The following is a 72,089-nucleotide window of genomic DNA, read 5'->3' on the forward strand; positions in this document are numbered from 1 at the left end:
TTCATTCCCTCCCCCTGCAGTATAAATATCTCCCACTTTCTATGCCTTTTCGCTTTGACAAAGGGTCATCTGGACTCGAAATGTCAGCTCTTTTCTCTCCTGACAGATGCTGCCAGACCTGCTGAGATTTTCCAGCGTTTTCTCTTTTGGTTTCAGATTCCAGCATCCGTAGTAATTTGCTTTTAACCATTCCATGGTCAATGTTCACACATTCCTGCAAAGGTCACTAATATGTCATTCAGGGAGGAATTCTGGGATATTCGGGATGGTAGTTTCCCTTTTGGAGACTAAGGGCACGATTTTACCAAATATTCGTGCCCGTTTTCGGGCGCGAAATCACGGTAAAGTTGGGTGTCGGGCCTTTAACGTGATCTGCACCCGAATCCGAGCAGATCGCGGCTTTATCGACACCCGATTCGGGCACGGTCCAGCCCGCATGCATTTAAATCGACTTAATGAACCGCGCGCCCAACTCTACCGCCAAATCCCACTTTACTGTCTTCTGGTCTGTTCCGGATCCGCGCTGTAAGCGACCTGCAGAATAAAAATCCAAAGCGGATTTCTATTCTGCAGGGGAACCTCCGAAGCCCATCCTCCTCGACCATCCTTCACAGAGCCCCCCGCTAACCACACTGGCAGACCCCCGCGACCCCCCTGGGAGGCAGGCCCCCCTCGGCTGAGCACACCCCCAACCTACCTCGATCGCTGGTCTCCCTCCACCATCCTTCTGACCTGCAGTCCTTCGAGAGCCTGCAGCATCTTCCTGGCCTTCCGCTGGCGTCCGCCGGAGGAGGGGGGTGGGCTCAGATGGATCTCTGGTTGGGGGGGCGGGGGGAGGAGGATGGGGCAGAGAATGGACTTGGGAGAATCTTGCAAACTGAAAATAATGCAGCATCTTCTTTGTGCTGCCTAATTATCTATGGGAAAGGTAATTAAACTACAGTGTCCTAGTGAGCAATTAGTGATCTGTATAATACATTTGTGATCTGTAACTGGATTGTTGATGGCCCTGTAGCCATGAGCCAGGAGTTCAAATGTTCATGTGGTGAACTTGGAAGAATTGTCCCCGTGGTGGAACTTGGTTGGAAATAAGATTCAAGGAGATTACTAAATCTGGGAAATCAACCATAGTGAAAAGAAGTTTGTATTGGCAACTCTTCTCTCACATTCCATGGCAGATGTGCCCCTACTTAAGAATGTGATTTGCATGGGCAACGTTGGTGCATCTACTCTGCCTCTGGAGCAGCCTTGAATCCTTTGTCATCTTGTTTTCATCTGAACATTGCACAGAATTAGAGGAATTCCCTTTGGAAGATAATGTCAAAATTATAATCGCAGGAACTAAAAACCTGACAGTCAAAAATTTGGGAAAATATTTCAAAATATGGATGGGGGGATATATATTTTGAAATATTTTCCCAAAGGATCCAAGGCAAAAAGCGTATGCGCTGCAAAGAGGATTCCGGGCTCGGATCTGTATTACGCCCGGATCCGGCCCTTAGACTCCAAATGGTAAAATCGGGCCCTAAGTGTGGTGGCGGGCAGGAAAACTGTTCCCGTTGGGCGGCGGGGCGAGTTCTTGTGCCTGATTTTCCAGCTCTCGGCTCATTAACGAGGAGATCATCAAATCTTGTGGCAGGAAGGGCAATGATTCGTCAGCCCTGTCGTCACCTCATGGAGCCAAAAGTCCTGCCATTTAAATGGCGCCTAAACGCACATTCACTCGCTGCAGCCTATGCTGAAAGTGGACATGGGCAGAAATAATTGACCAGAGCACCTTGGGATGCCCTGAGCTCATGTAAGGTGCTAACATGGTGGCACAGTGGTTAGCACTGCTGCCTCACAGCGCCAGGGACCCGGGTTCAGTTCCCGGCTTTGGGTCACTGTCTGTGTGGAGTCTGCACATTCTTATTTATTTATTTATAAAGTTTAGTTTATTTATTAGTCACAAGTAAGGCTTACATTTACACTGCAATGAAGTTACTGTGAAAATCCCCTAATCGCCACACTCCGGCACCTGTCCCGGTCAATGCACCTAACCAGCACCTCTTTCAGACTGTGGGAGGAAACTGGAGCACCCGGAGGAAACCCACGCAGACACAGGGAGAACATGCAAACTCCACACAGACAGTGACGCAAGCTGGGAATTGAACCCGGGTCCCTGGCGCTGTGAGGCAGCAGCAGTGCTAATCACTGTGCTACCATGCCGCCCCATGTCTCCCCATGTCTGTAAATTGGGAGAGGGGAGTGTGCAGCGGGACCCGAGTGTCTTTGTGCACCAGTCACTGAAGGTAAGCATGCAGGTGCAGCAGGCGGTAAAGAAGGCAAATGATATGTTGGTCTTCATTGCGAGAGGTTTTGAGGGCAGGAGCAGGGATGTGTTGTTGCAATTATACAGGGCCTTGGTGAGACCACACCTGGAGTATTGTGTGCAGTTTTGGTCTCCTTTTCTGAAGAAGGATGTTCTTGCTGTCGAGCGAGTGCAGCAAAAGTTTATCAGGCTGATTCCGGGGATGGTGGGACTGATGTATGAGGAGAGATTGACCAGGTTAGGATTGTTTTCGCTGGAGTTCAGACGAATGAGGGGGGATCTCATAGAGACTTATAAAATTCTAACAGGACTAGACAGGGTAGATGCAGGGAGGATGTTCCCGATGGTGGGGGAGTCCAGAACCAGGGGTCACAGTCTGAGGATTCGGGGTAGACCATTTAGAATGGAGGTGCGGAGACATTTTTGACTCAAAGAGTGGTGAGCCCGTGGAATTCATTACCACAGGAAGTTAGTTGATGCCAAAACATTGAATGTATTCAAGAGGCGGCTGGATATAGCACTTGGGGCGAATGGGATCAAAGGTTATGGAGAGAAAGCAGGATTAGGCTATTGAGTTGAATGATCAGCCATGATCGTAATAAATAGCGGAGCAGGCTCGAAGGGCCAAATGGCCTCCTCCTGCTCCTATCTGTTATGTTTCTATGTTTCTGTGTCTGCGTGGGTTTCCTCTGGGTGCTCCGATTTTCTCCCACAGTATGAAAGACGAGCTGGTTAGGTGCATTGGCCGTGCCAAATTCTCCCTCAGTGCACCCGAACAGGCGCCTGGGGGATTTTCACAGTAACTTCATTGCAGTGTTAATGTAAGCCTTACTTGTGACATTAATAAATAAACTTGAAACATAAATGCAGAAGTTCTCCCTTTTCACTGGGATCAAGACATCTGGCATGTGCCACTTTGGTTTAATTTAACTTTAAAACTGAACGCGTTCATTGGAAATGTTGGCAATGAAGATTAAAAGGGATTAGGTTTCTGAAAGCTTTGGCAGGAGATAAACATGCTTAGCGCCGCCCAATAAGGCCTGGACATCTTTTAAAACTTTAAAAAGATGCACAGCATTGCTCACGGCACTTTTCAGGGTTATAAAATTGGAACTATTGGTTCAAAAACGTATTTTGTAAACTTTTCATTGTGCCTGAGCTGCAGAAATGAACTCTTGTCTTCTAATGTACTCCCAAGTATCCTGTTACTCGGTAAATACAAGCGACTCTTTGTACAACTTGTTAATCCTTGTATTGGAAATGAGAACACAAATGGTTACGTCAGTCTTCCACTGTTTTTGCATTTCAGATCTCTGAAATGACTAAGAAACTCTTCGTGTTGGAAAGTAATTATTCCAGGCATTGCAAAGCTGGCACTAAGCTGGAGGTAAGGACACTTTAGCCTTTCCACTCACAAAGACTTTTGCGGTTGCGTAGTTTTGGCTGCAGGCAGGCTGGGGTTTTTCCATCGAGAGAGTAATCGGCAGAAAGCTGCCATCTGGCACAGAGGCAGAAAGGTAGCAAGCTTCTACTTCTCAAGTCTCTCATCAATCCTGTGCCGTGGTGGAGACATTACTTTGCAGCTTTGCCAGGCTTCCAGAGAAGAACAATTTCCCCGGCACAGAGGCAATGTCACCATAGCGGTGACCTGGCACTCCTGGCAGGAAATTGTCTCCTGGGCAATCCATGTCAATTCAGAGCTCCCCCACTACCGTGCGGTGCTGTGCTTGTGAGGACCCTATCTCTCCACACTGCACATCTGACCCAAGAGATACGCCACCCGTACTACATTCCTCCCCCACTCCCACAAATTCTTTACCTCCACCTCTGTTATTGCAGAGAATCATACAATCCCTACAGTGCAGAAGCAGGCCATTTGGCCCATCAAGCCTGCAGTGACAACAATCCCACCCAGGCTCTATCCCCGTAACCCCATGTATTTATCCTGTTAGTCCCCCTGACACTAATTTAACACGGCAAATCAACCTAACCCGCACATCTTTGAACTGTGGGAGGAAACCGGAGCACCCGGAGGAAACCCGCGCAGACATGGGGAGAATGTGCAAACTCCACACATGAGTTTGGATCCCTGATGCAGCGAGGCAGCAGTGTTAACCATTGTGCCACCATTTTATCTATTTTACTGCTCCCTCTAATTTCATTTGGAAAGGGTTTTGCTCAGAAGGATAATAAACAACTGTAGTATTTTGGGATTATCTACAGGTTAATATTGATGCTCTGCTATTTAATTACTTTTGAAGATTAAAGAGCATGTTTTGTAGAATCAAAGAATGGTTACAGCATGGAAGGAGACCATTTGGCCCATCATTTTCATGCCAGCTCTTTGCAAGCACAACTCAGCTAGTCCCATTCCAGCTGCCATTTTTCCATGTCCCAGAGGAGGGAAAATGCGTGCGGTTAGGATCTGGAGTGTGGTGGAAGCAGGTTCAATTGAAAGTTTCAAATGATTTTGGATAATTGTCTGAAGTGAAAAGGAATACAGAGTTACTCTACATCCCCAGTAGTATTCTTGTCCTGAACAGTTCCTAGCCCCATCCAATGGCCAGGTAGTGATTCCTATGGTGTGTGTATGTGGGAGTGTGATCTATTCCTAGCTTGGGTCACTGTCTATGCGGAGTCTGCACGTTCTCCCCATATCCGTGTGGGTTTCCTCCAGGTGCTCCGGTTTCCTCCCACGGTCCAAAGGTGTGCGGGTTAGGTGGATTGGCCATGTTAAATTGTCCATTAGTGTCAGGGGGATTAGCAGGGTAAAGATGTGGGGTTACAGGGATAGGGCCTGGGTGGGATTGGTGCCGGTGCAGGCTTGTTGGGCTGAATGGCCTCCTTCTGCACCATAGGGATTCTATGATTCTATGATCCAGCGAGTGTGACTGAGGCCTGGGAGCTGGGATCGCTCTGGGCCTCAGCACGTGATCTCACTGCTCGCTCTGCCTCTCTGTCCCCGCACACCAATCCCGGCCTGAGCAGAAATCGGGGCTTCAGTACTTTACAAATTTCATCTGCTTTGGAACAAGAGTTAAAAGGCTCTGCAATGTGACAAACAATTTACTTCCTCAGACCGATCTCCGGAATATAGAACAAGACACTGAATCTAAAGATGAAAGAATCCGAGAGGTGAGAGAGTTCAGTTCTTTAAGTATAAAGAAATCTCTTTTGGAAATTGTGACATTCTTGGCATTGAAAGAGTTAGTTAGTCAGAGACAGTTCACATTAAAGCCTAATGAGCTTTGAGAATAAAACACAGTGGCACAGTGATTAGCACTGCTGCCTCATAATGCCAGGGACCTGGGTTCGATTCCCAACTTGAGTCACTGCCTGTGCAGAGTTTGCACGTTCCCCTCGTGCTTGCGTGAGTTTCCTCTGGGACATGGGCGTCGCTGGCTGGGCCAGCATTTATTGCCCATCCCTAGCTGCCCTTGGAGGGCAGCTCAGAGTCAACGACATTACCGTGGCTCTGGAGTCACATGTAGGCCAGACCAGGTAAGGATGGCAGATTTCCTTCCCTAAAGAACATTAGTGAACCAGATGGGTTTTTCTGACAATCGACAATGGTTTCCTGGTCATCAGTAGATTCTTAATTTCAGATATTTTTTGTTGAATTCAAATTCCACCATCTGCCGTGGCGGGATTCGAACCCTGGTCCCCAGAACATTAGTTGAGCTTCTGGATTAATAGTCCAGCAATAATACCACTAGGCCATCACCTTCCCCCAGTGGCCACGCTAAATTCTCCCTCAGTGTACCTGAACAGGCGCTGAAGTGTGGCGACTAGGGGATTTTCATAGTAACTTCATTGCAGTGTTAATGTAAGCCTACTTGTGACACCAATATACAAAAACCTGCAAATAAAATATGCTACACTGTCCTTTGGTATTTTTAACAATCGATAAAGATTGTGATTAATATTGTATCAGCTCCTTTGATACAGAACGGGTTATGATCCTGATTCAATCCCTGATTATTGGGTTACCCATGTCTAAAGTATCTCACTTAAAAATCAACTCCCCCCTGCCCTCACCACTATCCCCAAAATATCACCCAACACTTGTCCTCAACTGCTTCATATCAGAGAAAGGGTTAAGATTGCAGTGGTTCTGTTGATTTTCTGTACTGGATATCCTCCTTTGGGTTTATCTCACTGATTACCCCCCTGCAAGCAGACCGCACATTGCTAAAATAGGACTGCTCCCAGACCTGGGCGAGTACAGCATTGTCCAAGGATCGGACAAGTAAGGACCCATTAAATAAAAGCAAAATACTGCGGATGCTGGAAATCCAGGATAAAAACAGAAAATGTTGAACAAAATCAGCAGATCTATGGAGAGAGAGACAGAATTACCAGCCCGCTCGCCTCGGGAATTGGAGTGGGCGAGGGGGGAACATGGAAAGATCCGTTGATCTCGGGTGGGATTTTAAAAAAATGTTTATTTATAAGTGTCACAAGTCAGACCATCCCCAACAACATTTAAAAATCAACCACATTGACTGTGGGTCTGGAGTCACATGTAGGCCAGACCAGGTAAGGGCAGCAGATTTAAAGTTTAAAGTTTATTTATTAGTGTCATAAGTAGACTTTCATTAACACTGCAGTGAAGTTACTGTGAAAATTCACACTTTGGTGCCCGTGCGGGTACACTGAGAGAGAATTTAGCATGGCCAATGCACCTAACCAGCATGTCTTTCAGACTGTGGGAGGAAACCAGAGCACCCGGAGGAAACCCACGCAGACATGAGGAAAATGTGCAGCCTCCGCATGGACAGTGACCCAAGCCGGGAATCGAACACTGGTCCTGGTGCTGTGAAGCAGCAGTGCTAACCACTGTGCTACCCCATTTCCTTCCCTAAAGGATGTTAGTGAACCAGATGGGTTTTTACAACAATGGATTCCAGATTTTTATTGAATTCAAATTTCACCATCTACCATGGTGGGATTCAAACCCGAGTCCCCAGAACATTACTCTGGGACTCTGGATTACTAGTCCAGTGACAATACCACTTCCCCCTTGACACAGGACACAAGACAAAGGGAGGTGTTACGGAAGGTGCTAATCGTGGCACAAAGGGCAGATAGCAGAATGTGTTAATAGCGGAACAGGGGTTAGCGTTGTCTGGTACAAAACATGTCTTTAACACTCTGATGGTGAAATGACAAAGTGAGTATTGAAATGATAATCCGAGTTCTGTGTAATAACGTCTAGTGATCTATTCGTGATTTCTAAAAAAAACCTGAACATACTTAAAGTTGTTGAAAGAAAAAATAGCAAGCTCATATTATGTTGAAAGCATTTATCCAAAAAAAGGGAAGGCAAAGAATAATTCAGATTCTTAATCCCAAATTGGCCCTGAGGCGCAGTGAATAGTGTCTCTGTTCAAAACTGTGGCAAAACAGGTTAAAAATGATCCGCTGATTTTTCCATCTTTTTAGAAGTCTGTCCCATATCAGAGAGGCAGGGCAATTGGTCCGGACTTTAAACTGATCCAAACGGGTAAATTAACCAACATTAAGGCTGTTGATGATGAGTCACTGCAGTGTGCAGTAGGCTGACCTCAGGCTGACAGCTGTCTCACGCAGGCGTCATCAGACTGCTGCTCTCTGATTAAGTCATCATTTAGGGATTTGATCAAAGTCACGAGGACTCATGTGAAAATAATCCACTTGTCCTACTTCATTCCCAAACAGGATCATGCATGTATTGTCTGCGCATGAGTTATCAATGCGGGAAAGATGCATTCGGAGTGTGGGCTGCAGGTTCTTGTGCAGAGAACAGCAGGGACCTCCACTATAAATCCTTGATGTTTGTGTTTACAGATCTCGATTATCCAACATGAGTTCTGCAAGGAATAAGACATGTTTTAACAATTTATTGAGTGGGATAAACAACTCTCCTCAACTGGGATGCCAGATCATCTGGCAAGCTGTTAACATCGTTTCTAAAGATGTCACAGCTGGTGATGGGAGCTGTTTGGGAATTTTAGCTGCCATGTTGGTGGCTAGCTAATATAAGCAAAACCAGATGAATGTTTGGGAAGTTACAGGCAGTCATTTGAGCTGAGGCTCCTGTAATAACCACCTCGAGCTTTGCTCTTCTCCTGATTATGAGTTAAGTCTTGGCAGTGCACTCAGTGAGTAATTTTACAAGTTAGCACTGGTGCCAGGGAGCCACTTTAATGGGTGACACGGCGGTGGGAATGGATGATCCCATCGGCGGCCATTGCAACATGCCGGGTAGATAGTGCCACCCAATGTATCCTCATGCGGGGAAGAGCATAACTAGAAAGCCAACAACGGAGAAATCCAATGGAGAATTCGGAAAAGAACTTCTTTACCTAAGGAGTGGCGGGAATGTGGGATCCGTCATCACAGGGAGTGGTTGAAGTGAACAGTATAGATGTGTTGAAGAGACACAAGTATAGGGTGACACGGTGGCACAGTGGTTAGCACTGCTGCCTCACAGCGCCAAGGACCTGGGTTCGATTCCCGGCTTGGGTCACTGTCTGTGTGGAGTTTGCACATTCTCCTCGTGTCTGCGTGGGTTTCCTCTGAGTGCTCTGGTTTCCTCCCACAGTCCGAATGGCGTGCTGTTTAGGTGCGTTGGCCATGCTAAATTCTCCCTCAGTGTACCCGAACAGGTGCCGGAGTGTGGTGACTAAGGGAATTTCACAGTAACTTCATTGCAGTGTTAATGTAAGCCTACTTGTGACACTAATCAAAAAGCTCTCAACCAAGTGGGAAAGACTTTCTGTGAGTTACTGCTGACCACTAACTCTGGCTTCACATCTCAATGCTCTGTTTGTGACTGCGGACAAGGCACTGAGATGTGAAATTAACCCTCGAGGCATCAGCATCCTCAGCTCCAAGTTCTTTTTTAAGCATATCTTCACCTCCTTTTTCCCTTTGGGGAATGATGGTGGAAGCATTTCCAAGCTGATCATCACTGAACCACATCATGAACACTTGTTGCATGGCCACCAAATCCTAGTGTCAGATTCGAACCCAGAGCTTCTGGTTCAGAGGTAGGGACACTACAACTGCGCCACAAGAGCTCCAAGTAATTCATCTACAATTGCAACTTTCTAACAAAACAACATAGAGCACCATCCATCCTTCCAATTGTTGAACCCCATGAACCACAACCTTTTATTAGACTGTAAGACCATACAATGTCGGAGCAGAAGTAGGCCATTCAGCCCATCGAGTCAGCACCGCCATTCAATGAGGTCATGACTGATCAGATATAATCCTCAACTCCGTTTCCCACCTTATCCCCATAACTCTCAATTCCTTTACTGACTAAATCAGCTCTGCTGCAGCGAGAGGAATTAGTTTATCAATTCAATGATCTTTCATCAGGGTAGAAATGGTAGCTATAATCCCATAAGACTATAAGATATAGGAGCAGAATTAGGCCATTCGGCCCATTGAGTCTGCTCCGCCATTCTATAAGTTTCTCAACCCCATTCTCCTCCCGCCTTTTCCCCATAACCCTTGATCCTCTTACCAATCAAGAGCCTATTTCTGTCTTAAATACACTCAACGACCCGGCCTCCACAGCCTTCTGTGGTAATGAATTCCACAGATTCACCACCCTCTGGCTGAAGAAATTCCCCCTCATCTCGGTTTACTCTGAGGCTGTGCCCTTGGATCTTAGTCTCTCCCACTAATGGAAACATCTTCCCCATATCCACTCTATCCAGGCCTTTCAGTGTTTGGACGTTTTAATGAGATCCTCCCTTATCTTTCTAAACTCCATCGAGTACAGGCCCAAAGTCCTCAAACATTCCTCATACACCAAGATTTTCATTCCTCTGGACCGTCTCCAAGGCCAGTAACTGTTAGATAGACTAGTTCAAGTGACATTTGGATTTTGGACTTTACTTAAACATAAGGACATGATTTTGTGGTTAAAAGGCAGCTGTTTGCTGAGGCAGTTCATATTTGGAGGGTCAGGAAGGCAGATCCAAAGTTAAGATCTGATAGTCTTGCATTTTTTTTGTTATCATAACAGCTGCCAATAAATATCTGCCAGACTGGGAAATCTGGATGCCAGGCTGGGCTCCAAACCTGATTAATTTTGATGTTACTTGTGAATTTGTTTCCAGCTAAACCATACCATTGAAGCCCTGTGGATAACAGCGGATGAATTAGCTGATAGAAAAGTGGTGAGCATTTCAAAAGGGGGGGAGATCTGGGACTCATTTCAGCTGTCACTGTGACGTGAAGAATGTTCCATTGGGTCAAACGCCCCGGGGACGATCTTACGAAAACAATCCAAGTGCCGAATGTGCTTGAACACGGGAGAGAATTGTACCCATTTTCTGGGCGAGCTTCCAGCCGCAATCGTACGGCATTTAGTTAAACAAAAAAGGCACAATGCGATTCTCACCAGCAGGGGGAGGGGGGGGTGGCACAGCCTAATCTCACCGGGAAGCCAGCTACTGAGCTTTAGGGGCGCCATTGTGCAGGCACCCCGACCTCTCAGTACACAGTGTCCACACAGTATAGTGGAGATCTTGTGTCACTGCCCCCCGACCCCCCCCACACACACACACACACACAGTCATTGGGACCCGCTCCCAGTGCCTGGCTCCCCTACCCCTCCAGACATTACCCTCCCCACCCCCCAGGACAACTCCCTCCTCTCCGTCCCCCTGCTGATTGCCACCCTGGACATCGCCCTCCCAGCTGCCGATCGTTGCCCCAGCCCCCGATCACCGCCTTGACTGATAGCTGCCCCGGCTGATTTCCCCCCCCATCCCCAATCACTGCCCTGGCCGATTGCCTCCCAGTCCCCTATGCAGAGTCCCCGCCTTCCCTCACTCCCCCTCCCCAGGAGCTCTCCCCGCCTTGTCCCGACATGGCCCTGCCCCCCCCCTCAGGCTCTGCCCCATTTGGCCCCATCCCAGCATGCCCTGCCCCCATCAGGCCCTGGCCCCACCCCAGTACTGCCAAGGTGTCTGGTGTGCAGTGCCAGGGTGCTGGGCTGGCAATGTCAAGCTGGCACTGCCCAGGCAGCACTGCCCGATCCTGCCCCTGGACACCCAGGGGGTTTCTATGTCCTCTGTTTCCACTGGGGAGGCCATCACATCTGGCCTCTGGTGGTGGGGACCATATGTGATCCTCGCAGGTGACGACCTCCACTGACGAGTAGGTAAGGGCAATGAGCACGGACGATAGTGTCCGGGACTCCTTTGTTATATTTAAGTAAAGTTTTGAATATTGAAATCTATTCGCTGGCAGAACAGTGCCGGTAATATTGCGAGAAGCGAGCCCAACTTTTCACCTCTCGCCTGATCTTACCAGTTCACCATGTTGATTGACTGGTGGGACGAGCCGGTAAGATAGCCACCCCCCCCATCTTAGAGTGGCTAATGTTTCCACAATGCACAGTGGTTCACACTGCTGCCTCACAGCGCCAGGGACCCAGGTTCAATTTTGGTCTTGGGTGAGTGTGTGGAGTTTGTACGTTCTCCCCGTGTCTGCGTGGGTTTCCTCCAGGTGCTCCGAATTCCTCCCACACTCCAAAAATGTGCAGGTTAGGTTGATTGGCCACGCTAAATTGTCCCTTAGCATCAGGGGAACTAGTATGGTAAAGCTGGACTTTAACCTGGCGTTGTGAGACTTCTAACTGTACCCATCCCAGTCCAACGCCGGCATCTCCACATCATAGTGTGGTAAATACATGGGGTCATGGGGATAGGGCCTGGGTGGAATTGTGGTCGGTGCAGACTTGATGGACCGAATGGCCTCCTTCTGCTCTGTAGGGTTTCTGCCTCTAATGCAAAAGGCCACAAGATGAGAAGTCTGGACCTGAGCTGGAAAGGGTCTGGCTTGTTTCTCTGCTGTCGGCTGAATCTGATTCACATTTTCATAAACATTTCTGTTCGTCTCCACCCATTGCTACATCACACTCCTGGAGAGCGGTCACGGCTCTCTGCCGCGGCTTTCTCTGCGACTCAGTGGACTTGTTTGTTGGACTCAACAATGGGCTATGTGTCTGCAGCTGCTCAGTGGGCAGCACTCGTGCCTCTCTGAGTCGGAGGGTCGGAAGTTCAAATCCCACTCCAGGCACTCCGAGCGGTCTGAGTCACTGGTGCAGCACTCTGTGCGGGGTGGATCTTGTGAGGCTCGGCACTGGCAAATGCTGAGACGTTTGCTGCTGTGATGCTTTGGAAGGCCTGACCCATGCAAATGTGCGGCAATTGTCCAAAGTATGGGCAGGTTTGAGTTGCCTGGGCAATTATATCAAATTATATCAGGAGACCTGTTTGATATTTACACTGGAATCATCCTATTCATGTCTGGCACAGATCCGTGATCATATGAAAAGTTGGGAACTGGAGTAGGCCATTCAGCCCCTCGAGCTTGATCCACCCCTTGATAAGTTCATGGCTGATTGGATTTTGGCCTCTGCTCTCCTCCACAACCACTGACTCTTTTGTTGATCGAAGCAAGATTTAAGGGTCTGGGCATCTCTCCTCAACAATGCAAAGATAAGCAATATAATGCTTATTTTGTGTCCCGTACTGAACTAAATCAATGTGGTTGTGTTTTTGTTAGATGGACATTCTACCAAAGACGTGTTCTACACAACAGATAATTAGCAATTGATATTTCTTTTATCAAGGACTTAACTATGAGGATTGGAAAACTACAAATAGAGATAAAGGAAAAACATGACAAGCTGACAAAGAACAGAAAAGAGGAAGTTGTAGATGTGCAAGTAGCAAACACGCCTCAAAGGTATGTCTTTAAACACATCGAGAAAGTGGAGTTGAAGCCAAAGATCAGCCATGATTGTATTGAATGGCAGTGGATCATGCTTGACAGGCCATCTGGTCTATCCCTGCTCCTATTTCTTGTGTTGTTGTATGTGTGACAGCAAGTTGGAGTACTGGAGCATAGCATTTGCACCATCTGCTGATTGACTGTATATCAATCCATGATAATGTCCCATATCTTGGGGCTAAAGGGATATGTGGGGGAAAGGGGGGATCAGGATATTGAATTTGATGATCAGCCCTGCCATTGACGCGGGCGAGATGGGAACATTTGGAGAATGGTGAAAAATCAACTGACTTTTGGCCACTCGCCAGATCATAGAAATCATAGAAACCCTACAGTACAGAAAGAGGCCATTCGGCCCATCGAGTCTGCACCAACCACAATCCCACCCAGGCTCTACCCCCACATCCCTACACATTTACCCACCAATCCCTCTAACCTACGCATCTCAGGACACTAAGGGCAATTTTTAGCATGGCCAATCAACCTAACCTGCATATCTTTGGACTGTGAGAGGAAACCGGAGCACCTGGAGGAAACCCACGCAGACATGAGGAGAATGTGCAAACCCCACACAGTGACCCAAGCCGGGAATCGAACTCAGGTCCCTGGAGCTGTGAAGCAGCAGTGCTAACCACTGTGCTACCGTGCCACCCACTGGCAGGGTTGCGGAAATCCCAGCTATTGTGACTGTATAACTGCCACTTCCTCAATCTGTGGTGATGGCTGATAGTCCAATCTCAAGATAAATCAGAAACTATCAGCTTTTGACTTTACCCTGAGATCAATTCACCGCCTGGGTATGATTGTTGATTGCATTGTGTTGTGTAGCAAACTTACAGGAACTGTGTCCCTCCATTCCCTCCACAATCACTCTCATCCCTAAAGGATTAGAGCAGTGACTATGGGGAGGTGTTTATTCAGTAAGTACTCACCGTTTAAAATCGACAAAACATGTTGAACAAAGGTTGGACCAACTTCTTAGAATCGTATGATGGAGCACAGACAGAGGCCATTTGGCCCATTACACTGGTATCGCCTCTTTAATGGAGTTAAACAATTAGCCCCATTCCCGATAGTCCTGCTCCTTCGCTGTAACACAGTCATTTTTATTTTCCCTTCAAGTATTTATTTTAATATTCTTTCAAGGGATATGGGTGCCACTGGCTAGACAAGCCCAACACTTATTGCTCTTGAGAAGGTGGTGGTGAGCTGCCTTCTTGAACCGCTACAGTCCGCGAGGTGTAGGCACATCCACAGTGTGGTTAGAGAGGGAGTTCCAGGATTTCCTTAGTGAAGGAATGGCCGATATATTTCCAAGTCAGGACGGTGAGTGGCCTGGAGAGGAACTTCCAAGTGGTGGTATTCCCATGTATCTGCTGCCCTTGTCCTTCTAGGTGGTAGTGATTGTGGGTTTGGAAGCTGCTGTCAAAGGAGTCTTGGTGAGTTGCTGCAGTGCACCTTGTAGATGGTACACACGGCTGTTACTCAGCATCGAGGGTGGAGGGAATTAATGTTGAGGATGGTGGATGGAGGGCCAATAAAGTGAGCGACTTTGTCCTGGATGATGTTGAGCTTCTTGAGTGTTGCACCCATCCAGACAAGTAGAGACTATTCCATCACACTCTTGACTTGTGCCTTGTAGATGGTGGGCAGGCTTTGGGGAGCCAGGAGGTGAGTTACTCGCCGCAGTATTCCTAACCTTCACTTTTGACTATTACCACTGAATCTGCTTCCGCCACCCTATCAGGCAGTGCATTCAGACCACAGCAAGTTGCTGCGTTAAATAAATGTTATCTCTGTGTTTTTTATTTGTCAATTCTCTTCAGTCCATGTTCTCTGGATACCGACTCCTCTGCCAACTTCTCTTCCTTGCTGCAGCCCAGCTTTGCTCTCATTTAGCTGTGATAGATACAAGTTGTTTTACTGGAGGGAAACTAAGTTGCTGTTGAAGCTCTGTATCACTAATCAAGGTCAGGAGATTGCTCCGAGTGGCTGGGTTGTGTGATTGTGCAGCGATTAATGGGAACTCTGTGTAAGCGCAGGGCAGCTGAGGGACCTGATGTGCCACAGACTCTATACCTGTAGCAACCAGAGGGCAAGGCAGTGGCCTCGCGATATTATCACTGGACTAGAAACCCAGAGACTCAGGCCCCGATTTTACTGACACACCTGCCCCGAAATCAGGGCGGGCGAGGCTCGCAAAATAGCATTCTCCATTGGCCTCGGACGTGATCTTACCAGCCTCAGGTTGGCGTACAGGTAAAATCCTGGCCTCAAGAGTCGAGGGATCTGGGTTCGAATCCCAACACAGCAGATTGTGGAATTTGAATTCAATGCAAATCTGGAACTTAAAAGTCTAACAATGACCATGAAACCATTGTCGGCTGTCTGGTTCAGTCCAATGTCTAATATGGAAGGAAGTCTATTGTGCTCAACTGGTCAGGAGTGGCAGAGTGGATAGCGTCCCTGCCTCTGAGCCAGATGCTTTGGGTTCGAGTCCCACCCCATGGCTTGATGGTCAAGGAAAGTATGTTCATAATGCGGTCAAGCAGGTTGGGGCATGTCAAATCCTTCCAAACACACCAAAGGCTGGCAGTAAGAACGGGAGCGACACCTGGTCAGCCAAGCTGAGTGATCTGTAACTGGGTGTGTAAATAAAACCATTATTCTTCTTAACTGAGCAGGCCCTCAGAGCCAGTGAGGCATCAAGCCCTGTTCAGAGCCCGGAGTTGAGATGCACTGGACCGTACAAATTAGGAGCAGGAATGGACCACTTGGCCCCTCGAACCTGCTACTCCATTCAATGAGATTATGAACACTTGAAATGCTCCAGCATACAAGGCTACAGACCAAGTGCTGGAAAAAGGGAGTAGAATAGATAGATGCGTGATGACTGGCGCATTGTTACCTCAACCCTACAATCCCACCTACCCCCGATAACCTTTCACCCTCTTCATTAATCAAGAATCTATCCAGCTCCACCTCAAAAAGATTCATAGACTCTGCTTCCATTGCCTTTGCAGGAAGAGAGTTCCAGACACTCACCCACCTCTGAGAGAAGGAGATTCTCCACATCTCCATTCTAAATGAGCAACCCTGTATTTTTAAGCAGTGATTCCCCCTCCGGTTCTAGAATCTCCACACAAGAGGAACCATCCTCTCCACACCCACCCTGAGGAAGCAGAGGATTTCCCTCTGGATCATTTAACTATTTTTAAAGAAGGTTAGTTTTTGCTTGGATCTTGTGGCTGCCACCTAGTACCGACCGCATTGTCAGGGTTTTAAAATCGGCGTTCTTTCAATTTAAGATGTCAGTCATAGTCGGAGAGGGTACGGTTATGAGTCTATGGCCAGGATTTTCCAGCCCCATCATAGTGGGATCTGTAGTGGGAGATTCCGCAGCCTAGCCCGTTGGTTTTCAGCAGCAGTGGATGATCTCGGCAATGGCCAGGATGCTGCCCTGGGTTTCATGTCGGAGAGATTCTGGGTATTGTCTGTGAATGTCCCAAATGCATTCTTCCCCCTGAAAGTTTATTTATATTTTAACCTTCTATGGGGAATGTACAGCACAGAAACAGGCCATTCGGCCCGACTGGTCAAGGCTAGTGTTTATGTTCCGCGTGAGGCTAATTGACCGCATGGAGGGCTAGACTGAGAGAGAGTGGGACGAGTGGGGTGACACTTTGTGAAGGTGACGCAGGTCCAGGGTGATTCAAGGTTGATGGAAAAACTGGGATTTTCCTGTCCATTTTCCCAACACTCCGATTTCCCTCTCGACCATTCAACCGGCGGACATTTTGCCGTGGTGGACGAGTGAGAGTTGTTTATCGCAGTATACACTCAAAGTAATTATATACATTGTGTACACAGCATTCCTGTGCTATTATGTTCAATATTTAGATTCAAGTAATTCCTCGATAAGCTCGTGATAAAGATGTCACCTGCCTTCCGTGTGGAGGAGCACACAGAGTTGAAGTCTCTGTAATAGCTGTCATAAAAGACAATGAGTGAATAAAGTGGTGCATTGAACTTAATTGTGCATCACAGAGTAATTATGAGACACTTGTCTAATCGCCACATCAGCTGCTGGTCATAAACATTCAACCTTGCCTCTCAATATTTCTGATGTTATCTCAACCTCGTGAGTCGACCTATTTCTTTGACAACACTTGAGCAGATTATCCCTCAGTCCTGCCAATGGCGACAGAAGCATGATGGCAGCCAACATTGGCAAGCAGTGGGACACCAGGCTTGCAACATAGCCGGTGGCAGCCAATAAAGAGGTGACGGGGGTTGCCGTCCAATTGAGGATGGCGTGTTTCCCTACACACCAGCCCACCCCGGCCCAATCAAAGGGCTGGTAGCTCAGTGGCCTTCATCTGTCATGGCTGACAACAAGGCCATTACTGAGGATGCAGCATGAGGGACAGGGCACCTCACAGGGCACCTCACCTTGAGGAGTGTGGAGGTAGAAGCTCTATAGTACAAAAGGAGGCCGTTCGGCCCATCGAGTCTGCACTGACCACAACCCCACCCAGGCCCTATTGCTATAACCCCACATATTTACCCCACTAATCCCCCTGATACTTGGGTCAAGTTAGCATGGCCAATCAACATAACTCCACATGTTTGAGCTGTGGGAGGAAGCCGGAGCCCCCGGAGGAAACCCATGTAGACATGGGGAGAATGTGCAAACTTCACGCAGACAGTGACCTAAGCCAGGAATCGAACCCGGGTCCCTGGCGCTGTGAGGCAGCAGTGCTCACCACTGTGCCACTGTGGACATGTAGGTCAGCAGAGGAGCTGGGACCAGGCAGCAAGGTCGTGAAGCTTAGGGTGCACAATTTGCCATGAGGGTGGCCATTGCTACTGTCTCCATAGAGTGCCCATAAAGGAGGAGTCCCGCTGGGGGGCAGCCAGCTTTCACTGGGTAGCCTCTGCACTTGGCATGGGTGAAATGATGTGGATAAGTGGGTGAAAGAACCGTGGAGGCATGAAGCAGCCCCTATGTGTGTCTGAATTGCCATCTTTCCTACCACTAGCCAACATGTCAGTGAGGAAATCTTAGGCTCCTCTCCCACTGTAATCCCCCATGTAGCCCTTCAATGGCTCAGAAAATTCAACCCTTGGGCTAACTCTGGATGTTTCTTTTTTTTTGGTCTAAAGGAAAGCAATGTCTTCCTGCCCTGTCAAGTATCTGATCAATGCTGGTATTTCCCTGTAATACTGGGACAGACATTCACATCTACCGTACTCCATTCCCCAAGATATTCACTTTTCTACACCGATACTATAACTGAAAATCCCTTAGCTTTGAAATAATAGGGTAATTACTTAAACTTAACATAGGAACGGGACAGTGACATTAAACAGGTTTTTGCTCAATAACTGGGTGGCACGGTAGCACAGTGGTTAGCACTGCTGCCTCACAGCTCCAGGGACCTCAGTTCGATTCCTGGCTTGGGTTACTGTCTGTGTGGAGTCTGCGCGTTCTCCCCGTGTCTGTGTGGGCTTCTTCTGGGTGCTGCTGTTTCCTCCCACAGTCTGAAAGATGTGCAGGTTAGGTTGATTGGCCATGCTAAATTGCCCCTTAGTATCCCAAGATGTATAGATTAGTGGGGTAAATATGTGGGGCTACAGAGATAGGGCCAGGGTGGGATTGTTGTTGATGCAGACTCGATGGGCTGAATGGCTTCCTTCTGCATTGTAGGGTTTCTATGATTCTATTTAGGTTATTTCAATATTTCATTTTAGAGGTGGCCAATTCGCTCTCAGCCATTTTATGCTAGGGGCATGCTGGCATTGTGGTTATATTACTGGACTGGCAATCCAACTTCATGAGTTCAAATCCCATTGGTGTAGCTGTGGGATTTTTAATTTAATTTTTTTTAAAAAACAGAAAACTACTGAATTGTCAGAAAAACCCGTCTGGTTCACCGATGCCCTGTGAATGTTGCCAAAAAGATAGTCAAGCCACTGCGGCTTTTCATTCCGGCACTCATCAGGACAAATGCAGGAATGCCAAATTTCAAACTATCATAGCAATTTATACCACAAGAGAAGAGGGTGCTGAATGATTGGCCAGTTGACTCTGATTGGCTGAGGGGTTGCCAAGGAGAAAACAACAATCCAATCTCCCGGGTAATTCCAATAAGGTGCAAAGGCACGGTGGCACAGTGGTTAGCACTGCTGCTTCACAGCACCAGGGACCTGGGTTCGATTCCCGGCTTGAGTCACTGTCTGTGTGGGGTTTGCACGTTCTCCCCGTGTCTGCCTGGGTTTCCTCCCACGTTCTGGAAGACGTGCTGGTTAGGTGCATTGACCTGAATAGGCGCTGGAACGTGGTGACTAGGGGAATTTCACAGTAACTTCATTGCAGTGTTAATGTAAGCATTATTTGTGACTAATGATTTAACTTTAACTTAGCTTGACCATGTTCCTCTTGTTTGCAGAGAATGGGACCCTGTGTGAGGATGTGTGTCACTTTTAGCATATATAACAGAGCCACGTTACACGCTCAACTGATTACTGTAAATGGGTTGTTAGTGTAGCTATCAGCACAATCAGGATTGTTCAGTAAGTGCTGCCCAATTGCAGACTCACATTTAACAGTAGACAGTAATGCCCTTTGGGTAAGGAAATCTGCCATCGTTATCCGGTCTGGCCTACACATGACTCCACAGCAAGAGCAATGTGGTTGACTCTTCGTTGCCCACCGATATGGCCGAGTAAATCACTCAGTTGTGTTCAAGGTGGTGGTTCACAACCATCTCCTCAAGAACAATTAGGAATAGGCAGTAAATACAGGCTGAGCCAGTGATGCCCACGTCTTGTGAATGGATTTTTAAAAATATCCAAGATATTATCCACACCACCAACCCCCATGTCATGTTTTGTGGGGGGGGCTGGGGGGGGGGGGGGTGTCACCATTAGCCAGAGGTGGGATCTTCCAGTCCTGCTGCTGTCAATGAGGATTTCCATTGTTCACACCCTCCACCACCAGGGAACTCAGTGGGACCGGATGATCCCACTGGAGGGAACGCCTGGAAAATCCCACCCATAATTTTATCCCCAGTCTCTTATCCCGAAGGGACTAGTCAATTTATTTCACCTTTTCAAGTTACTTTCAGGCTTATTAGCAGAACTTTGAGAGTTTCCTGGGAATGGTCAGTGAATGGACATTAGACAAAGAGCAAGGAATTCCATTGGAATAAAGGGACCATGTGTGTGATACTGTGAAGAGAGAAGGCAAAAAAACGGCAACTCAAGGGAAAGAACTCACGTACTGTTCAGTGTTGTGCATCAATATTCCGAATGGGGAAAGAAATCAACTTCCTGGCAGTTAAAGCAAGTAGTGTTGATGAAAGGGAAATTGGCGAACGACTTGAGGGACAATGGAGGAGGCTCGAGTGGAGTATAAACCCCAGAATGGACTAGTTGGGCTGAATGGCCTGTTTCTATGCCATCTATCTGATACAATCTGACGTTCTCCCCCGTGTCTGCGTGGGTTTCCTCCGGGTGCTCCGGTTTCCTCCCACACTCCAAAGATGTGCCGATTAGGTTGATTGGCCATGCTAAATTGACCCTTAGTGTCAGGGGAACTAGCTAGGGTAAATGCATGGGGTTATGGGGATAGGGCCTGGGTGGGATTGTGGTCGGTGCAGACCCGATGGGCCGAATGGTCTCCTTCTGCACAGTAGGAGTCTATGATTCTATAATGGTAATGTAATGACAGCTATCCTCTGCTGGAACCTTTCTGCCTCATGTGGTAGACTGATTAACATCAGTCGTCAGGGGCGGCACAGTGGCACAGCGGGTTAGCACTGCTGCCTCACAGCACCAGGGACCCGGGTTCGATTCCAATCTCGGGTCACTGTCTGTGTGGAGTTTGCATGTTCTCCCCGTCTCTGCGTGGGTTTTGTCCGGGTGCTCCGGTTTCCTCCTACAGCCCAGAGATGTGTGAGTTAGGTGGATTGGCCATGCTAAGTTCTCCCTTAGTGTCCTGAGATGTGTAGGTTAGCGGGGTAAAGATGTGGGGTTCAGGGGATGGGGCCTGGGTAAGATGGAGAGTCATTGCAGAATGGCCCCTGTCTGCTCTGTCGGGCGTCTATGAAAATGTGGGACTTCTTATCAGTTTGAAAAATGCGAAACTATTTTTAACCATGCTCCTGAGGAACAGACAGATTCCAGTCTAAACACTGTGTAAGCTGGGTGGTTTGCCCCAGTGATTGGAGACAGCTCCATAATAAACGAGGAGTGAGGAGCTTCACAAGTTACCAAATTAAGATTCTGAGTGTCGTAAGTGAAGCTATTTCCACCGCCAATCTTGGAGGAGTTGGGGATGTTTTCTCCTGTTGGCGTGTGCGTGTAGCAGATTTTCTTTGGTATGGAAAAACACCTCAGCCACCAGACAAGAGATGCTTTGCTGCTCTGGTGACTTTTAATCTAATGATTTCCAGTTTGTTATTCTAATGAATTAATGTATGAAGTTTGTGCATCGCAGTGTCAACAATGTCAGCTCTGCAGAAGTGGTTTACAAAAGCTGTAACTTTCCACTATTTCCCTTTTTATTGTTGGATTCAGCCAGTTAAAGGACCAGCACCCCGGGGATCCCAAATACCGAGGTGTTCCTGGAGAGAATGCTCAGTGATATGACCATTTCCCTCACCCCTTCAAATTCAGCTCATTTCCTAACAAAAGGTCGTTGCTGGCTAGGCCAGCGTTTGTTACCCATTCTACAAAGGGTTGTGAATGTAGCCCAGTCCATCACGCAAACCAGCCTGCCATCCATTGACTCTGTTTACACTTCCCGCTACCTTGGAAAAGTAGCCACACACCCCGGACATTCTCTCTTCGCCTTCTTCCATTGGGAAAAAGATTCAAAAGTCTGAGATCACGTACCAACCGACTCAAGAACAGCTTCTTTCCTGCTGCCATCAGACTTTTGAATGGACGTACCTCGCACTAAGTTGATCTTTCTCTACACTCTAGCTATGACTGTAACACTACATTCTGCACTCTCTCGTTTCCTTCTCTATGAACGGTATGCTTTGTCTGTACAGCGTGCAAGAAATAATACTTTTCACTATGTTAATACATGTGACAATAATAAATCAAATCAAAAAAAATCAAAATCAAAAAAATCAAATCAAAAGAAGGTGGTGGTGAGCTGCTTTCTTGAACCGCCACAGTCCCCCTGGTGTAGGTAGAGTCATAGATGTTTACAGCACAGAAAAGGCCCCTCGGCCCATTGCGTCCGTGCCGGTCAAAGGCAAACCACCTAACTATTCTCATCCCATCTTCCAGCACTTGGCACATTGCCTTGTATGCCTTGGCATCTCAAGTGCACATCTAAATGCTTCTTAAATGTTCTGAGGATCTCGGCCTCCACCACCCTTTCAGGCAGCGAGTTCCAGACTCCCACCACCCTCTGGATACACCCATAGCGTTGTTGGAGAGGAAGTTCCAGCATTGTGACCCAGCGACTGTGAAGGAGCAGTGATATAGTTCCAAGTCAGGATTTTGTGTAGCTCGGAGGAGAACATGTAGGTGATAGTGTCCCCTTCTTGGTGGTTGAGGATACTGGTTTGGAAGGTGCCATCAAAGAATCCTGGGTGAGTTGCTGCCTGAATCTTGTAGATGGCACACTCTGCTGCCATTGTCTGTTGGCGGTGGCGGGAATGAATATTAAGGTGGTGAATGGGTTTGCTGATTAAGTGAATTGCTTTGTCCAGGATGATGTCGAGCTTCTTGAGTGTTGGGGCAGCACTTGTCCAGGCAAGTGGAGAGTGTTCCATCACACTCCTGATATGTGCCTTGTAGATGTTGGCCAAACTTTGGGGAATCAGACTGGCTGTTGAGAATTCTCCTTGAATGCAATCAATTGGGAATTATTAAATGGGCTAAACCTTTCACTGTTACCCTTTTAGTCTCATTGTAAGAATCCTCGAAAAAATTACAACCTATTGAATGATGGGTGGTGATTGGGTATTGTATTATGTTCATCCTTACCACTAAACACTCTCACTGCTCCTGAAATAGTCATGTTATAATTGTTGAATGTCTGTTTTTTTCCATTATAATAAATTTTATGCATTTTAAATATTTTAAAAACATTTTTTGTGACTTTGCCTTCTGCCCAAAATCACATTTGTCCAAGTTACGTATTTCGTTCTCCGTAAAATTCAGAAGTTAGAAGTGAAGAGATTGAGCGTTTTTTTTTACTTCCTGGTTTGCTGTCCGTGAGAATACTTCAAAGTGATTGGCTGCTTACCCTGCTTGATGACATCACGGTAGCTAGAAGTCTGGCGATCCCCTTAACCTGGCTCCGTGTTCATGCTGACCTCAGGAAAGGGGGAAAATAAATCACCGTCTAGAGGCTGCTGGAGCTTTGTGGGCCATTTTTCTTTCAAGGTCAATGGTGGATGCCAAAGTGAAGGTTGTTAGGACAGCGGAATGGAACAACTTGTTCAACATCACGCATCTAATGTCGGCTTGGTTATAATGTGTCAAATACTGAGTGGATCTTCCACCTTCTCGAGCACAAAACTACACCTTAGCCCCAACCTCAGAATGCCTTTGAGTGCTTTCCTTTTGCTTCCTCCCACACTATTGTGTCTTAAGTCTTTGAATGAGATTCCAAGTACTGCTTGTTTCAGTGTTAAGTTATGGGCAGCTTTTGCTGGCAGGTCACACTGATGGATAACCTGTAGATTGGAGAGCCAAGTTGTAAAAAGGACAAGGACCGATGTGAAACGATGCAGTTCATTGGGAAAAATAGAAGCACCACCTACAAATAAGAAGCGGGGTTATAAATCATTAGAAGCAGCATTGCAGGTCAGCAGAGCAATTAAAAATGTTAACAAGCACTGGGATTTATTTCTAAAGGTATAGAATCCAAAAGCAGAGAAGTTGCGTAAAATTTGTATTATTTCTACATTTGTTCATGGGATGTGGGAGTCACTAACAGGACCGGCATTTGTTGCCCATCCCTAACTCCCCGTGAACTGAGTGGCTTGCTAGGCCATTTCAGAGGGCAGTTAAGAGTCAACCACATTGCTGTGGCTCTGGAGTCACATGTAGGCCAGACCGGGTAAGGGAGGCAGATTTCCTTCCCTGAAGGGACATTAGTGAACCAGATGGGTTTTTGCAACAATCAATGACAGTTTCATGAGTCAGCATTACTAAGACTAGCTTTCAATTCCAGATTTATTAATTGAATACATTCACCTCCAATTGCCACATCAGAACATCGGCCTGGATCTCTGACATTACCACTGTGTCATCATCTTTTTGATTTGATTTATTATTGTCAAATGTATTAGTACAAACTGAAAAGTATTGTTTCTTATGCGCTATACAGACAAAGCATACTGTTTATAGAGTACATAGGGGAGAAGGAAAGGAGAGAGTGCAGAATGTAGTGTTACAGTCATAGCTAGGGTGTAGAGAAAGATCAATGTAATATAAGGTAGGCTCATTCAAAAGTCTGATGACAGCAGGGAAGACGCTGTTCTTGAGTCGGTTGGTACGTGACCTCAGACTTCTGTATCTTTTTCCCGACGGAAGGAGGTGGAAGAGAGAATGTCCGGGATGTGTGGGGTCCTTAATTATGCTGGCTGCTTTTCCGAGGCAGTGGGAAGGGAGACAGAGTCAATGGATGGGAGGCTGGTTTGAGTGATGGACTGGGCTTCCCCCATATGTGAGTTTGGTCAGCTCACAGCTAGAATAGTTAGAGTACAGTGCACTGTTATTGTCTACGTTCTGTAAAAAAGGCAGAGACCGGGATTCTCCCCCAAAAAAGTCCCCAATTTGTGTGAAAGCGAGAGTAACTCCCGCTGATTTTTAAAAATGGAATTTTCAGGTTGAATCTCTTGCACTGCAGAGTGCCTCAGGGAGATTCACGCTGAAAATCACTGGGCGGGGTCCATTCCCGCTGGAGAGGCCGGCAGCATAGCGCTGAGCGGGCCACTGTGCATGCACAGATCTGTCAGGGCAGAGATCGGCGCACTGAGAGAAGCCCCGCACTGCCGGCCTCCTGATCGCTGGCCAGCCCTGCAAACCCCATTGCTGCTCCTCCAAGCCACCACCATGATCGCTGGCCTTCTGGTCCTCCCCGGGCAAGCCCTGATGTCCCCATTCCCTGGCCAGCCCCGATCTCCCAATTCCCCCACCCGACCAGGCCCAACACCCCCCACCCCCCAGCATTCCCAACCCCCGGTGGCCTCAACCCTCCTCCCCACCTGGATGGCCAGCCCCGATCACCATCCTGCTTCCTTCCGCCACCGATCCCAAATGCAGAGTGTTAGCGGGACCCCCCCCCACTGATCACCCCAATAGGCCCTGCCCACTCAATAGATCCTGCCCTCTGCTGGCCCCACCCCCTTGGCACTGCCCGATGCCTGGTGGGCAGTGCCAAGGTGCCCCTTGGGCATTGCCAGGGGGCCAGGCTGGCACTGCCCAAGGGGCACCTTCCCCTGACCACCCGGGGCGGGGGGGGGGGGGCTCCTTGGCCTCTCTTCACTCCAGCGGGCTTGGGCCCCCCGTTCCCTGTTAATGGGGAGCTGTTGTAAACCCCTCTGGAGTAAAACACTCCCGGCAAGGGGGGAGATGCTGGTGGGCACGGAGACATCAGTTCCGGGCCCACTAATGAAAAGCAGATGCAGACTAAAATATTGAAATCAGTTCCGTGCCGATTGCCGGCTTGGAGCTAATGACACTGACAAACATTGCCGCGGAGATGCGCAGAGACCATGGCGCCCAGCAGGTAGCCTGTGAAACGGCCTCCGCTGATGTCTCCTGGCTGGGAGAATCACCCCCCATAGAGGCAGTGGAGAAAATGCAGGAAGAACTTTGCATGGATGGTCGCAGAGCTGAGAGATTCGAGCTCTTGAAGATTGAAGTAGCTTTCTGCTTCCTTCCTTAGAAAACCGAAGATTTCAATGTGAGCAGACAGAGGTTTTTAAAACGGTGACAAGAGCTGCACAGGGTACATTTGGAGAGAATGTTTCCACTTCAGTGGAGAGTGCAAAACACGGACCATAAATACAAGATAGTTACTCATCGATCCCATAGGGAAATAAGGAGAGATTCCTTTACTCGGAGAACAGTTAGAAACCAGGAATCATAATCATAAGAGTATATCATTTCTGGCTTTATTCCCAGTACCTTATCAATATTGCTACAACCGATCACTGAGATAACTCTACAAATGATTCACACAGTGTCATGCCCAGCCCTTCCTGTTGGAAAATTCCAGATTTTTACACAGGATTGATCAAGATCAGCAAACTCAGAGTGGAATTTTACCAGCATGTCCACCCAAGGTTCATACAGTCCCGCCCGAAGCCAACGGAAAATGCCGTTCTCCGAGCCACGCCTGCCCCCGGAATCAGGGCGGGCGTGCTGTAAAATTCCGGCCTCAGTGTCTGACATGCTGCAGCTCGTGAACTGACTTCTTAAACAACGGCGCGGTGGCACAGTGGTTAGCACTGCTGCCTCACAGCGTCAGGGACCTGGGTTCGATTCCCGGCTTGGGTCACTGGCTGTGCGGAGTCTGCACATTCCCCCCGTGTCTGCGTGGGTTTCTTCCGGGTGCTCTGGTTACCTCCCACAGTCTGAAAGATGTGCTGGTTAGGGCGCATTGGCCGTGCTAAATTCTCCCTCGGTGTACCCGAACGGGTGACGGAGTGTGGTGATTAGGGGATTTTCATAGTAACTTCATTGCAGTGTTAATGTAACTTGTGACACTAATAAATAAAACTTAAAAAAAACATAAACTCTGTCACAACGAGAGAATAGAACGTGAATGGCTAGGGTAGCCGCAGACTTTTATAAGCACAAAAAGAGGCCCTTCGGCCCATCGTGCCTACGCCAGCCATCAAGCACCTATACACTCCAATCCCATTTTCCAGTATTTGTCCATGGCCCAGTATGCTATGGATCTGGAATGCGCTGAGGGTGGGGTGGAGGGCAATTCGATCGTTGATTTCGAAGGGGATTTCAAATGGAAAATTTTCCAGGGATAAGGAGGAGGAAGGACTCTGGGTGAATCACCCTGGCAGCGAGCCAGCATAGACACAACAGGCTGAAAGACCTCCTTCTGTGCCGTAACCATTCAGTGATTCTGGAAAACAGTAATGGCTGAACGTCTCCAGCTGTTCATGCTGGCGGAATCTTCTGGTCCCACCGCTGGCACACCCCTCCCCCCGCTGCGGGTTTCCCAGCGCCTGGGGTGGAGTCAATGGGAATTCCTGTGGGACCAGAAGGTTCTGCTGGTGGCCAATGGCACATTGTCTCCCCCATGAGAGACAGGCTGCAAGGAGGCCAGAGAATCCCGCCCAAAATGTTTCATATCCACAGGATAAGTTTTACAACCAAAGTGCTTCTTTTGAAGTGTTGTCACCTGCTATATAAGTTTTATATTTTTAAGTGGTTGCATGATTGCTTTAAGAACCAGTCACATGACTAGATCATAAGGTATTTGGGGCATTTCTCAGGCTTCTGTCTTGAATTAACTTTATGTCCAGTGCAGGGAACATCTCTTTCAATGAATCTGTTGTTAGTTTGAATCTGCGTGTACAAATGTTGGGCCCTATTTTACCATTTTGATTCTAAGTGCTGGGCGGCCTTGAAGTGGGAGTGTTTCAGATCCGACTTTTAGACCCGTTCTCAGGCGCCCCCATACGCACTCTGCCTGGAAAAATAGCAGCGATTCTGAATTGCGCTGCAGTAGCCTTCGGTTGGGCTTAACGCACCCAAAATCCTGCAGCTCCGATCGGAGCCTCCAACTGCGCATGCGTAGCAAAAAGATAGAATGCGACTCCCCTGCCACATCCCTCCTGGGCCAGATAATGCCCCCCCTCACCCCCCATTGACATTGCCCCACCCCTACGCCATTACTGACCCCCTTATTCCCCACCAACCCCCGCCACCCAGACCGATCGTGGGGCCCTCCCCCCCCACCGATGTCAAGCAGAGTGGCAGTGGACCCCCTTTCGCGCCCCCCCACCCCCCACCGATCTCAAGCAGAGAGAGCTGTCGGACGCTAGGCGTTTACCTCCTCACTATCTGGAGCGCCCAAATCGGACTTTTGTAGAGCATGTCTGTTTTGCGCTGATTCTGGATGGGCGAACGCGGTGGTAAAGGGGGAGGTGCCAGTAAGGTTGGGCATGCAGCCCATTAAGTCAAATTAAATGCATTTAAATGGCCGTCGTGCCCGTTTCAGGTGTGGTCCCGATCGCAGCCATTTTCGGGCCTTGGTAAAGGGGGAACCGGTGTAGAGGCGGGCGCGGATCGCACTACTCGCCTTATGCCCGACTTTACCAAGTTTTCACGCTCAAAAACAGGCGCAATGCGATGGTAAAATCGGGCCCCATTTCATTTCCTTCTGTGTAAAGCTCACCAACCCCTAACATAGTTAGAAGATTACAAAAAGACTATTGGCGACAAGTCAGGATTTTGTTTCATCAAGAGCATTGAAAAAAGAACAAAAAATATTGTGGATCCTCGCACTTCAAATATGAGAAGGCTGGAGAAAATCAACAACAGGATTAAAGATTGAGGTGCCAGTGAAGGAAGACAAAGTGAGAAAAAAAATTGCATTTCTTACTGTGAAACAAAAATCAGGTAGACTTCTCTCAGCTGCAGGGTCCACACGCGTGTTGCAATGTGTAGCGGCAGCGTGTGGGAGACTCACGACGCAGTTACAAATGTGTGGAAGCTCTCTGCATGGTTTTATAAAGGGTTTTTTTCTGATCAGAGAAAGCATCAAATGTCCAAGGTAAAAAAAGGGGAGTACTGGGAAATCAGCAATAAAGAAATACTGGGCAGCCTCGAGCCACTAGTGTCGCAAGAGAAACGATGAGTCAATTAGGCACCGTGGGTCTTTTCAATGAAGAAAATGAATCTTGGAGCTCCTATGCTGAGCATTTTCAGTTCTTTGTACAAGTGAATCAAATTGCAAACAAGTTGCTCGTACCAGCTTTTCTCAGCACAATAGGGAGTAAAACCTTTAATTTGCTTTGGAGCTTGGTCCATCCAGAAAAGCCAGGAATCAAAATGGAACGATGACTTGACAAAGATCCTTGAAGAGAATTACTCTCCAAAACCATTGATTATCGCGGAACAGTTCCGCTTTCACCAAAGGAATCAAGTGGAAGGTGAAAGCATTGCTCAATTCGTAACAACATTAAAAAGGATGGCATGCCATTGTGAGTTTGGTGAGACATTAGAAGATACAATTCAAGATTGTCTAGCTTGTGGTCTCCAAAATGTGGCTATCCAAAGAATATTGCTTACTGAACATGTTTTGACTTTAAAGACAGCAACAGAAATCACAGTGTCGATGGAACTGGCTGCTAAAGAGCCTTCACAATTTAAAGTTAAAGTTTATTTATTAGTCACAAGTAAGGCTTACATTAACACTGCAATGAAGTTACCGTGAAATTCCCCTCGTCGCCGCACTCCGGCGCCTGTTCGGGTCAATGCACCTAACCAGCTCATCTTTCAAACTGTGGAAGGAAACCAGAGCACCTGGAGAAAACCCACACAGATGTGGGGAGAACCTGCAAACTCCACACAGACAGTGACCCAAGGCAGGAATCGAACCCAGGCCTCTGGCATTGTGAGGCAGCAGTGCTAACCACTGTGCCACCGTGTCGCCAATTTGGTGCAGGATTGAAAATCCACAAGGTGAGAACTGCCCATAAGAAGTCAAGTCAGCAACAAGCATGTCATAGATGTGCCAAAGTGAATGATTCAGCAAATGAATACTGGAGCAAGGACAGTCAATGCAAGAATTGTGGCAAATGGGTCACATTGCGAAAGCTTATTGGGCTAGACCAGCTTCCCCTGAGAAGAATATTCAGAAGAAGAATCTGGGCACCTTCACAAAAAAGAACAAGTTGCATTCTACAAAAAGAACATGGAAGAAGCGAATGTCCAGAAATATGGTGAAGAGTTCCAACTGAATGCCTTATCCATTCAAGGTGAATCACATAGATTCTGGGTGATTCTGAAGTTAGGATGCTGCTGTATCTTTAATTCCTAAGTCTACTTAACCAGCAAAAGCTGAAGCATCTTCCTTTGCAACCAGCTGATGTGATTATAAGGACCTACACGGAAAAGACTGTGCCGTTAAAAGATTATATCATGGTTAACGTAGAGTTGAGCGGACAAACAACGAGGTTGCCTCTCCAGGTGGTCCATGGCAATCATAGAATCCCTACAGTACAGAAGGAGGCCGTTTGGCCCATCAAACCTGTACTGACCACAATCCCACCCAGGACCTATTCCCATAATCTTCATTTACGCTGCTAATTCCCCCTGACATTAGGGTCAATTTATCATGGACCAATCAACCTAACCCGCACATCTTTGGAGTGTGGGAGGAAACCAGAGCACCCGGAGGGAACCCACGCAGACATGGGGAGAAAGTGCAAACTCCACACGCACACAGTGACCCGAGGCCGGAATTGAACCCAGGTCCTTGGCGCTGTGAGGCAGCAATGCTAACCACTGTGCCATCGTGCCACCCTTAAACTTTCCAGCTCTATTTGGGAGATCACGGTAGGAGAAGATAAAGCTTAACTGGAATGCTGTCTACAGACTAGGCAATGTGAAAACACAATTGCAGTACCTTCTGGATAAATACAAGAGTGTATTCAAAGAGACGCTTAGTTCAATGAAGGGAGTTCAAGTAAAACTCAAGATAAAGCCTAGTAGCCAACCAAAAAGTCTCAAAGCAAGAGTGGTGCCAAATGCAATTCATCCCAAGGTCGTAGAAGAATTAATATGATTTGTTAATACTAGTGTGCTAGATCCAGTTACAATGAGTGACTGGGCTATTCCCATCGTGCCTGCTCAGAATAGTGCCTCATGGGCAGGATTTTCCAGTCCTTCCCACCTCTGGGATCTTCCGCTCCGGCCAAAGTCGATCTGGAGAGGCGAGCTCCGCAAATTGCCTTTGGCGGGACTGGAAGGTCCCTCCAGCGGCCAAATGGGAAGCCACTTCTGCCGTGGGATAACCCACCGCACAGGGGCTGGAAAACTTTGGTCCATAATGTGACACGTGCAGTAACGTTAAGCCAAACGGAAGTGAGGGCCTGGAGCACAAAGATCACAACTTCATCGCAAAGACAATCAAAGCAGAATTACTTTATTCTCTTCAGCCAATTCCTCAAAGATCGGTATGCCCTATCTGAGACAAAGATCAGCTCTGCTCACCACAAATGTATCAAAACAGCTGCCATAAAAATTGCAACAACCAACAAAAGTCTGACAAAACTAATCCTGATAAACCTTGGTCCACATTGTAAAACACCAACAACATGTAAAGGGTGACACGGTAGCACAGTGGTTAGCACTGCTGACGCATAGCGCCAGGGACCTGGGTTTGATTCCCGGCTTGGGTCACTGTCTGTGTGGAGTTTGCATGTTCTCCCCGTGTCTGCGTGGGTTTCCTCTGGGTGCTCTTGTTTCCTCCCACAGTATGCGGGTTAGGTGGATTGGCCATACTAAATTGACCCTAGTATCAGGGGATTACCAGAGTAAATATGTGAGGTTACGGGAATAGGGCTTGGGTGGAATTGTGGTTGGTGCAGATTCGATGGGCTGAATGGCCTCCTTCTGCACTGTAGGGGTTCTATGTAAAGGGCTATGGAAGGGGAGGAGGAGAACGGCTGTAAACAATTTGTTCACTTAAAGAGCCAGTATATAGACACGATGGGCCGAATGGCCGCCTTTTGCGAGTAACAATTCTATGATTGAAAAATCATTTGAAACCTCTGGAGGAATTATGCGGGTTAGCAATCAGGACTCAGTAACGCTGTGACACACAGCTGCTTAACAATTGCCCCATAGAATGCTCCTGATGACTGATTTCTGATAACGTGTAAAGACACGCAAATATATAATGCCCTGACGTCCTTGTTGATCATTTGACATCAATTATTCCATGTCAAGATGTCTTAAGCAATCCTTCATTCACAGTCCATTTGAGTTCTAAAGGGATTGGGCCAACAGTGACTCCACTTGTTTCCTGTCTTGAGCTACCATGATCCAAGTGTTCAGACCGGGTCAAAGGGCAACAGTGATAAGACATGAGATGACATCAAATTCTCTGTTGAGAATTCAGCTAGCAAAGACATATCACCCACTGTCCAGAATGCACACATTGTTGTTAAGCAGTGATCTTTTGATTCATAGAATCACAGAAACACTACAGTGCAGAAGGAGGCCATTCAGCCCATCGAGTCTGCCCCGACCACAACCCCACCCAGACCCTATTCCTGTCACCCCACATATTTACACCGCTAATCCCCTAACACTAAGGTCAATTTAGCATGGCCAATCAACTTAACCCGCACATCTTTGAACTGTGGGAAGAAACCGGAGCACCCGGAGGAAACCCACACAGACATGGGGAGAACATACAAACTCCACACAGACAGTGACCCGAGACCGGAATTGAACCCGAACCCCTGGCAATTTGAGACAGCAGTGCTAACCACTGTGCCACCATGCTGCCCGGAACAGCGCTTATCACTGCTGCCTCACAGAACCAGGGACCCGGGTTCGATTCCGGTCTTGGGTCACTGTCTATGCGGACTCTGCACGTTCTCCCCATGTCTGCGTGGATTTCCTCCGGGTGCTCCTGTTTCCTCCTACGATCCGTAAATGTGCAGATTAGGTGGATTGGCCCTGCTAAATTGCCCCTTAGTGTCCCAAGATGTGTAGGTTAGCGGGATTAGCGGGGTAAATGCATGGGGTTGCAGGGATAGGGTGGGTGATGGGTTTGGGTGAGATGCTGTGTCAGAGAGTCGGTGGAGTATTGATGGGCCGAATTAGCCTCCTTCTGCACTGTAGGGATTCTATGAATTTAGGATCTTCTCGGGCACCGACTGGAAGAGCCACACCAGAAGGCTGGATGCTGATAATTTGATCAGCCCTGAAGTGTTCAGTCACACATTGGGATCCTTTAGTCTGTCAGTTCTGTGCTTAATACATTTCTGTCGAGATGGTGTCCCCAGTTGTGCCTGTTGCAGCAGAGACATGGATTTCCATTGGTGCCTATTCCTAAGTATCTGGAGTAGTCCCAATTTTAACTGAGTCAGGAGGCAAGAGTGGGATAAGACTGGGCTTTCTCAAGATATTTGAGGCCTGGGCCATTTTAACTCCTGTTCTTGCTTAAATAGGATCAGGAGTAGTCCCATTTGGCCCCTCAAGCTGCTACTTTACTGCTCATGGCCCATATTCCTTCATTCCCTCATGGAGAAGAGATCTGTCCATCTAAATATTCAGTGAGGAAGTATCCAGAGGGCTAGAGATTCAGAATGTTCTCAGTGAGCAACTTTCTTCCCATCTCAGTGCAGAATGATTGATCCCTTATCCTGAGACTGTTACCATCATGTTCTGGATTTGCCAGCTTGAAGAAGCAGTCTCTTGGTGTAATCCTGTCAAACCCCTCCAGCATCCTGTGGGTTCCAATGAGATCACCCTTCCGTTCTCCGACATTCTAGGGAATATGAGTCCCATTTACTCAGCCTCACATCACAGGACTATCCTTTTGTTTGGAGTTATACCAGACACACCTCGTCCCCTATCCGTGCCAGTGAGAGGCAGGCGGTGGCTGGGTGAATGTTGCTGCCAGAGCCTGAGGGTTGAATTTCAATGCAAGACGCTCACTGACCAAACTGTGCCAATTAAAGTGGGCACACCGTACAGGTTGGATAAATGTGGTCCCTATGAGCAATTTATCTCCTCTTGCACACCCCATTCTTGTTACGCATAGTGGGGCTGGGAGATAAAATTCAGGCTAATGTGCTCTGGAAAGAGAATTTGTTCCACTTCATAATAACGTGGGGAAAAGTCTTCAGTGTTAGTAAGTGATGCCGCAGTGTACATTATAGAATTGTACCGCACGCAGGAAACCACTGGGTTTCTCATGTCTTCATGCCTCTGCTGTTATCAGCTCCATAAGGGTGGCACGGTGGCACAGTGGTTAGCGCTGCTGCCTCACAGCACCAGGGACTCCGGTTCAATTCCCGACTTGGATCACTGTCTATGTGGAGTCTGCATGTTCTCCCCATGTCTGCGTGGGCTTCCTCTGGGTGCTCCGGTTTCCTACCAGACATGCTGGTTAGATGCATTGGCCATGCTAAATTCTTCCTCAGTGTACCTGAACAGGTGCCGGAGTGTGGCGACTAGGAGATTTTCACAGTAACTTCATTGCAGTGTTAATGTAAGTTTAATTGTGACACAAATAAATAATAAAACTATTTCAATCCCAATACCCTGCAGGGGTAAGAGACAGTGTTGTCACTTGACTAGACCCTTCTTCAGCCAGAGAGCGGTGAATCTGTGGAACTCTTTGCCGCAGAAGGCTGTGGAGGCCGGGTCATTGAGTGTCTTTAAGACAGCGATAGATAGGTTCCTGATTAATAAGGGGATCAGGGGTTATGGGGAAAAGGCAGGAGAATGGGGATGAGAAAAATATCAGCGTTGATTGAATGGCAGAGCAGACTCGATGGGCCGAGTGGCCTAATTCTGCTCCTATGTCTTATGGTCTTATAGTCTAGTAATAGCCAACAGCGTGGTTTCAATTCCCATACAGGCTGAGGGTATTTATGAGTGTCTGGGGGGCCAGTTTAACTCAGTTGGCTGGACAGCTGGTTAGGATGCAGAGATGCTGTGGGTTCAATTCCCGTAGCTGCTGAGGGTTATTCATGAAGGCCTTCTCAACCTTGCCCCTCACCTGAGGTGTGGTGACCCTCAGGTTAAAATCATCACTGGTCAATGCCAATGGCCATCTGGGACAATGGCGACTTCACTTACTTTAGTAATGCAGAGGAAGAGGCTAGTACTCCGGGATCACAACAGCAGCTGAAAAGGTCAAGAACATAAAGCTACAATGGTGACCATATAGCATTTATTATCATTTTTTAAAAATTCAAGGCTGAGTTCGATAGACTTTTGTTAGACAGGAAAATGGGGCCTAGGCCACAGTTGGATCAGCCATGGGCCGAATGAATAGCGGAGCAGGCTCAAAGGAACTAATAGCCTACTCTTACTCCTAAGTCCTATGTTTCTATGTTTGCCTCATTCCCTTTTAACATGATGTTATTGTTTCTGCCCCACCAACTATGATGGAATTATCATTCCAATCTTGTGTGGTAATTGTGGAAATATTATTTATTTATATTTACAGCAGGCAGTAAAGAAGGCAAATGGCATGTTGGCCTTCATAGCGAGAGGATTTGGGTATAGGAATAGGGATGTTTTGCTGCAATTGTATAGGATGTTGGCGAGGCCACACCTGGAGTATTGTGTGCAGTTTTGGTGTCCTTATCTGAGGAAGGATGTCCTTGCTATAGAGGGAGTACAGTGAAGGTTTACTAGGCTGATTCCTAGGATGGCAGGTCTGTCATATGAGGAGAGACTAAGTCGGTTAGGATTATGTTCACTGGAGTTTAGAAGAGTGAGAGGGCACCTCATAGAAACTTATAAAATTCTAAGAGTTAGACAGGGTAGATCCCAGAAAGAGTGTTCCCGATGGTGGGGGGAGTCCAGAACTAGGGGTCTGAGTTTGAGGATAAGGGGTAAACCTTTTAGAACTGAGGTGAGGAGAAATTTCATAACCGAGAGAGTGGTGAATGTGTGGAATTCACACAGAATGTAGTTGAGGCCACAACGTCTGATTTCAAGAAGATATTAGAAGTAACTCTTGGGGCTAAAGGGATCAAGGGATATGGAGGGGAAGGGGGAATCAGGTTGTTGAATTGGATGATCAGCCATGATCAAGATGAATGGCGAGGCAGGCTCAAGGGGCCGAATGGCCTACTCCTGCTTCTAGTTTCTATGTTTCTATGTTGATCCTCTCTTTGCAGCAAGGTCACAGGTCAATGATACCACTGATTGCTGGAATAGGCTTGGAGGGGCTAAATGGCCTCCTCCTGTCCCTATGATTCTCTGTCGATGCTGTCTTGTTATAACAAACAGACTATTGTGCAATTTGTTTTGTAAGTTGAATCATATTGGTCTGAGCTTGTCAGAGTGGTTGTCCCTTAGTTTAAATATGATCTAACACTGATGGGATATATAGTTTAACTGCTTCATGAATTTAATGGATTTCTTCAGTCCTCCAACCCTACTCAAAAACTAAATTGATTAGTCCTCTTGACTAAAATATTTCCTGTTGTACTAAAGCTTTACCAAGACTGTGAACTTGTAGAAATAGTTTAATAGTTTGCATATCACTAAGTGAATGTAAGAATGATTAATAACCTGAAAAATTACCCCCATGTTGTGGTGGACTTCTGTATTAGCTCCATGTAAAATACTATTTTTAAATCATGATCTGCTACAGGAGAGCCCGGTCATCTCCCCTTGACATTCAATGGCATTTTACCATTGCTGAATCCCCCACTGTCAACATCCTGGGGGTTACCATTGACCAGAAATTGAACTGGACCAGTCTTATCAATACTGTCTAAAACAGCAGGTCAGAGGCTGGGAATTCTGTGGAAAGTAACTTACCTCCTGGGGCGCCACAGTGGCACAGTGGTTAGCACTGCTGCCTCACAGCACCAGGGACCTGGGTTCAATTCCCAGCTTGGGTCACTGTGTGGAGTTTGCACATTCTCCCTGTATCAGCGTGCGTTTCCGCTGGGTGCTCCAATTTCCTCCCACAGTCCAAAGACATGCAGGTTAGGTGAATTGGCCATGCTAATCTGACCCTCAGTATACCCGAACAGGTGCCGGAGTGTGGTGACGAGGGGGTTTTCACAGCAATTTCATTGCAGTGTGAATGTAAGCCTACTTGTGACACTAATAAATAAACTTCACTTTACTTTGACTGCCCAAAGCCTGTCCACTATCTACAAGGCACAAGTCAGGAGTGTGATGGAATACTCTCCACTTGCCTGGATGAGTGTGACTCCAACAACACAGAGTGGCACAGTGGTTAGCTCTGCTGCTTCACAGCGCCAGGGGCCCGGGTTCAATTCCAGCCTTGGTCACTGTCTGTGTGGAGTTTGCACATTCTCCCTGTGTCTGCGTGGGTTCCCTCCGGGTGTTCCGAGTTTCCTCCCACAGTCCAAAGATGTGCGGGTTAGGCGGATTGGCCATGCTAAATTGTCCATGAGTGTCAGGGGGATTAGCAAGGTAAATATATGGCGTTATGGGACTAGGGCTTGGGTGGGATTGTGGTAGGTGAAGACACGATGGGCCGAATGGCCTCCTTTTGCACTGTAGGGATTCTATGATTAATGCTTGAACACTCAAGAAGCTCAACTCCATCCAAGACAAAGCAGCCTGCTTGACTGGCATTCCATTCATCACCTTCAACATTCACTCTCTCCACCACCAACGCACAGTAGCAGCCTTGTATAGCATCTACAAGATGTACTGCAGGAAATCACCAAGGTTCCTTAGACAGCACCTTCCAAATCCATGACCACTACCATCTAGATGGACAAGGGCAGCAGGTACCTGGGAACATCACCACCTGCAAGTTTCCCTCCAAGCCACTCACCATCCTGACGTGGAAATATATCGGCTGTTCCTTCACTGTCGCCAGGTCAAAAAATCCTGGAGCCCCCTCCCTAACAGCACTGTAGGTGTACCTACGCCATAGGTACTGGAGCCGTTCAAGGAGCTAGCTCATCAACACCTCCTGAAGGGTGAATAGGGATGGGCAATAAATGCTGACCTAGCCATCCCATGAAAAAAAATAATTTCAGGATATATACATATAGAAAAACACTGATTGTTAAAATCAATTTCTTTGTCACAGAATTATTTAGCTTCCTGTTGGACTTTAACCTGGTGTTGTGGGACTATTTACTGTGCCTACCCCAGTCAAATGCTGGCAACTCCACATCATAATCATAACTGGGGAAAATGCGATGAGTTGGCTCTTGTGTTGTGGTGAAAAGCCCCATCTAGTGGTTGTGTTAAAGCTTGATATGAAACTAGTCAGACTGTGTGTGCCCAGGGTTTGGTACAGTGAGACTGGTCTGCAAAAACCCATAATGCTTTAATATCTCTGAGGAATTAAACCTAACCTTGACTTTCTTTGTTTCTATTTAATTCTTTCACCTCTCTAGTTTGTCCTTGTTTCCATTCTTTGTGTATTCTGTTCTGGGATGTGGGCGCCAATGGCAGGGCCTGGCGGGGGAGGGCATTTTCCGCCCTGTTTTCAGGGGGTGGGGGGAGCAGGATGGACAGTGGGAGTGGGAAGTCCTACAGGAATCCCAAAATGGAGTTTACACCAGCGCGATTTTCCCGCCAGTGAGGTAACGGGAATCCCTATTCTGAGCCAGTGCCAGGGGCAGGATGGGAAATCGAATCTTTAAATCGAACTTTAACCTGGTGTTGTTAAACTTCTTACTGCAAATCGAATCATATGCAGACCTCACATAAAAACGTAAAAGACAGGAGCAGGAGGAGGCCATTCGGCCCTTCGAGCCTGCTCCGTCATTCATCACGATCATGGCTGATCATCAAACTCAATAGCCTGAACCCACCTTCCCCCCATATCCTTTGATCTCCTTTGCCCCAAGAGTTATACCTAACTGCTTCTTGATAACATACAGGGGGCGATTTTCCCAGCTCGCTGCCCTGCTCTAGCAGCACAGTGGGCCGGGAGACATAAGCGGAGGCCGTTTAGCACGCTCCCCGCTGGGGACCATGGCTTCTGTGAGTCGCTGCTGCTCTGCGTCAGAAATTGATATGGAGCTGAATATATTATTCAAAGCTGCATTTTAATATAATTTTCATATAATTAGCAGGCCCCGGACTGAAGTCTCCGGGCCCGCTAACCTCCCCCCTCCAGCCGCCAGGAGTGTTTCACTCCAGTGGAGTTTACAACAGCTTCCCACTAGCGGGGAGCTGGCCGCTCGACCCCTGCTGGAGTGAAGGGAGACCTTGGAGGGGGCAAGGGGAGATGCCCCCTGCGCATTGCCAGCCTGGCTCCCTGGCACTGCCCAAGGTGCAAAGTGACAATGTCTAAGGGAGCACCTTGGCACTGCCCACTGGGCATCGGGCAGTGCCAAGGGGGTGGGGCCTATCAGGGACAGGGCATATCGGGGGCGGAGCCTCGGGGGGGTGACTGGTGGGAGTGGGGGCTCCTGCTGCCACTCTGCACACAGCACTGACAGAGGGAGGGAGGCCAGCGATCGGGGCTGGGGGAGGGGTGGGCAGCCTGCCTGGGGGAGGGGGAGGGGTTGGGGGCGGTTGGGACAGTGGGGAGTGCCAGAGCTGCTTGTAGAGGGGGGTGTGTTGGGAGCTTGGCTGCTGGGGCAGAGTGGGGGGAGATCGAGGCGGGCCGCGAGTGTTGGGGGGGTGCACACGATGCAGGTTCACAGAGGCTAGCTAGATCTTGGCGCTGACAGATCAGCGCATGCACAGTGGCCCCCTCAGCGCTGCGCTGCCGGCCTCTCCAGCGGGAATGGGCCCCGCCCACTGATTTTCAGCGTGATTCACGCTGAGGCAAGCTGTGATGCACAGAGTGTGGGAGATTCATTTTGAAAATCCCACTGAGAAAACCAGTGGGATTTACTCCAGTTTTTACATGAATTTTCTTGGGATAATCCCACCCGCAATGAGAGAGAAAATGCTGGAAAATCTCAGCAGGTCTGGCAGCATCTGTAAGGAGAGAAAAGAGCTGACGTTTCGAGTCCAGATGACCCTTTGTCAAAGCTCACAATGTTTTGGCCTAAACTGCTTTCTGTGGTAGCGAATTCCATAGGCTGACCACTCTCTGGGTGAAGAAATTTCTCATCTCTGTCCTAAATAGTCTACCCTGTATCCTTAGACTGTGACCCCTGGTTCTGGACACCCTCACCATCAGGAACATCCTTCTTGCCCTGTCTAATCCTGTTAGAATTTTATAAGTTTCGATGTGATCCCCCCTTCATCCTAACGACTCAATCTCTCCTCGCACGTCAGTCCCGCCATCCCAGGAATCTGTCTGGTCAACCTTCTCTGCAATCCCTCTAGAGCAAGAACATCCTTCCTCAGAAAAGGAGACCAAAACTGCACAACCTCAAGGTCCCGTCCCCAAAGTTTGTAAGGTCACGGCTGACCTTTGATCTCAAATCCACTTTCCTGCCCTATCCGCCAAAAATCTATTAATCATAGAAACCCTACAGTGCAGAAGGAGGCCATTCGGCCCATCGAGTCTGCACCGACCACAATCCCACCCAGGCCCTACCCCTACATATATACCCGCTAATCCCTCTAACCTACGCATCTCAGGATTCTAAGGGCCAATTTTTAACCTGGCCAATCAACCTAACCTGCACATCTTTGGACTGTGGGAGGAAACTGGAGCACCCGGAGGAAACCCACGCAGACATGAAGAGAATGTGCAAACTCCACACAGACAGTGACCCAAGCCAGGAATCGAACCCAGGTCCCTGGAGCTGTGAAGCAGCAATGCTAACCATTGTGCTACCGTGCCACCTTGGGCTATTGTTCTCAACCTTGGGTACACTTGACGACTGATTATCCACAATCCCCTGGGGTGGAGATTTCCGAAGGTTTTAAATGATGCTGTTCATTTCATTTTCTTCTCAATTTTTCATTTTCTAAGTTAGTCAAGCTTTGCAATTTTTCTTTACTCTCTGAACATTATCTCGCAAGAGACTCTCTCTCCTTAAACTGCTGGTCAGAGCTACCCTTCAAATAAGAGGAGATGCTTCTTAGCAAATGTCCTTCTGTCATTGCATGAACCCAAAGCAGCAGCCATTATGTTTGAAACAGAACGTACTTCACAAATTACTCTCACTTATCAGTTACTTTCGAAAGATATATTAACATGTCAAATACTGAGCAGATTTACTCATTAAGTATTTAGGTGCATTTAAAGAATGTCAGATTTGAGATACAAACATCATGTAATATTATCCTTGCAGTATTCTGAAGGCTGCAGTGGGGAGCGTTCTCACCTGTGAATCTTAGGATCCATTCCCACTCAAGACCCTCCAGCCGGTACAGCGGTAGTGCCGCTTTGAGAGGTGCCACTTTTCAGATGAAATATTAAACCAAGGCCCTGCCTGCCCACTTGGATGGACCTAAGAGATCCCACAGCTCTATTACAAAGAGGAGTAGGGGAGTTAGAATGCTAAAATCATTGAATCCCTACAGTGCAGAAGAAGGCCATTCAGCCCATTGAGCCTGCGCCGACTCTCCAACAGAGAATTCCACCCAGGTACTATCCCCATAGTCTCACAGATTTACCCCACTAATCCCCCTAACCTACTTATCTTTGGATACTTTTACAGATGCACCATAGAAAGCATTCTTTCTGGTTGTATCGCAGCTTGGTATGGCTCCTGCTCTGCCCAAGACTACAAGAAACTACAAAGGATCGTGAATGTAGCCCAATCTATCACGCAAACCAGCCTCCCATCCATTGACTCTGTCTACACTTCCCACTGCCTCAGAAAAGCAGCCAGCATAATTAAGGACCCCATGCACTTTCACCTTCTTTAGTTGGGTAAAAGATACAAAAGTCTGAGGTCACGTACAAACCAACTCAAGAACAGCTTCTTCCCTGCTGCCATCAGACTTTCAAATGGACCTACTTTATATTAAGTTGATCTTTCTCTACACCCTAGCTATGACTGTAACACTGCATTCTGCACTCTCTCCTTTCCTTCTCCCCTATGTACTCTATGAATGGTATGCTTTTGTCTGTATAGCGCACAAGAAACAATACTTTTCACTGTATGCTAATATATGTGACAATAATAAATCAAATCAAATCAAATTAAGAGACTTAAGCAATGTTATATTTATTTTGAGGAGGTCAGTGTACCAATGGGACTCAGTTTCTATCCCACCCGAATGATGGATGTACATTCTCCACACGCTGCTAGTTCCAAAGATAAATGATAGATAAAGTTTGGTTCTGGTCACCTCATTACAGGAAGGATGTGGAAAAGATTGAAAGGGTGCAGAGGAAATTTACAAGGATGTTGCCTGGATTGAGTGGCATGCCTTATGAGGATAGGCTGAGGGAGCTCGGTCTTTTCTCCTTGGAGAGACGTAGGATGAGAGGAGACCTAATAGAAGTATATAAGATGTTGAGAGGCATAGATCGGGTGGACTCTCAGAGGCTTTTTCCCAGGGTGGAAATGGCTGCTACGAGAGGACACAGGTTTAAGGTGCTGGGGTGTAGGTACAGGGGAAATGTTAGGGGGAAGTTTTTCACACAGAGGGTGGTGGGCGAGTGGAATCGGCTGCCGTCGGTGGTGGTGGGGGCAAACTCAATAGGGTCTTTTAAGAGACTCCTGGATGAGTACATGGGACTTAATAGGATGGAGAGTTATAGGTAGGTCTAAAAGGTAGGGATATGTTCGGCACAACTTGTGGGGCCAAAAGGCCTGTTTTGTGCTGTAGTTTTCTATGTTTCTATGTTTCTAATTGGCAAAGATTTCACTTGGTTTCGCTGGGAAAGGCCACGGGGACAATGGGCTTGGGGCCTCTGTCACAGTGAAGGGTGTTCCGCTGAGATTGTGCCACTTTTGTGGCATGACTGTTACTGGCAACTTATCACTCCAAGCCTGGATATTGTCCGGGCCTTGCTGCATTTGGACATGGACTGCTCCAGTATTTGAGGAGCGATGTATGATACTGAACATTGCGCAGTCATTGGCGAACATTCCCAATTCTGACCTTATGATGGGAGGAGGTGATTGATGAAGCAGCTGAGGATGGTTGGGCCTTGGACACTCCCCGGAGGAACTCCTGCAGTGATGTCCCAGGACAGTGAGTGATGATTGACCTCCAACCTCCACAACCTCCTTCCACTGTGCCAGGTATGACTCCAAACAATGGAGAGTTTTCCCCTGAAGACCATTGACTCCAGTTTTGCTGGGGCTGAGCTGAGCTCTGACAAAGGGTCATCCAGACTTGAAACGTTGGCTCTATTCTCTCTCCACAGATGCTGTCAGACCTGCTGAGATTTTCCAGCATTTTCTGTTTATGTTTTGGGTTTTTACAACAATTGATAATAGATGCCATGGTTACCCTTCCAGAGATTGGTTTCCAATCCTAGATTTATTAATTGAATTCCATTTCCACCAGGTGAATTTGAACCCATGTCCTCAGATCATTACCTGGGCCTCTGGATTGCTGGTCTCATGACGTGACTACTCCACCGCCTGTGCCCGCCTGTGGGATTCTCTGTGGCACACCCCCTGCTGTGAATACCCTGGTGGCATGAGGCGGCCTCAGTGGGAATTCCCATTAACAGCAGTGGGACTAGAGGATCCCACCACCAGCAAACAGAAGCACGACCTCCCCCCCGCTGAGGGAAGGCATGAGAATCGCGCCCCGTATCTCCAGATCGAAGCAATTGATGAGGTGAAAGAGAACAAAACCTGTAGAGTAATTAAAAATGTGCCTTCATAACCTATGGGGAGATGCATAAGTGATAAACCTAGATCTGACAGGAACATCTCCCCAATCTGTCAGCACTCAGTATTTGTGTTGTCGATTACATCCTGCTATCCTGTCCAGCTGTTTACCTTAATAAACCCCAACTCGCCCTGGTCATGGCTGTGCTGCACGGGGCAGCATGGTGGCAAAGTGCTTAGCACAGCTGCCTCACAGCACAAGGGACCCGAGTTCGCTTCCTGGCTCGGGTCACTGTCTGTGCGGAGTTTGCACGTTCTCCCCGTGTCTGTGTGGGTTTTCTCCAGGTGCTCTGGTTTCCTCCAGTGTCCCATCCATTGACTCTGTCTACACTTCCCGCTGCCTCGGAAAAGCAGCCAGCATAATTAAGGACCCCACGCACCCCGGACATTCTCTCTTCCACCTTCTTCCGTCGGGAAAAAAGATACAAAAGTCTGAGGTCACGTACCAACCGACTCAAGAACAGCTTCTTCCCTGCTGCCGTCAGACTTTTGAATGGACTTACCTTGCATTAAGTTGATCTTTCTCTATACCCTGGCTATGACTGTAACACGACATTTTGCACTCTCTCGTTTCCTTCTCTATGAACGGTATGTTTTGTCTGTATAGCGCGCAAGAAACAATACTTTTCACTGTATGTTAATACATGTGACAATAATAAATCAAATCAAATCCAAAGATGTGCGGGTTAGGTGGATTGGCCATGCTAAATTGACCCTAGTGTCGGGGGGATTAGCAGGGTAAGTATGTGGGGTTATAGCAATAGGGTCTGGGTGGAATTGTGGTCGGTGCAGACTCAATGGGCCGAATGGCCTCCTTCTGCACTGTAGAGATTGTATGGATTCTATGTCCTCCATTCTCCCCTGATCTCAGCAGAATACCCTTCACTGTGACAGAGTTCCCAAGCCCATTGACCCCGTGGCCAATCTCAGTGAAACCAAGAGAAATTTTACCAATTAGTACCAAGCTTTCTCTATCTATCATTTATCTTTGGAACTAGCAGCGCGTGGAGAATCATTCAGACAGGATAGAAACTGAATCCCACGGGTACGCTAACCTCCTTCTGAAAATAAATAAAACCATGTTCAATTCTGCTCACAGATGTGATTACAGGTGTGTACATATGCTAATTACATATATTCAAATTAAGATATAGGGACAATGTCGGGGCCCTCACTTCGAGAGCAAAAATTGGCTGAAATGAAACACTTAAAGCGGCATAATTTAACTGATACTTTTAATACACTTTATTAGAGAATGTGGTGATTGCCCTTTAAGAGCAACACAGCCGAGTAAGGGACACCTGGCCCGGGTGACCAATTGGGACTCAGAGAGGGGAATCGCTCCCGGGGGAGGAGTTATCCGAAGCAGAGGTAATTTGGAGCTCGCTGCAAACATGTTGCTGCTCTGGGAAGATCCCTTTGTGTTGCTGAGTGAAGTCTCTGGGAGTGCATTGTTACAAAGGGGAATGGTGAATTGTGTGGTTGTAGGAGAAAAGGATGGTAATTCTGGGGAGGGGTTTCTGTTACATAGCAACAGAGGCCGGAATTCTCCGGCCGCTCACACCCATCGTTGCCAGCGAGAACGGAGAATCTGGCGCTCAGCGAAATCTCCATTCACTGCAGCGGGACCGGGAAATCCCGGCTGAGAGCGAGGTCGGAGGATCCAACCCATTGCAACAGGAAGAGGCCATTCAGCCCCTTGAAGCTGTGCCACCATTCAATTTGATTATCAGTTCCATTTCTCTGACTTTGCTCTGTATCCTTACCAAACTGAAACCTATCCATCTTAGTTTAGAATTTTTCATCCAGGAGTTTATTTTCGGAGAAGAAAGTTCTCAATTTCCTCCACCTTTTGTGTGTAGAAGTGATTCCTGACATCAGTCCAAAGATGTGCGGGTTAGGTTGATTGGCCATGCTAAATTTGCCCCTTAGTGTCCTGAGCTGCGTAGGTTAGAGGGATTAGTGAGTAAAATATGTAGGGATATGGGGGTAGGGCCTGGGTGGGATTGTGGTCGGTGCAGACTCGATGGGCCGAATGGCCTCTTTCTGTACTGTAGGGTTTCTATGATTTCTATGATGAATGGTTGAGCCCTAATTGTAAGATTACACCCCCCACCTCGCTTATCCTGAATTCCAACGTTGGAGAGTTTCTCTAGTTATCATCTCCTTTAATCATCTTAATTAGATCAAAATTTAATTTTCCATGCTTGAGGGAATATAAACCTAGCCTTTACAATGTGCCCTCATGATTGAACCCTTTTTAACACCGTCATTGTTCTGCTTCCCCCTCCAAGGCCAATATATTTATTCTGGAGTGTGAAGCCATGAATTGAATACAAGACTCCAGATGCAGGGATCCACACAGACAGTGACCCAAACTGGAAATCGAACCCGGGTCCCTGGCACAGTGAGGCAGCAGTGCTAACCACTGTGCCACCATGCCCCGCCCGTGTCATGCAATATCCCAATTTAACTCGATCTCACTTGGTCAATCCTTGGCCTTTTCTTCTGCTCTGAACTTAAAGCTTCTTCTATTTAAACCTTGACCTCATCGCAACTTCGGGATTTGCCTTATTTCCTTTTATACTCTTCCCAAACTTGTGGTCTTGTATTTTGGGTCTTCAGAATCTGATTTTAAAATGTGAATACTGACATACCAGGAAATTAGGAAGTGTATTCTCTCAGATTCTGCGTTCTTCTGTTACAAACTTTGAAAATGTTCATATCTTTCTTAATAACAATTTTTACTCAATCTGTGTTGCCAGAAAGCTTTAACTTTTGAAACAATTGCACAAGAATCTCTTGTGATTTCTAATATTAATTTATAGTATAGTGAACTTTTAAAAAAATGACAGATAATAAATTGGTAGTTTCCACGGATTGGAAAATCCTACTTAAAAAGTCATCTTGCAATGCTGAGCTCTGTTTTGCCATATGCTAGATTGATTATGCTTCATCAATCAACTTTTCATTTCCCCCTGATGTGAGAGTGCTTAGCTTTGCTGTGGTACTTACTGATTAACATACTTCACTTTTCTCTGAGACTTTTTTCTGAGTGTTTGAGCCAGAAGGGTTGGAGAACAAATGTTGACCTTGTGAGACAGCTGCTGGATTTAATGCTTTACAAAGAAAAGGGGTCCAAGTGCAGAGAGGAATTGGCAGATATACACAGTTTCTGCATGAGATTATCACTGATTGCTATTTTAATGGTTGACTTGAAACTAATTCCTGTTTTGCCACTTGGGTTATGACAATAAGGTTTCTCATTTTAATAGAGTTGGAATGTGTGGTGCCCAGGTTGGTTACCATTGTGTGAAACCCCATCTGCAATGACTTTAATGCCTGCATCTATCCTATTATCAAATGTGAACAACATTGAAGCCAAGTCATCTTGAGAAGGAATTATAACAGATGGTTCTGGCCATTAGAGAGATTCTGTCTTCAGGATTTTCCAAAGTGCTTCAAAGCCAATGAATTACTTTCAAAGTTCAATCATGGTTACACAGCTGTCTAAATACCATAGCCAGTTGGGATGTTGGGGTTACTGGCTGGGTCAGCATTTATTGCCCATCCCTATTGCCCTTGACAAGGTAGTGATGAGCTGCCTTCTGGATCCGCAGCAGTCCACGTAGTGGACTAACAACATCACAGTGTTGTTAGGGAGTTCCAAGATTTTGACCCAATGACAGTGAAGGACCTGCAGTACATTTCCAAGTCTGGATGGTGAGGGGGAACTTGCAGGTGGTGGTGTTCCCATGTATCTGCTGTCCTTGTCCTTCCAGGTGACAGAGGTCATAGTTTGGGAAGCTGCTATCGAAGGAGTCTTGGTGAGTTCCTGCAATCTTGTAGATGGTGCACATGGCTACCACTGTGCATCGGGTGGAGGGAGTGAATGTTGAAGGTGGTGGATGGGGTGCCAATCAAGTGGGAAACTTTGTCTTGGATGATATCGAGCTTCTTGAGTGTTGTTGGAGCTGCACTCATCCAGGCAAGTGGAGAATATTCCATTGCACTCCTGACTTGTGCCTTGTAGATGATGGACAAGCTTTGGGGGGTCAGGAGGTGAAATACTGACTGCAAGTCATGGAGTAAATCTTGAACCCATAACCTCTTGACCCTGAGTTTTAAACCCAGGAGTGACATCAGACATTGTCTGGTTTACAAGCTTTGAACTGATAATTGTGGTTCAAAGGTGTGTGTTTGTGTATGAATGCATGGATATTTTTTAAAAATTCATTTGTGGGACATGGGCATCGCTGGCTGGCCAGCATTTATTGCCCATCCCTAGTTGCCCTTGAGAAGGTGGTGGTGAGCTGCCTTCTTGAATCGCTGCAGTCCGCGTGCTGTGGGTTGACCCACAATGCCGTTAGGGAGGGAATTCCAGGATTTTTAACCAGTGACTGCGAAGGAACGGCGATATATTCCCAAGTCAGGATGGTGAATGGTTTGGAGGGGAACTTGCAGGTGGTGGTGTTCCCATGTAGCTACTATCCTTGTCCTTCTAGCTGGAAGTGGTTGTGGGTTTGGAAGGTGCTGTCTGAGGATCTTTGGTAAGTTGCTGCAGTGCATCTTGTAGATAGTACACACTGCTGCTACTGAGTGTCAGTGGTGGAGAGATTGAATGCTTTGTCCTGGATGGTGTCAAGCTTCTTGAGTGTTGTTGGAGCTGCACCCATCCAGGCAAGTGGGGAGTATTCCATCACACTCCTGACTTGTGCCTTGTAGATGGTGGATAGGCTTTGAGGAGTCAGGAGATGAGTTACTCGCTGCAGTCCCAGCCTCTGACCTGCCCTTGTAGCCACTGTGTTTATGTGGTGAGTCCAGTTGAGTTTCTGGTCAATGGTAACCCCAAGGATGTTGACAGTGGGGGATTCAGTGATGGTGACACCATTGAATGTCAAGGGGCGGTGGTTAGAGTGTCTCTTATTGGTGATGGTCATTGCCTGGCATTTGTGTGGCATGAATGTTACCTGCCACTTGTCAGCCCAAGCCTGGATATTGTCCAGATCTTGTTGCATTTGAAAGATACAGTTATTAGAGTCTTTCTATATAGGAAGAATTACAAATGCAGAGCAGCACGGGCGTATTCTCATTCTGTTTTAAGTTAGTTTTAATAGAAATTGACAAAATGATAACATCTCCTGTACACGGTCAAATGGAAAATACAAAAATTATGGGTCAATTTTTAAAAAAGCTTCCCACATTTACCATCAGAGTGAATGTGATATCTTTCAATAAGATGTCGGAGGTGTTGCTGAAGATTTAAACCTTGCACTCATCAGGACAAACACAAGAATACCAAATTTCAAACAACCATAACAATTTATACTACATTTCTACCGGGTCCACGTGCATGAATCACAAAAAGCTAGCATGCAATTCAGCGGGGAATAGGGAAGGCAAATGGAATGTTGGCCTTTATTTCAAAGGGAATGGAGTATAAAAATAGGGAAGTTTTGCTAAAACCATACTCGGCACTAGTTAGACCACACCTGGAATATTGTGAACAGTTTTGGTCCCTTTACCTAAGGAAAGATGAACTGGAATTGGAGGTTATCCAGAGAAGGTTCATTATGTTGATCCGGGTATGGAGGGATTTTATTATGAGGAGAGGTTGAGTAGGTAGGGCCTGTACTCACTGGAGTTTAGAAGAATGAAAGGTGATCTTATTGAGACATATTGGATTCTCTATCTTGATGGGATAGATGTTGAGAAGTTGTTTCCCCTTGTGGGAGAGTCTAGGACCAGAGGGTCTAATCTCAGAGTAAGGGGTTGCCCATTTAAGACAGAGATAGGGAGAAATTTCTTCTCTCAGAGGGGAGTGAATCTGTGGAATTCTTTACTGCAGAGGGCTTTAGAGGGTGGATTATTAAGTATGTTCAAGGCTGAGATAGACAGATTTTTAATCAGTAAGGGAATAAGGATTATGGGAATAAGACGGGAAAGTGGAGTTGAGGATGATCATATCAGATCAGTCATGATCTCATTGAATGGTGGAGCGGACTTGATGGGCCGAATGGCCTACGTCTGCTGCTATGTCTTATGGTCTCATGCCTCTCTTTTCACCAGTATTCAAGGTCTGTACGATGAGGCAAGTGTTTGAAATGGTTATTGTTAAGGATTCAGAGTCACAGGGTGTTAATGTTTTGCAGCATAAACCTCATACTGACCTTTGGTGAAGAGTATTGGACAGGCTATATATGATCATGGGTTAGATTCCTGGAAAATGGAACAAGATCCAAGTCATTCTTGGGTGGGTCAATCCAACTCCTGCGAGCAAGTGATGCTTCTCCAACAATATTCAGCACATTTCAGTATTCTGTGGATGGAAGACAGGTCACTGCCACTCCTCGGAACATTGTAATGTATCTGGTGACCTACACTTACAAAGAATTAGACGAGACGTGTTTTGTTTCTAATCTGCATATCTTGTTTTTGCATTACAAGAATGTGCGCTTTCCATATTCCTTTGTGTCCTGTATCGATTTGCATAATCATTCTGGCATTGGTCTTTGCAGTAAATTATCTTTGGAGGCAGAGATGACATTTCGCATTCCTTTGGCGAGTGTGAAACAACTCCCCATTGAATTGCAAATGAAAAATAATTCAAATGTTGTTTATATCTTGAGTGGAAATGCCACTCTTGTTTCCAGCAAGCGACTCAGCTTTGGTAGGTCCTGGAGAATGCTAATATTCTTCATTGTAACAGCAGCTATCAAGCAGCACCCCTTACGGATGCTGTGTCACTTTGATCCTTGACATTAATACTTTTTCTTGATAATGTGTTTATTCACGGAATGCAGCTTTACACGTGCCTGCTTCCTACCCACCAACCCCAGTATGCCAGCAGTCCCTCTTTATAAGTGCTCCAAGTACTTAATTAAACAATAAAAAGTCTCACAACACCAGGTCTCCACATCTTAATTAAACAATGCCCTTTATCTGCGTACAATACAATATAATTAATATATCGTTATGCTGCACAATCACTTCTTTTAGTAGAATCATCTATGCACAGGGAAAGAATTCATTTCCATAGATCTGAGTTGCACAGTGGTTCGCACTGCTGCCTCACAGCGCCAGGGATCTGGTTCGATTCCCGGCTTGGGTGACTGTCTATGTGGAGTCTGCACATTCTCCCCGTGTCTGCATGGGTTTCCTCCGGGTGCTCTGGTTTCCTCCCACAGTCTGAAAGATGTGCTGGTTAGGTGCATTTGCCATGCTAAATTCTCCCTCAGTGTACCCGAACAGGCGCCGGAGTGTGGTGACTAGGGGATTTTCACAATAACTCCATTGTAGTATTAATGTAATCCTACTAGTGACACTAATAAATAAGCTAAACTGAACTGAATAGGCCATTTGCCTTGACGATTGCAAAACCCAACAGAATATTCCCATCAAACTTGAGAAAGAGAGACGGTAACTCTGGACGGCCATTCTTCCAACACACCAATGACTGGCGTGGTAATAGCGAGAGTCATCCATGCCTCACTTCCTAGTCCTGGATAAATGGGGAGGGTTAACGGCAGCAAGGGTGTCTGGCTATAGAACCACCCAACCTCAAATCCCAAAAATATGGTGACTCACCACCTGCTTCTCCCCGTCCCCCACCCCGTAGCAACTGGAAGAAACCCATGCAGACACGGGGAGAAGGTGCAGACTCCACACAGACAGTGGTTAGCACTGCTGCCTCACGGCACCAGGGACCTGGGTTTGATTCCTGGCTTGGGTCACTGTCTGTGCAGAGTCTGCATGTTCTCCCCGTGTCTCCGTGGGTTTCCTCCGCTTGCTCCGGTTTCCTCTAGCAGTCCAAAGATGTGCAGGCCTGGTTGACTGGCCATGCTAAAATTGCCCCTTAGTGTCAAGGGGACAAGCAAGGTAAATATCCCATCCTGTTGAAACATCTGATTGGCACAGGAAAGAGTTAAAGTCTAATCGACAATGTTCCTTCACAAATTCCATCTAACATGTCCCAGGATTTCATAATTCAAGTGTTTCTGCAGACACGTAACGTTTTACACATCTCCACTGATTCTGGTGGAATTTCTTTTCCACCTCCAACTCTCCCACTTCATTCTGATATCCTTCTCCCCATCCACTTAATTCAAGACTTGGCATTCTTAACCCCGTGCAACTCAGTGAAAGCTAACAATTGCTTTCCCGCCTCCGTCACCTCCTTCAATCCCTGCTGACTCACTCCTCTTCCTCTCCCCTGTAAATATTAACACTCTCCTTTCTTTCCTACTCAAAGTTTGTCTTCCTCGTCCACCCTCACCACCAATGTTCTCACCTGTCGAAGCTCATAGCTCCCAGATAGAGGTGGCGATGGCCTAGTGGTATTATCACTAAGCTATTAATCCAGAAACTCAGCGAATGTTCTGGGGACCGGGGTTCGAATCCCGCCACAGTGGATCGCGGAATTTGAATTTAGTAAAAAATTTGCTGGAATTAAGAATCTACTGATGACCATGAAACCATTGTCGATTGTTGGAAAAACCCATCTGGTTCACTAATGTCCTTTAGGGAAGGAAATCTGCTGTCCTTACCTGGTCTGGCCTACATATGACTCCAGAGCCATAGCAATGTGGTTGACCCTTAACTACCCTCGGGCAATTAGGGATGGGCAATAAATGCTGGCCAGCCAGCGATGCCCACGTCCCATGAATGAATGAAAAGAAGCTTCTCTTTTGACTCTTCAAATTACCACCAATCCTGGCTTCTCCCAGTGTTTTCCTCCCCCGCTGTCCCCCCACTCTGCCCTGAAACAGCTTCTGGAATCTGCCTACTTCTTATCCAACTGACCCCCAACTCTTTTCTCTTCCTTCATAAACCAATGTTTCCCATCATCCCTCCCTGCTCTCCTCTGTTCCACCCTTCACTCTCCCTTTTTCTCCTCCCTCACTTCTTTATAGGAATTAGGAGCAGGATTAGGCCATTCAGCCCTTCTAACCTACTCTGCCATTCAATAAGATCATGGCTGATCTGGTTGTGGTCCCAAATCTACTTTGCCATCTTCCCCCCATCACCCTTGACTCCCTTGCCTATCAAAAATCTGTCTAACTCAGCCTTGAATTAATTCAATGACCCAACTCTCTGGGGAAGAGAATCCCACTGACTAATGATCCTCACCTCCATGTTAGATGGTAGGTCTCTTATTGTTAAACTGTGTCTCCTGGTCCTAATCTCTCTGGCAAGTGGAAACATCCTCCTGGTTTCTACTCTATCAATCCCCTCAGGATCTTACATATTTCAAGAAGATCACCTCTCTTCTAAATTCCAATTGGTAAAGGCCCAACCTGTCAACTTTTCTTCATTAGGTAAGCCCCTCATTTTAGTAATGAATTGAGTGAACTTTTGTCACCACCATGCCTCACCCTATTGCCCTCACGCTGCCTCTTCACTTCTCTTTCTTATCCTCCACCTTTCTTCTTTATCTCCCTTCCTCTGCTTCCTTCCTTCCTTCACCTTCCCATCCCTCTTCTCTCAGTGCAGCTCCTGCCCAGATCCTCCTGCCACACTCAATCATCCCACAGCTGCCTGAATCAGCCAGGGTCTCTATTAGCAGGTCAACTCTGCGATGTAGGCTGCATCAGCCAGGGTTTCTTTAAGTTGCAGAAAAACCTGGCCAAGGGTTAGCAGTGATAGACCATTGTGCGGTCGGCAGCTGAGCTGCTGGGTCAAAATCCCGGAATTCCCTCCCTAACGGCATTGTGGATCAACCCACAGCTCGTGGACTGCAGTGTTTCGAGAAGGCAGCTCACCATCACCTTCCCAAGGGATGGGCAATAAATGCTGGCCAGCACTTATGACCCATGAATGAATAAAAAGAAAAAGAATGAATGAATAAGTCAAAAGATTGCAGGTTCAAGTCCCACTCTGGAAACTTGAGCACAGAAATCTGGTCTGACACTGCGGAGCGGTACAGAGAGAGTGCTGCAATGTCAGTGGTGCTGTCTCGCAGATGAGATGTTGAATCAAGATCCTCTCAGGTGGATGTGCAATATCTTACACTACTATTTTGAAGAGCAGGTGAGTTATCCCTCACGCCTTGGTCTAATAGCTATCCCTTATCCAGCATCAGGATTAAAGAAGATGATCTGATCATTATTACATTGCTGCCTGTGGGAGCTTGCTGTGTGCAAACTACAAAAGGTCGTGAACGAAGCCCAGCCCATCACTCAAACCAGCCTCCCATCCATTGACTCCGTCTACACTTCCTGCTGCCTTGGCAAAGCAGCCAACATAATTAAGGACCCCATGACCCCAGACATTCTCTCTTCCACCTTCTTCTGTCAGGAAAAAGATACAAAAGTCTGAGGTCACGTACCAACCAACTCAAGAACAGCTTCTTCCCTGCTGCTGCCAGACTTTTGAATGGACTTACCTTGCATTGAGTTGATCTTTCTCTACACCCTCGCTATGACTGTAACACTACATTCTGCACCCTCTCCTTTCTTTCTCTATGAACAGTATGCTTGGTATATATAGTGCGCAAGAAGCAATACTTTTCACTGTATACCAATGACAATAATAAATTAAATCAAATAAATAAACTGCAGTCTTTCTAATGCTACAATAGTGACTACAATTCAAAAGTACTTAATTGGCTGTAAAGCACACTTCGGAAGATCCTTATGTTGTCAAAGGTGCTACACAAATGTAAGTCTTTGTTTCTTGGGAGTTTGGTGGGTGCTAATTTTCACCGATGGGCAGTTCCTGAGCAGGACTGTCTGAGGCCAGCAGTATGCAGCTGGGAAGAGTAGTTAGTTCCCTGAAAGCTACAGCAGCTGGGATGCTTGTCAAGTACAAGACCATTTACAATCTATCCTGTTGCTGAGCCTTTCAAATCAAAGCTTTTGTATCAGAAATTCCTGATACTTCGATAATTGAACAATAAATTTTCAAGTTTTTAAAAAACGTTTATTAGTGTCACAAGTAGGCTTACATTAACACTGCAATGAAGTTACTGTGAAAATCTGATGAGGGGTCATCTAGACTCGAAACGTTGGCTCGATCCTCTCCCCACAGATGCTGTCAGACCTTTTCCAGCATTTTCTGTTTTTGTTTCAAATTCCAGCATCCGCTGGAATTTTGCTTTTATCTTACTGTGAAAATCCCCTAGTTGCCACACTCTGGCACCTGTTTGGGTACACTGAGGGAGAATTTAGCACGGTCAATGCCAGCACATCTTTTGGAACCGGAGCACCTGGAGGAAACCCACGCAGATACGGGGAGAACGTGCAGACTCCACACAGACAGTGACCCAAGTGGGAATTGAACCCGGGTCCCAGGCGCTGTGAGGCAGCAATGCTTACCACTGTGCCACTGTGCTGAACATTCTCCTGTGCTTGTGGGGAAAGGACGGAAAAGGTTAAGGGATGACCTAGTATTGATCTCCAAGCTGACACGAGGCTGATAGAGAGAACACTATTCCCTCTTTGGATTGGGTCAATTAACCAGAGCTACAGATTTGAAATCATTCAGGGAAGATCTGGAGAGACAATTGGGAGACATGTTTTCAGCCAGAGAGTTGTAATTCATGAAAAGATGGTGGAAGCCGATTCCTTAAATAATTTTAAAAGGGAGTCGGGCCTTGAGAATGTGAAACAGGAAGTGGGAGTGTGGGATTGATCCCGTCTGCTCTTTCAGAGAGCCAGTGCAGGCATGATGGGATAAAAATGGCCTCCTTCTGTGCGGTAAACTTGCATGCTTGACTCAATCCCACATCTCGCTCTTCCATCCTGCTCCATTCCTCTCCCCTCCCCAGGTAATGCCCTCCCAGTTGTACAGCTCCTACCTAAGACCATAAGATATAAGAGAAAATTAGGCCATTTGACCTATCTGTTGCGCCATTCGATCCTGGCTGATAAGTTTCTCAACTCCATTCTCTCGCCTTTTCCCTGTAACCTTTGATCCCTTTACCAATCAAGAATCTATCTATCTCTGTCTTAAATACACTCAATAACCCAGCCTCTACAGCCTTCTGTGGCAATGAGTTCCACACATTCACTGCCCTCTGGCTGAAGAAATTCCTCCTCATCTCGGTTCTAGAGGGTCGTCCCTTTACTCTGAGGCTGTGCCCTCGGATCCGAGTCTCACCTCCTCCACGTCCACACTATCCAGGCCTTTCAGTATTCTGTAAGTTTCAATGAGATCCCCCCTCATTCACTTGTACCTCATGGAGTTATTGAACCATCTGAATCTACGGCTATAACCTTGAGTCCTCATTTCAGCTCGTTAAAGAAGTGGTTTATCTGTCCATTAAAGCTGAGGCTTACTCCGTAAATGGCAATGAGGTAGCATGCTGCTGTTGCTATCCATCTCTGACAAAGTTTCGATAATTAATATTTAATTTTTGTCTGGAAAGCCAGGGTATTTTGCAGCTCTATTATTGGGGATTAGATTTGCCGCTTCTGCAGCTGCCAGGAGCTTGTCAGATGCTTAATGTGGTTCTAAGTTAGGAGCTAATATGGAACGCTCATTACTGACCCCAAACTACTTACAGCAAAGAGATGACGCCTCGAGTTTATTAATGTTCGGAGGTTTAATTGCACTGAGGGGAAGAGAATACCTCCAGGACTCGATAGATGGACAGGGACTTTGTTCTTTGGAATTTTTGTGTTTAAATAAAGTGTCTCACTGATAAGAGGTGCTGTAATTATGTTATTGTGAAGGTCGCTTGTCCTGCATATGGTGCAATATTTATCCGCAAATTAAACGTGAACAAAATATGTCTTTCAAGGAGAGACATGGCTCCAAGTTCACTGTTTTGTTGGAAGTCGGTCTCCAATGGAAAGAAGGGCGAAAGGATGGTTGAGTTTCTTCAAGTGGGGTAGTGGAAGCAGATACAGTAGTGACTTTTAAGAGGCATCTTGACAAATACATGAATAGGATGGGAATAGAGGGATATGGTCCCCGGAAGGGTAGGAGGTTTTAGTTAAGTCGGGCAGCATGGCCGGTGCCGGCTTGGAGGGCCGAAGGGCCTGTTCCTGTGCTGTAATTTTCTTTGTTATTTGTCATCAGTAGATTCTTAATTCCAGATATTTCTATTGAATTCAAATTCCACCATCTGTCGTGGTGGGATTCGAAACCTGGTCCCCAGAACATTAGTTGAGTTTCTGGATTAATAGTCTAGCGATAATACCACTAGGCCATCACCTCCCCCATGTTAATATAGTTAATGTTTGGGATTGTTGGGGGGATTTCCATTACTGGAGGAGGATGGATTAGTTCCATTTTTTGATGCCATAAAATTGTTTTGAAAATGATTGGAAATTTCAACAGCAATCTGGGTTGAATGGAAACTTAATCGTTATTATAATCCGAAGGCCCAAACTCCTGGTGTTATCACACAGAAACTAATTTATCTGTTTAACGGACGTAAAAATGGAGCTGCTCTTTGTCTGTAGCCATTTCCTGTTGGTCAGGCATTATAAGACCATAAGACCATAAGCCATAGGAGCAGAATTAGGCCACTCGGCCCATTGAGTCTGCTCCGCCATTCAATCATGGTTGATATTTTTCTCATCCCCATTCTCCTGTCTTTTCCCCATAACCCCGGATCCCCTTATTAATCAAGAACCTATCTATCTCTGTCTTAAAGACACTCAATGACCTGGCCTCCACAGCCTTCTGCGGCTATGAGTTCCACAGATTCACCACTCTCTGGCTGAAGAAATTCCTCCTCATCTCTGTTTTAAAGGATCGTCCCTTTAGCCTGAGGTTGTGCCCTCTGGTTCTAGTTTTTCCTACTGGTGGAAACATCCTCTCCACGTCCACTCTATCCAGGCCTCACAGTATCCTGTAAGTTTCAATAAGATCCCCCCTCATCCTTCTAAACTCCAACAAGTACAGACCCAGAGTCCTCAACCATTCCTCATACGACAAGCTCTTATTCCAGGGACCATTCTTGTGATGTTTTTTATATTTTTATAATATTATATTTTGTATAGTAATATTATAGTAATACCGTCTGTGTGGAGTTTGCACATTCTCCCTGTGTCTGCGTGAGTTTCCTCCGGGTGCCCCAGTTTCCTCCCACAGTCCAAAGATGTGCGAGTTAGGTGGATTGGCCATGCTAAATTGCCCTTCAGTGTCAGGGTGACTAGCTAGGGTAAATGTATGGGATTATGGAATAGGGCCTGGGTGGGATTGTGGTTGGTGCAGACTCGATAGGGTGAATGGCCTCCTTCTGCACAGTAGGGATTCTATGATCCTAAGACTATATTTTTATTACATTATATTTTTCTCTAATTTCCAGAACGGCCAAGAACTGCAAGTCCAGCGTGTCTCCACTTTGAGACCGTAACGTCAGGAGCATTTGGTCGAAGCGAACACGCATTTCCTTGTCAGAAATACAGACTCAGCTACTGGACTGTGCTCTGGGTACCTTGCAGTTAGTGTGTATAAAAGTGCAACTATTTCCGATTCTGCGTTTCGAAGGTCGGAAGAGCAACAATTCACCCGGGGAAAATGAGTGCCCCAAAGGCAGCGAACAATTATTTAAAACAAAAGGATACTCGATTGAGGCAGTCATGCTCCTGTTAGTTCAAACAAAATGATATTTTGATTAAAAGTTCCCAATTTTTCCTCGGTTGCATTTGTCAGACTGTTAATGAGCAATGATAATGAGCAGCGTCGGAAGGTAAGAGCTAAAAAGTCTTCAGCATCTGATTCAATCAATTTCTTCTGGGGTAGCACAGTGGCACAGTGGTTAGCACTGCTGCCTCACAGTGCCAGGGACCCGGGTTCGATTCCCAGCTTGGGTCACTGTCTGTGTGGAGTTTGCATATTCTCCCCATGTCTGTGTGGATTTCCTCCCACAGTCCAAAGATGCGCGAGTTAGGTGGATTGGCCATGCTAAATTGTCCTTCAGTGTCAGGGGAACTAGCTAGGGATTATGGAATAGGGCCTGGGTGGGATTATGGTTGGTGCAGACTTGATGGGCTGAATGGCCTCCTTCTGCACAGTAGGGATTCTATGATTCTAAGATCATCAATCTATGATTCTCCCCCATTCCCCCCAAAATAAATAGTTTGTTCATACAAATACAGTCCAAAGGATTTCAAATAGAATATTATAGCCAGTGCAATAAAGTTCAACTCTTCTCCACACAGCATGTTCCACTCTTGAGTTGTCTCCATGTCAGGCCGACAACTCAAGGGATCCTGGACAGTTTCCAGCCCTTTGATGACCTTTGCCTGAAAAGCCTTAGAGGGAGGCCTTTCTCCATAGCGACTTTGTGATGGCAGTCTCAAGTTTTAGTGCTATCCATTTGGTGGGACAACGAAACAATGTCCCAAAGAAAACAGTGAAGATTGTTTTCTTAACTTGCTGTGCGTTAATAGCATGCAATGTTTAACCAGTTTTCTGCTGTTTTAGCAGAGGTAGTGAACCCTTTATGTTGTGTTACGTCAGTGTCATATTTGAATGCTTTGTGACTCAGGACATCAGGCCCATACACGCCGGTTCTAATTGCTAAATGGGCTGATTCCGCTGTGAAAATAGCAATTTGAGACTTCAGCTGAACTTGCTAACAGCATGATTATCGAGCAGTTTTCAAGTAATTAAGTAATATGGAAGTTGTGTAGCTGCTTTGAACTTCAGTTAGCATTTAGTACACTTGTGCATTCTCCTTCGTCCTGATTTATCTCTGGAGCAAATTTTTTCATCTGAAATTCCCAGCTTGGGTTACTGTCTGTGTGGAGTCTGCACATTCTCCACGTGTCTGCGTGGGTTTTCTCCGGGTGCTCCGGTTTCCTCCCACACTCCAAAGATGTGCATGTTCGGTTGATTGCCCCTTAGTGTCAGGGGGATTAGTGAGGGTAAATGCATGGTGTTATGGGGATAGAGCCAGGGTGGGATTGTGGTCGATGCAACCTGATGGGCCAAATGGCCTCCTTCCGCACTGTAAGATTCTATGATTCTATGATGAAATTCTCAGTAATTCTTGACTCTGGTTTCTTCCCACACACCAAAGATGTGCGGGTTAGGTGGATGGGCCATGCTAAATTGCCCCTTAATGTCCAGAGATATGCGGGTTAGGTGGATTAGCGGGACTGCAGGTGGACAAGTCCCTGGGCCCGGATGGAATGCATCCCAGGGTACTGAAAGAAATGTCAGAGGTAATAGCGGATGCATTAGTGGTTATTTATCAAAATTCGTTGGATTCTGGGGTAGTGCTGGCGGATTGGAAAACGGCTAATGTTACGCCGCTGTTTAAAAAAGGAAATAGACAAAAGGCGGGTAACTACAGGCCAGTTAGCTTAACGTCTGTAGTTGGGAAAATGCTGGAATCCATCATTAAAGAAGAAATAGCAGGCCATCTGGATAAGAATGGTTCGATTAAGCAGGCACAGCATGGATTCATGAGGGGAAAGTCGTGCTTGACGAACTTGTTGGATTTTTATGAAGATGTGACTAGTGCGGTTGACGGAGGGGAACTGGTGGATGCGGTGTTTTTGGATTTCCAAAAGGCGTTTGATAAGGTGCCTCACAAAAGGTTGCTGAAGAAGGTTAGGTCACACGGAGTTGGGGGTAGGGTGTTAGCGTGGATTGGGGATTGGCTATCCAACAGGAAGCAGAGAGTCGGAATAAATGGGTGCTTTTCTGGTTGGCGGATGGTAACTAGTGGCGTGCCGCAGGGATCGGTACTGGGGCCTCAACTATTTGCCATTTATATAGACGATCTGGAGGAGGGGACTGAGTGTAGGGTAACAAAGTTTGCAGACGACACAAAGATAAGTGGAAAAGTGAATCGTGTGGAGGGCGTAGAAGGTCTGCAGAGAGATTTGGACAGGCTGAGTGAGTGGGCGAGGATCTGGCAGATGGAGTATAACATTGACAAATGCGAGGTTATTCACTTTGGAGGAAATAATAGCAAATTGGATTGTTATCTAAATGGAAAAAAATTACAACATGCTACTGTGCAAAGAGACCTGGTGGTCCTTGTGCATGAGTCGCAAAAACCCAGTCTGCAGGTGCAACAGGTGATCAAGAAGGAAAATGGGATGTTGGCCTATATCGCAAGGGGGATAGAATATAAAAGCAGAGATGTCTTGCTGCATCTGTACAGGGCATTGGTGAGGCCGCAGCTGGAATACTGTGTGCAGTATTGGTCCCCTTATTTGCGGAAGGATATATTGGTCTTGGAGGGAGTGCAGAGAAGGTTCACCAGGTTGATACCAGAGATGAGGGGTGTTGATTATGAGGAGAGACTGAGCAGATTGGGTTTGTACTCGTTGGAATTTAGAAGGCTGAGGGGGGATCTTCTAGAGACCTATAAGATAATGAAGGGGCTGGATAGGGTAGAGGTGGAGAGATTCTTTCCACTTAGAAAGGAAGCTAGAACTAGAGGGCACAGCCTCAAAATGAAGGGGGGTCAGTTTAGGACAGAGTTGAGGAGGAACGTCTTCTCTCAGAGGGTGGTGAATCTCTGGAATTCTCTGCCCACTGAAGTGGTGGAGGCTACCTCGTTGAATATGTTTAAATCACGGATAGATGGATTCCTGATCGGTAAGGGAATTAGGGGTTATGGGGATCAGGCAGGTAAGTGGAACTGATCCACTTCAGATCAGCCATGATCTTATTGAATGGCGGGGCAGGCTCGAGGGGCTAGATGGCCTACTCCTGCTCCTATTTCTTATGTTCTTATAAATGTGTGGGATTACTGGGATAGGGCAGGGGGAGAGGGCCTGGTTAAGATTCTCTGTCGGAGAGTCAGTGCAAGCTCTATGGGCCGAATGGCCTCCTTCTGCACAGTAGGGATCCTATGGTACGTGTGCACTGTGCGCTGGTGTGGATGTCACAATGTAACTGGAGCATTAACACAGCAATGGTGGAAGGTTAGATCCATAGCGCCTTGTCTCATAAAGTGACATCCTATAAACTGATGGGAAAGTTCAGAGAGAAAATATATTTGATGTTCTCAATTTTGAAGACATAATGTTTTAGCTCTATCATTTTGAATGTCACCAGACCCCTTGAGTCAAGCACTGTCTTCACCTCTCCCTCCCAAACACCTACATGGAATTCGAATGTGGCATAGTGATAATACAGGAGTGGCTGTGGATGATCATCGGAACTTATGGACAAAATTACACTCAGGCTCCACCATTGATCAACGATTTTTGATTTCCAATTTGAAGGATTCACCAAGATGAAAATGAGAGACTGTTGCGGCATGATTGCTGGGCTCCTTCAACACTTGATTTCAACCACGGTTACTTACAGAGTCTATAATTTTGCTCATATCCAGCGATGCTTTAAATGAGTCTGAATGGTTGTGTGATCTGCAGTAATGCTTTGGACAGGAGCTTCGACTGGCAGTGTGCTCGATTATCTGAGCGTCGCTGAAACTGGTTTCCGTGGTGATTGTGCTGTGGAGGTAGCAGGTAGGCCCGAAGCCCACCTCAGCTGGACTGGGATCTGGACTCTTGCTGTGCTCTTCACATTATTCTGAACCATGTGCTAATTGTCTAACAAACTGAGCTAACCTCTCCCCCGCTCAGGAAGAAGCTGCATTTAATAAAATTCAATAGTAGTAGGTAGGAAAGGTTGCTTCTTCATAGAACATAGAGCATGTATTGCGAAGCCAATGGCCTTGTGGTATTGTCAAAGAACAAAGGAATAGTACAGCACAGGAACAGGCCTTTCTGCCCTCCAAGCCTGTGCCAATCATGATGCCCTAACTAAACTAAACAAAAAACCTTCTGCCCTTACTCAGTCCGTATCCCTCTATTCAGATGCCTCCCACCATTCTCTGCGTGAAAAACTTCCCCCGCACATCTCCCTTAAACTTTCCCCCTCTAACCTTGAACCTATACCCCCTTGTAATTGACGCTTCCACCCTGGGGAAAAGCCTCTGAACGTCCACCCTGTCTATGCCTCTCATAATTTTGTAGACCTCGATCAGGTCTCCCCTCAGCCTCCGTCTTCCCAGTGGAAGACTATTGTCGCTAGACTATTAATCCAGAAACTCAACTAATGTTCTGGGGACCCGGGTTCGAATCTCGAATTCCAGCATGGCAGGTGGTGGAATTTGAATTCAGTAAAATGTCTGGGATTAAGAATCTACTGAAGACCATGAAACCATTGTCAGGAAAACTCACCTAGTTCACTAATGTCCTTTAGGGAAGGAAATCTGCCGTCCGTACCTGGTCTGGCCTACATGTGACTTCAGAGCCACAGCAATGGGGTTGACTCTCAAGTGCCCTCTGAAATGGCCGAGCAAACCACTCAGTTGTACCAGTGGCTCAAGAAGGCAGCTCACCGCCACCTTCTGAAGGGCAACTTGGAATGGGCTGACCAGCCCATGTCCCACAAATGAACTTAAAAAAACCCCAGATAATCTGGTCATTATTACAGCTTCCTGTGTGCAAATTGGCTGCAGTATTTCCAGACTACACTCCAAAATTACTTCATTGACTGTGAAATGCTTTGAGATGTTCTGCAGTTGTGAAAGGTGCTATATAAATGCAGGTGCCAGTCTTTCTTTTCACCCCTGTCTTGCCGTGTATGTGTTAGTGTCTGACAAGGTTGTTGTAGTTTTCCATACAGCACAGAATGTGTCTGGAGTATGCAGGTTGAGAGGTTTAATGTTACTATTTATAAGGTGCTGCATCACATTCTGCACAACATATGACATTTTACACACTGACACATTGTGCTGATACAGAACAGAGCACAGAACCTTGGCATTGTGTCGTCATATCCATCGTGACACTGCATCCAACAATATTGTATTTGTAATTCGAAAGCAGCAACTGTGTCACAAAATCACTTCAATCATTTCAATTGCATATCATAAATCTGCTTCCTCCCGCACGAGGTCGTAAACGATTAAGTTTGAGATTGGGAGATTTTAGCCGTGGCTACAGAATCAGATTATCGCTTACTAAACGGAAGGGACTTTCCTCACAGCTGAAACATTGTGTTTTGAAATTTCGGCCCAATGAAAACAGAAACCTTTCAGGAGCATACAGGACTGCAGAGTGGGGGCTGAATGGAGGGGGGCTGAATGGAGGGGGGGCTGGGAGGAAAACCTGCCTTTGTGTTCCAGCAATTCGCTTGTTATTTAAACAAAAGATGAAAACTAAAAACAGCTTGTCACCCCTATGACCTTCCATCCCAACCTATACCACCTCATGCCCCAAACGCCATGGTCTCTGAATCATCTATGTTAACCAATACCCCTCTACCTACTGCCCAAGGCATCTCATCACACCTATGTATCACACAAGTTCATGATCCTTTCTATCCCATGTCAACTTAGTGCCAACTCATGCCAACCTATACACCATCCTTTACTATACCTTTCCTCGCCAACTCCATTGACAGTTCATTGATAGCTTTGACAGTTCCTTGGCAGCTTAACAGTTCTTTGACAGTTCTCTAAGCTCCTTAATAGTTTGACAGCCCCTTGACTGCTTTGATAGTTCTTTGACAGTTCCTTGTCAGCTTTGACAGTTCCAATGAGTTTATGGACCTTTTGCACAAAATCATGTTTGCTTTTAACAATCCCAAAGAGTGCTCTACCTCTCCCAAAGGTGACTTACCTCTTCCAAAGGTGTCCTGGGACCATATCTAAAGATGTACCATATCTGTCTGAAGGGTACACTGGCTATCTAAATGAATCCACAAAGTTCAGACCAGCTCTGGTCAGGCAAGGAAATCAAAGGTTGTCAGAGGTAGATGGAAATGCGGAATTTGAAACACAAACACATTGACCACGCTCTTATTGAATGGTGGAGCAGGCTCAAGGGGCTGAATGGTCCACCTTTGCTCCGTTTTTGTACATCTGTATGGTCTGATTTGTGCACTCTGAGTTATACACTCCTGGCCTCCCAAAATCCACTTCAGTGGGGGCAACTGGTGACTTAAATGAGCAGCTGCTTCTGTAACCCGTGTGTTTGGGAAACCGGGTTTGCCTCAAAACTCCCACATCCCATCTATGTTTGGTGACGGGAATTAGAATTTCCAGCCATTTCGGAAAGCCTCTTTCTTGTCGGCACAGTGGCACAGTGGGGTTAGCACTGCTGCCTCACAGCGCCAGGGACCCGGGTTTGGTTCCCGGCTCAGGTCACACTGTCTGTGTGGAGTTTGCATGTTCTCCCCGTGTCTGCGTGGGTTTCGTCCAGGTGCTCCGGTTTCCTCCCACATTCTGAAAGACGTGCTGGTTAGGGTGCATTGACCCGAACAGGCACCAAAGTGTGGTGACTAGGGGAATTTCACAGTAACTTCATTGCAGTGTTACTGTAAGCCTCACTTGTGACTAATAAATAAACTTGTACTTGTACTTGCAACAAAACTCTGGCCCTGCGAGGTAACGAGAGAGAGCGAGAGAGCAGGCTCTGTGTTGAATTCAAATCCCATGAATGGTCAGCTTTGGTATTGGCACAAAGAAAGTCAACTGTGAGAATCCACCGATGGCTCAGCAAGCTTCTAAAGTGAGGCTGGGCCATACGGACCAGGAGGTTTGCTGGATTGAGCCCTGCTCTGTACTGGCTTAGCTGCTTTCAGCTGGGATGGTGTAGGGAGGGTGCTTTATTGATCCTGACTTGGATCCAGTTTTCCCAGTTGGACATTCACCTGGGAAGGAAGGGTCAAGTTCAGTCAAGATGTCACTGTGGTCAGATGACCTCACATAGGGACACTGGCCTTTCGGACAAGGGCCATTGGGCACTAGTGAAATTCCATGGATGGTATTCCAGCAAGGATCCTGCCAGAGGTAGTGACGAGAAGGCAAAGGCTGTAGAACATGGAAATCCTCATCAGAGAAGGAAGAACGTCTTCAGTTTCATCATGGAGAGTTTTCTCAAGACAATCGCTGAAATCTTGCTGCTATTCACAATGGCAGGACCTCACAGTCCCACTGCCGGCTTACGTCCATCGCAGGTTGCCTGGTGGTGAGGGTGCATTTAATGTGAAACTCCACTGACAATGGTGGGACCATAAGATCCCACCACCAGCGAGCGGCATGCCAATCCCACACTGCTGCCGCCAAACGTGCCGCTGAGAGGGAGAAAATACCACCCATTGAAGCCAGAGAGGGCTGGAAAATCTCAGCAGGTCTGACAGCATCACTGGAGAGAGAACGGAGCCAACGTTTTGAATCTGGGTGGCCCTTCAAGCTTGAAATATTACCTCTGTTTCGGATTCCAGCATCTGCAGTATTTTGCTTTTATCTTTGATGAGGGAATATGGTTCAGTTGGACACATCATCTTCCATTTTAACAGAACGAGTCTTGAGGAAATTCTGGATTGTATTCCTGGTCCAATGGTAGCATCAGCCAACCAGATCACTTTACACGGAGGCACAGGGCACTTTTTTTGGAACCAACCAATTAAATCCATTAACAGAGGCTAACCAAACAACATCAACCTGCATTTATATAGCACCGGTGACATCATAAAATGTCCCCCAAGGTGTTTCACAGGAGTGTTACAGATAACATTTAACACTGAGCTACAGAGGCAGATACTAGGGCATATGACCAAAGGCTTGGGTGAAAGGGTAGGCTTTAAACAGCTTTCGAACATAGAACATAGAACAGTACAGCACAGAACAGGCCCTTCGGCCCACGATGTTGTGCCGAGCTTTATCTGAAACCAAGATCAAGCTATCCCACTCCCTATCATCCTGGTGTGCTCCATGTGCCTATCCAATAACCGCTTAAATGTTCCTAAAGTGTCTGACTCCACTATCACTGCAGGCAGTCCATTCCACACCCCAACCACTCTCTGCGTAAAGAACCTACCTCTGATATCCTTACTGTGTCTCCCACCACGAACCCTATAGTTATGCCCCCTTGTAATAGCTCCATCCACCCGAGGAAATAGTCTTTGAACGTTCACTCTATCTATCCCCTTCATCATTTTATAAACCTCTATTAAGTCTCCCCTCAGCCTCCTCCGCTCCAGAGAGAACAGCCCTAGCTCCCTCAACCTTTCCTCATAAGACCTACCCTCCAAACCAGGCAGCATCCTGGTAAATCTCCTCTGCACTCTTTCCAGCGCTTCCACATCCTTCTTATAGTGAGGTGACCAGAACTGCACACAATATTCCAAATGTGGTCTCACCAAGGTCCTGTACAGTTGCAGCATAACCCCACGGCTCTTAAACTCCAACCCCCTGTTAATAAAAGCTTTGTGAAAGAAGAGAGAGGTAGGGAAATGGAAAGGTTTAGAAATTAGATCCCTGGCAGCTGTAAAACTGGCCACCATTGGGAGGGAATAAAATCAGGGATGTGCCAGAGATTAGAATTGAGCTGGAGATCTCTAACTCCTGAGGTTGATCGAGGTGACAGAGATAGCGAATGTTCAGTGGTATTCTCTTCTGTACAAGTGACTAGGGTTGTTCTTACCCATACGTTGGTTGTATCATTTATTTTAGGGAGGTGAGTTGCTCTTTTCTGTGGTTTGTGCCAAGTGGCGATACTGTGCCTTTAAGGAATGTATTTGTGTCATGTTTCTTATACAGGACTTTTTTAGAATCAGTTCTATTTATCGGTGTTGCTTTGTAACAGGTGGCCCCTGTTGATTCTGCAGCAGCATAATTGATCTTAATTGCTAAAGTGTTTGTTTTAATCTGGACTAATGCAGTTCTGCTATGTTAGTGTTTTCCTCTGGGGGTTTTCAGAGTAGGGCTTGATTAGGTTGATTGATAGGAAAAGTCATGTGACTGGGCAGGACTAGGCTTACACAGAAATCAGCTCAATTGCTGCTTGGGACCTTTAGAGAGAGGTAGCTCTCTCTCTCTGTGTCTCTATGTATTTGGAGGCTGAGATTTGTCAGAAAATGGGTCTCTTTCTCTGAAGTTCTGCTGTTTGGCAATAGATCTTTCTCTGGAGGCTTCCCTAAATATATTTAGCGATGGAGCATCCATAAACTTCTGGGGTAGAGAGTCCCGAAGATTCACAATCCTTTGAGTGAAGAAATTACTCTTCATCTCAGTCCTATCCTGAGGCTCTGCTCCAGTGTTTTAGATTCTCAAAACAGCAGCGACCACCCTATCAAGTTCCCTTCAGAATCCTGTACATCCCAACGAGATCGCCTCTCATTCTTCCAAACTCCAGAGAATATAAACCCAATTTACTCAGCCTCTCGTTGCAGGACAAGTGGAATGGGCAGGTAAGTGGAGTTGAGGCCTGAGATCAGCCATGACTTTATTATCCGCTCGATTGGGCCACATGGTCTACTCCTGCTCCTAGTTTTTGTATTCTTGTGACCTCAAAGAGGCCTGAAATTTGCATAGGTCAGGGATCCAAAAGTCTATTCCAGCCAGGATTCTCTAACAGGGACATGGATTGGAAATGCAATATCATGTCCCACAATTTGTCATGCAATCATAGACACAGAATCCTCCCAGTGCAGAAGGTGGCCATTCAGCCCATCGAGTGTTCACCGCCTCTCCAAAAGAGCATCTTACTCAGGTCCTATCCCCATAACTCCATGGATTTACCCCACTAATTCCCCTGAACTACACATCTTTGGACACTAAGGGGCAAATTACCATGTGAGACCCCAGCTGTAACATCATTAGCCCTGAACTTAACAGGCATCCAGCATGCAACTTACCCAAAGAGGAAGCGGGTTCAAAAGTTTAAATGAACCAGACCCACAAAAATTTCCCCAGGAAGAAAGTTTAATTGAACGGTGCTAGTTTAAGGTTTTTGTGGCAGTGAGAGAAAGTTTCATTAATAAAGCGGTTCAAAACATCCAAACCTCACTCCCAGAATCAATACAGCAGTTCAATTAACTGCACTCATTTGAAGTGTTCCTGATAATATTCAGGAGGGATAGGAAAGGATGTGAACATATAATTAAATGCAAGAAAGAAAGATTTGATATGGTGTTTTTCACAATCTCTGAACCTCCCAAAGTGCTTTCTGGACAATAAGTTACATTTGTAGTGTAGTCACCACTGAATGTAGGGAGTGCGGCAGCCAGTTTACACACAGCAATCTCCCACACATACAGATGTGGCAATGACCAGAACATCTGTTGGCTGAGGATAAATATTAGCAAGGGCATTTGGAAAATAGTTTCCTGAAGGCACAAGATGCTGGAAGCGTTATGCACTCTGACAACATTCTGGCAATAGTGCTGAAGACTTGTCCTCCAAAACTTGCCATGCCCTTTACCAACTGTTCCAGTACAGCTACAACACTGACAATGTGGAAAATTAACCAGGTATGTCCTGTCCCCAAAAAAACAGAACAAATCCAACCTGGCCATGTACCGCACCATCAAAGTATGGAAGGCGCATCAACAGTGCTATCTAGCGGCAGTTACTCAGCAATAACCTGCTCGCTGACGCTCAGTTTAGGTTTCGCCAGGGTCACTTAGTTCCTGACCTCATTACGTCCTTGGTTCGTGTGGTGGACTTCAGTTGTGCCTTTGTCCTACATGGACCACCGTTGTGTGTTTGTTATGCCTGGACACATCCCCTGCCGGCTCAGCTCCTCCCCTCGTCACCTAGTATAAAGGTGGCTGTCTCCTCCCCCTTGTTCAGTCCAGGTCGGTTACCTGTTGGGATGTGCTCCTGATTCTGTTATGAATAAAATTGATGCACTATCAATTAGGCAAAAGCCTACAGTTGTATTGGCACACAAGTAGTCTTTTGCCTAATTGATAGTGCATCAGTTCAAACATGAACAAAACAGCTCAATCCAAGAGGTGGAGCGAGAGTGACTGCACTTGACATCAAGGCAACATTTGAGCGAGTGTAGTATCAAGGAGTAAAACTGGAGTCAATGAGAATCACACAGGAAACTCTCCACTGGTTGGAGTCATACCTGGTAAAAAGGAAGATGGCTGTGGTGGTCGGAGGTCAGTCATCTCAGCTCCTGCACAACTCTACAGGAGTTCCTCAGGGTAAAGTCCTAGGCCCAACCATCCTCAGCTGCTTCATCAATCACATTCCTTCCGTCATAAGGTCAGAAGTGCGGATGTTTGCTGATTGCGCAATGTTCAGTATCATTCACGACTCTTCAGATACTGAAGCAGTCCATGTTCAAATGCAGCAAGACTTGAATGACACCCAGTCTTGGACTGACAAGTAACATTCACACTACACAAGTGCCAGGCAATGACCATCTCCCACAAGAGAGAATCTAACCATCTCCCCATGACATTCAATGGCATTACCATTGCTGAATCTCTCATTAGCAACATCCTGGGGGTTACCATTGACAGGAAACTGAACTGGACTAGCCATATAAATACTGTGCCTACAAGAGCAGGTCAGAGGCTAGGAATCCTGTGGTGAGTAACTCACCTCCTGACTCTCTAAAGCCTATCCACCACCTACAAGCCACAAGTCAGGAGTCTGATGGAATACTCCCCACTTGCCTGGATGGGTGCTGATCCAACAACACTCAAGAAGCTCAACACCATCCAGGACAAAGTAGCCGGCTTGATTGGCACCACATCCACAAACATTCACTCCCTCACCACTAACGCACAATAGCAGCAGTGTGTGCCATCTACAAAATGCACTGCAGCAACACACTAAGGTTTCTTTAACAGTACCTTCCAAACACACGACCTCTACCATCTAGAAGAACAAAGATTGCAGATACATGGGAACACCACCACCTGGAAGTTCCCCTCCAAGTCACTCACCATCCTGACTTGGGAACATATCACTGCTTCTTCACTGTCACTGGGCCAAAGTCCTGGAATTTCCTCATTAACAGCACTGGGGACATACCTACACCACATGGACTGTGGCAGCTCATCACCACCCTCTCAAGGGGAGTTAGGGATGGACAATGGATACTGGCCTATGCAGTAACACCCATAAGAAACAAATGAAAAAAAAAATCCTCAAGCCCTGCCTTCTTAGCGTAGTAGGCAGCGTGTCTGACTCATAATCTGAAGGTGCTGAGTTCAATCCTCAGAGAGGGCAGGCCTGTTTTTGCCGGCTCGGTGGCACAGTGGTTAGCACTGCTGCCTCACGGTGTCAGGATCCCGGGCTCAATTCCGGCCTCGGGTCACTGTCTGTGTGGAGTTTGCACATTCTCCCCATGTCTGCGTGGGTTTCCTCCGGGTGCTCCGGTTTCCTCCCACACTCCAAAGATGTTCGAGTTAGATGGATTGGCCATGATAAATTGACCCTTAGTGACAGGGGGATTAGCAGGGTAAGTACGTGGGGTTACGGGGATAGGGCCTGAGTGCGGTTGTTGTCGGTGCAGGCTCGATGGGCAAAATGGCCTCCTTCTGCACCGTAGAGATTCTAAGACGGGCTGGAGATTGGGCTAGGTTTGTGAGGAGGGTTTTTCATCTGAACTTACTTTTGTAAACTGCAAATCAATTCATCCAGCTTCTTCACAGAAGGCAAAATGACAAAGATGAGTGGAGTATTATCAGAACCAAGGAAGTAAGTGGACAAATTATTGGATTTTAGTCATACCTGTCTGGAGATTTGAACACACTTGCGCTGTTTAGAACATCGTTCCTGCTGTTTGACAAATAGCTTTTGTACCCTCTCCTTTGCAGTGTGTCAACCATCGCATGTCAAGTCTCCGTTTCGGGAGCGTGGGTGGAGGGGATACAATCCTCAAGTCTTTCATGGCTTTGTTGACAGCCGTGAGATTAGAAATAATGTGCTGCCTTTCTTGCAGCACAGTCCAGAATCCCAGTCCGAGACGTGTGATCACTGTCCCTGGAGAATTTGACAGTCAATTGAAGATTCTTCAGGCTGAACAGGCAGGATTTTTTCAAAGGTTTTCTTTGATAAGGAACTCCAGAAGCGTATAAAATTCTGAGCATGCCCACATATCTTTTAGAAGCACTTTCCAATTATAAATTAAAGTTTATTTATTCATGTCACAAGTAGGCTTACATTAACACTGCAATGAAGTTATTGTGAAAATCCCCTAGTCGCCACACTCCGGCGCCTGTTTGGGTACACTGAGGGAGAATTTAGCACGGCCAATGCACCTAACCAGCACGTCTTTCGGACTGTGGGAGGAAACCGGAGCACCCGGAGGAAACCCATGCAGACACGGGGAGAACATGCAGACTCCACATGGACAGTGACCCAAGCCGAGAATCGAACCTGGGTCCCTGGTGCTGTGAGGCAGCAGTGCTAACCTTTGTCAATAAATTCAACTATTTCAAATCACCTCCTGCGGCCCTGTCCCCTTCCAAGATCTCTGCGTTCCTCCAATCCCAGCTTCTTGCATGAACCCGATTCTAATCGCTCCGCCATTGGCCGCTCCTCCGCCATTACCCAAGGCCCTTAATGATCTCCCTGAACTTTTCCGCTTCTCCACTTTACTTTCCTCCGCTGTTTCTTACAAACTGCCTTTGCCTTTTATCCTCAGCTGGCTCAGGTAATGCCTCGGTGAAGCATCTGGGGATATTTTAGCATGTGAAAGATGATATATAAATGCACATTGTTGATGGTAAGAATGTAATCAGGTTGGCACTCTACTGTATTTAAAAATGGCTATGGAAACAGATATTGTAAAATCATAGAGTCCCCACAATACAAAAGAGGCCATTTGGCCCATCGAGTCTGTACCAATTCTCTGACAGAG

General features: G+C 46.8%; 1 protein-coding gene and 1 non-coding gene across 2 annotated transcripts; both read left to right on the forward strand.

Moving 5' to 3' along the window:
• Positions 1 to 3,339: 3,339 nt before the first annotated feature.
• LOC144480344 (uncharacterized) lies at positions 3,340 to 58,136 on the forward strand. The gene is made up of 6 exons (XM_078199731.1): positions 3,340 to 3,523; positions 3,621 to 3,698; positions 5,390 to 5,446; positions 10,432 to 10,491; positions 12,957 to 13,072; positions 57,803 to 58,136. Exons 1-6 carry the CDS (start codon positions 3,479 to 3,481, stop codon positions 57,840 to 57,842), a joined length of 396 nt encoding a protein of 131 aa, XP_078055857.1. The 5' UTR covers positions 3,340 to 3,478; the 3' UTR covers positions 57,843 to 58,136.
• A 12,244-nt stretch (positions 58,137 to 70,380) lies between these two features.
• On the forward strand, positions 70,381 to 70,453 carry trnam-cau (transfer RNA methionine (anticodon CAU)). The gene has a single exon. It is a non-coding gene; the product is annotated as a tRNA-Met (tRNA).
• The last annotated feature ends 1,636 nt before the right edge of the window (positions 70,454 to 72,089 follow it).

The sequence above is a fragment of the Mustelus asterias genome, chromosome 2 (assembly GCF_964213995.1).
Source record: "Mustelus asterias chromosome 2, sMusAst1.hap1.1, whole genome shotgun sequence".
NCBI lineage: Eukaryota > Metazoa > Chordata > Chondrichthyes > Carcharhiniformes > Triakidae > Mustelus > Mustelus asterias.

What these genes read in the sequence shown, in the direction of transcription:
- LOC144480344 (XM_078199731.1), top strand. Translation starts at nt 3,479, where the DNA reads ATGAACTCTTGTCTTCTAATGTACTCCCAAGTATCCTGTTACTCG. An exon ending in AAGCTGGCACTAAGCTGGAG is followed by an intron (nt 3,699 to 5,389) that starts GTAAGGACACTT and finishes TTACTTCCTCAG; the next exon opens with ACCGATCTCCGGAATATAGA. An exon ending in GTAGCAAACACGCCTCAAAG is followed by an intron (nt 13,073 to 57,802) that starts GTATGTCTTTAA and finishes TCTAATTTCCAG; the next exon opens with AACGGCCAAGAACTGCAAGT.